Below are 72,089 nucleotides of genomic sequence, written 5' to 3'. Positions count from 1 at the left end.
GCGAACCGAAAATTTGATGTTCGCGACATCACTACATATTACTGTTTATATATTTAGAATGCAGTGTCATAAAGGTCCCTGTTAATATAATGGTTGAGTGTCCCAATACTTTTGTCCATATCGTATGTCGAGTGTCCCAATACTACCCAATGGTTGAGTGTTCCAATAGTTTTCTCCATATAGTATATTAGCTATTTATTAAAAGATAGACAACTTTTTCAAGTGGATCTCTTTATAATCAATGAGGAAAGCCCTAGAGAAATATGCTCATGATGGGTTCTCTAAACACACCTCCATGCTCTCAAAGCACACAACGACACTTACAGCTCATGTGACCCTTCAGTTGAAATTGTCAGACAAACATAATAATATATAATACAATCGGATAATCGTCATCACAAAAATATAAAGGGGTAGAGGCATTTTTAAGGCCACATATGTGTGAAATGCCATATGTCCTACGCCAATAGCAAATGAGAATGGAATTGGCACACATACCAACCTTAATAGATATTAAAATGTAAGCATTATTAAGTAAATTAAAATACACAAAGTGGAAGTAATAAACAACAGAAAAATATTTTCGTCAGCTGTCAGGGAATCCAAAAATGAATCTTTCTTAAGGCATCTAGACATAAACAGAAGTGTATCTATAGATGGACCGATATCATATATTTTGTTATCTGTATTTCTACTGTTTGTTAGGCTAGTTGATGTACTTGTCACTTTTGGTACATGTGAGGCATTTATCTCTATTTTATTTTAAAAAAAAAAATCTATGCTCGTCTTCTGATTTTTATGGGGTTGATTTCCAGGGAGATAATTTACAATTTTCTGATTTGGCAACTATTTTGGTCTGCTACTTTATATTTCACTCAATTATATTTAGGTATTCTGTCAATTAGAAAGACATTATCCTTTATATATTTTTTATTTCTAATCCTGTGAATTTACACTGCTAGTAAAAATTTTACTTATAGAAATCAGATTTACAACGTTAGCGCATCACTATTTTCTAACTACTTTTGTGTATCAGTAAATCTTCTTATCACATAGCCCAAGAGTATATATTTTATCTGTATTTCTACTATCTACATATAGATTTCTGTTTATATCTAGATGCCTTAAGAAATATTTTATTTTGGATTCAATGGCAGCTGACAGCAATATCTATTATTATATATGTGTGTTGTTTATTATTTTCACTTTGTGTATTTTATTTGACTTAAAAAGGTAATACCTAGTAAGGTTGGGAAGTATGCTTATTCCATTCTCATTTACTATTGGTATATAGGACATGTGAAATTTTGCACATTTCTCACACATTTCTCCATGCGTCTTCATGTTGTGTGGAAACACTGAACATCAGCACTGCACATTGTGCTACACTGCCCCAGGAAGTATCCCCAGTGGCCATCTTAGGAATGGCCCCTAGAGATGCTCTTAGGCTGTAATGTAAACACTAAATTTTTTCTGAAATGTCCCTTTAATAAATCAGTTTTGGTGTATAGATCATGTCCCTGCTATCTCACTGCAGAGGCAAGAATAGAAAAAAATATTTTTTGTTTCTGTTTATGCAGCCCTTGTCACACCTCCCTGCATGTGACTTACACAGCCTTGCTAAACACTTCCTGTAAAGACTCATCTAATGTTTATACTTCCTTGATTGCAAATTCTGTTTAACCTAGAATATCTTATGTTCGCTTCTAATAGCTTGCTAGACACCGCAGTAGCCTCCTGTATGTAACTAATGTTCAATTTACAGAGCAGGAGATAAAGACTTTTAAAGTTACATCTGATTGAAAATGAAAGCATTTTGTTTTCATACAGGCTGTGTGTGTCACAGCCAGGGGAGATGTGACTAGGGCTGCATAAACAGAAACAGCAATGATTTAACTCCTAAATGGCAGAGCATTAAGCAGTGAAACTTCAGAGGCATGATCTACACACAAACTAAAGTTGTTTTGGTGACTATAGTGTCCCTGTAAGCTGTTGTCTATTATATACCTGCTGATTAAAGGGCTGCTTTTCCATACTTTGTCATGTTACAAGTTTTATGTTAGTGGATACTTGTATTTTCCAATAAATACCATAGGCATGATCTTTGATCTATTTGGATGTATCTGGCTTGCTATCTGAACATGAGAAAAAAAGATAAACAAAAATATAAATGTCTAAATTAGAAGACCACCTTTTTCAGGTTACTTCTCCCATAGTTCCCCAATGTTGGAGGTAAGTAGGGTTAGTAGTAGTGTTAATCAAGTAGTTTTAATCAGGAGAGAGATGTTAATAATTGATTCAGGACTTACAGCTTAGAGAACACTGCAATGAACTCGATCAAATTAAAATAGCCTACATTGTTTTTCAATTATTTGGAAGAGGTTTTACAACGAGGGAGGTCAAACAATGTCCTCAATAGTGATGACCTACAACACAGAAGATGTCCAGAGAATCATGAGAGTTGTACGACAGCAACATCAACCAGGGGGACAGAGTTAAATACCTGATACACAGCTTGTGAGACAAAAACCATAAGCAATGGGTACATCTCATCGTACCAAAGCCTCTTAGAGGAAAGCTATAGTTTAACATACAAATGGAGTAAATTCAGCTGTGAACAGGTTGAATGGCAATTCACCCTAGTGATTCTATACTTTACAGCTTTGTTTTTGGTCAATGAAACAGAATTACTATACTAACTGAGAAAATTACAATAAAAAAACTTTTTTTATTCTTTGTATAAAGTTATCAGTTGGTATATAATTATAATATACAAGCCCTGGAAATATTCTTTCACATCTTTCTTGTAGTTTTTCCTTTTCTTCCAACAAAAGGAACCCTGTGTGCATTTTCAATAGTATAAAGACAAGAACTGCTAAAAGCATATCATTAAAAAACACATCTTTGCTAGAATTGTGAAATTGTCTATGTAAGTGATGAAGGAGTTTGGTATCTTTGGGTCATTCTTTCATCTCTGAAGAGTAATGAAGTTTCTGCAAGAATGAAATGAGATTAACTTTCAGGGAGACATAAACCAATATATAACCAGCTTTTACAAGGAGTCGTTATGCTCTTGTTACCATTACAACTTAGCAAAATAAACAGTGTTTTTTTTTTCCTGTTTTTTTTTTTTAAGCCGTTAAGGATGAGGGCAATTGTTTTGAACCAAAACAAAACCTGTAATTAGATTATATGTCTGTTCATCCATAATTTACCTCTTTTATATAAAGTGCACCCACACTTATATATCAAATATTTATATATGAAAAATTATTTTCAATTATTAATTTATTTATTAATTGTTATTAATTATTTCTTATTTATTTAAGTTCTGCGTAATACTGTTAATTTTTACTGCAATAAAATGCACATATTTGTGTTCAGCAATGTTTCCTGAGTTTTATGGGGTTTTGGAAAGTTACAGAGTAAAATACAGGGCTTGCAAATTCAATTTTATTGAGTTTCTGCCTGGGGTATCAGGCAGGTTTCAAATATATAATTAATAAAATTACAGAATTATGTAAAAATAATACATAAATATACACACAGACTTACAATATATATATATATATACACATTGAATAAAATTATAAACGCAACACTTTTGTTTTTGCCCCCATTTTTTATGATCTGAACTCAAAGATCTAAGACTTTTTTATGTACACACAAGGCCTATTTCTTTCAAATATTGTTCACAAATCTGTCAAAATCTGTGTTATTGAGCACTTTTCTTTGTCGAGATAATCCATCCACCTCACAGGTGTGGCATATTAAGATGCTGATTAGACAGTATGTTTATTGCAAAGGTGTGCCTTAGGCTGGACACAATAACAGGCCACTCTAAAATGTGCAGTTGTATCACACAGCACAATGCCACAGATGTCGCAAGTTTTGAGGGAGCGTGCAATTGGCATGCTGACTGCAGGAATGTCCACCAGAACTGTTGCCTGTGAATTGAAAGTTAATTTCCCTACCATAAGCCATCTCCAAAGGCATTTCAGAGAATTTGGCAGTGCATCCAACCAGCCTCACAACCGCAGACCACGTGTAACCACACCAGCCCAGCATCTTCACCTCCAATATTGTCTGAGACCAGCCACCTGGACAGCTGCTGCAACAATCGATTTGCATAACCAAAGAATTTCTGCACAAACTGTCAGAAACTGTCTCAGGGAAGCTCATCTGCATGCTCGTCGTCCTCATCGGGTCTTGAGTGGGTAACTTGAGTGGGCAAATGCTCACATTCAATGGCGTCTGGCACTTTGGAGATGTGTTCTCTTCATGGATGAATCACGGTTTTCACTGTACAGGGCAGATGTCAGACAGCATGTATGGTGCAGTGTGTGTGAGCGGTTTGCTGATGTCAACATTGTGGATCAAGTGGCCCATGGTGGCGGTGGGGTTATGGTATGGGCAGGCGTATGTTATGGACAACGAACACAGGTGCATTTTATCGATGGCATTTTGAATGCAAGTGGATACCGTGATGAGATCCTGAGGCGTATTATTGTGCCATTCATCCATGACTATCACCTCATGTTGCATCATGATAATGCACAGCCCCATGTTGCAAGGATCTGTACACAATTCCTGGAAGCTGAAAACATACCAGTTCTTGCATGGCCAGCATACTCACCAGACATGTCACACGTTGAGCATGTTTGGGATGCTCTGGGTCAGCGTATACAACAGCGTGTTCCAGGTCCTGACAATATCCAGCAACTTTGCACAGCCATTGAAGAGGAGTGGACCAACATTCCACAGGCCACAATCAACAACCTGATCAACTCTATGCAAAGGAGATGTGTTGTACTGCATGAGGCAAATGGTGGTCACACCAGATACTATCTGTTTTTCTAACCTTCCCCCCCCCCCTCCAATACAGTAAAACTGCACATTTTAGAGTGGCCTTTTATTGTGGCCAGTCTAAGGCACACCTGTGGAATAATCATGCTGTCTAACCGGCATCTTGATATGCCACACCTGTGAGGTGGATGGATTATCTTGGGAAAGGAGAAGTGCTCACTAACACAGATTTAGACAGATTTGTGAACAATATTCGAGTGAAATAGACCTTTTGTGTACATAGAAAAATGGGGGCAAAAACAAAAGTGTTGCGTTTATAATTTTGTTCAATGTGTATATATATATAATTCCATTCTAAGGGTATTTAATTATTAATATATCAGTAATATATCCATGGTCTTGTTATGGCGGATGGGATTGAGTACTTCTGTGAAGTAAAGAGCTATGTTGGCGGTAGCATCACTCCCAGAAGGTTCACCCAAGTCAGAAAGGTCTCACTGAGATGTCAGACAAACTAGTGTCCAACACCTTAGTCATGCAAGGTGACTCCTGCATGCTTCCCAAATGATCCAAACATTGGCAGATTAAACCTATAGCATTGTCAGGCCATTCAGGAGATATAACACCTATGACCTGGGGATCTCACTGTTACTGTCCCAGTTTCCTAGGCCATGGAAGAGGAATCCAGGTTTACACAGGTGTAAAGGATGACCTCCAACCTAAAAACTCCACGGCACAGACTCAAAGGATATGTCTACTGTCAATATTATCATAAAGCCCTCACGTGATGGGAAAGGGGCAAACTGGCAGGTGAAAAAAATGACATTGGAAGCTGCAGTTCTGACCCTGTATGTAGGTGGTCCAGGTGTATGGATCATTTGAGGTCAACCTCAAAGATGACAACATCATTTGGCAGCGCTCTGATCGACGAATCAGCCTTATCTAAAGATAGCAATGCTAGGAGAAGGGTCTAGAAAAGGTGCCCTAACCAAAGCTTGTCTCCATTTCCCCCCCCAATTGGCAAGCCACAGTCAACATGCATCTTCTAATGCAGTTGAACAAACAAAACACGTAAAAGCCACACAGCTGCCTCACAATGTGTGCTAGGATTAAAATGATCATATTGTAGCACCAGAACCATGCTTGATATAGCAGACAACAGTCGCCCCTGAACGGCAGTCTGCTTTAGTCACCCACGAAGCTCAAGGCTCAAAGTTGAAATTGCTGCACTCAATGAAGTCCGTCACCCAAAGGTAGGCAGTCTTCAATAGATTGGCACAGGTTACACCCTCTACTGGTCAGGCTAACCAGTGACCAAAAGACGCATCTCCATTGTCTTCCAACTTGAAAATATGCCATTGGGTCACTTAGATTGCATCATCTCTATGCTCCTCCAACTTCAAAACAAGCAGCATGTCATGCTGTTTAGCGTGGCCGCCCAACTCTTCAAGCAAGTCTTGATTAAATGGATACTTTCTACACTTAACTACACAACCTCGTGCAGAATGTCCCTGTAGATGACCACGTTCTAATCCTTGGCGACTTCAATGCCAGAGTAGGACTCAGAAGCCTGTAAAGGAGTACTTGGCAAACATTGTGTTGGACAAACTACATTGACAATGGGTGCCTTCTGTTACAGTTTTATGTGGAGAATAAAGCTGGCATTACCAACACCATCTTCCAGCAACAAAATTGTCTGAAGACATTGACACCTTATAGATCACATCATAGTGTGCCAAAGAGACATTTATAATGTCCTACTCACTCAAGTAATACCAAGTGAGGAGTGTCATACAGACCATTGTCTTGTAAGATGCAATCTGTGTCTCCACTTAAAACCCAAACCGAAGAGAGGAGGCACTATGAAAGAAGAAGTATCAGATTAGTAGTCTCCAGCTTAGGTGAATGCCAAATTTCAAGCAAATATTCAGTGGAATATGAAGGATTACAGCTGCCTTGTGGACCCCTCCTCGGAAGTGCAATGGGAATTTCTAAAATCTGCACGTAATGGATCACCTGTACTCCGACCGAGTACCTTCCGTTGATGGATACTTCCTAGCTTGCACCGAGGACCATAAGCACTGCACTGGACACCACAACCACTGCAGACTCCACAACCACCGTAGCTTAACTGGAGTCTCGCCGTCTGCCTTCCACCCTCGATCAGCCTCTGTCCTCCAGGATCATGTGGGAAAGACCTCTCCTCCAGGAGAGTGGATCAGGAACAGCTCTTAAAAGAGCTAAGTGATTAAAGCTCAGGGGAGTATACAAGGTATAGCAATCCCCAGTGTGATTATAGCAGTTCCCCTCCAATCACGAGACAAGACTACGTGTTGAGGGTCAAAAAGGAAAAGAATGAACTGAGGCTTTATTGTTTCTTATATACACATTTTCCCACAAGGTTACCACCCATGTGGACCTTGTGGTACACAGGACACAAAGTTACAACAGCCAATCAACACAGTCCAGTCCAGTCAGACACTCCAAGCTAAGGTACACAAATCCTCCCCTCTGCCTGTGATATAATTACTGAACACAACAAGCTAACTTAATTATCACAGGCAGAAAATATGCAGTCTTACCCAAAACACAGAAACACCCCAAAACAACAACATACCCCCATAAATATATACATATATACATCCCTGGGTAGCCCTTCTCTGGGTGAACATATATCCAAAAATCACCCAGATCAGAGCAGGGGTTCGAAAGTTTTATGGAAGTCACATTTGACCGACTGTAAGTATGGCTTTCATGCCCCAAACAGTTCCACAGATTTAGGCTGTGCAGCCGGTCTATCCAGGGGCGTACCTAGAGCATTTGGCACCCGGGGCGGGACCTATTTTTGGCACCCTCCCTCACCCCCCCCCTCAACTTTAAATATAAAAACAACCAAAACGTGTTTTATGTATTTAGCACTAAGCAGTGTTTGTGTGTTTAAATGTATGCATGTTTTTGTATGGAGTATATGTGAGTGAATGTAGCAGTGTGTTTGTATGTAGTGTTGGCGTTTGAATACAAGCATGCATTTGTGTGTTGTGTGGTATTTGAATGCAGTGGTATGGTTATATATAATGGTGGGGTTTGTATGTAGTGTTAACGTTGAAATGCATGAGTGTATTTGTGTGTAGTGTTGGAGAGATTTTCAGATGTCTGCACATATACACATACACGGACATACACACATGCAGATACATATACACACAAACACAGTCACACACAGATACACATGCAGACATCGTGGCGACTCTAGGAACAATATATGTGGGGGGCACATGAGATACCACAGTCAAAACAGGAGGGGGAGCAGTAAAACTTCTCACTAGGGAATGGGGTAATATGCTGCCATTGGCTGTCTGATGCCAGCATGCTGTGTTCTGCATGCTGGCATCTGACTACACATTTGCAGATAATTCACATTAGCCACTCAGATTGCTTGTTGTGGGCTGACTGACACCTCTCAATTTCAATCTTTGTTTAGCAGATAACTCCTCTATTTGCTATCCTTTGTGGGATTGCCATATTTAAGGACACCAAATAAGGAGCTATCTGCTAAACAACACCCTCATTTGGTATCTTTAAATATGGAAATCTCACATACGAGCACCAATTCAGGGATTATCTATTAAAAAGCTAAAGGATTAAAAAAACAAACAAAAAAAAAAAACCACCCTCTTCTTATTTTCAGTTGTTTAGTAGATAAATCCCTTATTTGTTATCCTTATGTGGGATTGCAATATTTAAGGACAGGAAATAAGGGAGCTATCTACTAAACACATATGCAGAGATACACACAATCACACACATAATCACAGATATACACAAACACAACTGACCCACACACATACAATCACAGACACACAATCGCATACACACACAAACATCACATACATACACACATTTAATAATTACGAGGTCCACCTAGTCTTCTTACCTTGCTCTAGAAGGGCTGGAGTGGATCCTCAGTCCCTGGTGGTCAGTGGTTGCTGCTGGGATCTCTGTGCTCTTTCTGCACAGGTCCATTGCACGCCCTGTAATGATGCTGAGGCCGCGATGACATCATATCCTGGCTGCTGGCTCACTGCAGGGCGAAGACTGTCAGACACAGTCAGATGCACACAGTCCCACACACAGTCACTAACACACAGTTACAGGCAGACATTCAAACACGCAGGCAATCACAAAGGCAGACAGTCACACATATGCACACAGATTCACAGACAGTCACACACACAATCACAGGCAGACAGTCACACATACACACAACACAGTCACAGACAGTCACTCACACACACACCCACAATCACAGGCAGACAGTCACACACAGAGTCACAGGCAGACAGTCACACATACACACAACACAATCACAGACAGTCACACACACACACACAATCAGAGGCAGTCACACACACACAATCATACAGTCACACACACACAAACAGTCAGAGACAATCACTCACACACACACACACACACACACCCACAATCACAGGCAGACAGTCACACACACACAGACACACACACACAGTCACACACACACAATCAGAGGCAGACAGTCACACACACACACACAATCACAGGCAGTCACACACACACACAAACAGTCAGAGACAATCACTCACACACACACACACACACAATCACAGGCAGTCACACACACAGTCACAGACAGTCACTCAAACCCTCAATCACAGGCAGACAATCACACAGACAATCACAGGCAGACAATCACACACACAGTCACACAGACAATCACAGGCAGACATTCACACACACAGTCACACAGACAATCGCAGGCAGACAATCACAGGCAGTCACACACACACAGGCAGACAATCACTCACACAGTCAAAGACAGTCACAATCATAGTTACACACACACACAGTCAAAGTCAGTCACAATCACAGTTACACACACACACACACACACAGTCAAAGACAGTCACAATCACAGTTACACACACACACACAAACAGTCAAAGACAGTCACAATCACAGTTACACACAGCACACTCTCTCAGTTACAGTAAGCTTGGGCTGGAGGAGGAGTGGATCCAGTCCTTTCTGTGCTGTAGTTGGGGAAGCAGGGACTCCTTCCTGCTTCCCCTCTCTCTGTGTGCAGCAGTATAAGGCTGCATTTAGCCCCACTACCACATCCGGCTTGGCTCCGCCCCCACGGCTGTTCTGGCTCCGCCCCCAAATCTCCGTGCAGATCTCCTGCTCCTGCTGCCAGCCCCTGCGTGTGAGCTGTGTCGGCTGCCCGGCGCCCCTGCTGCTATGGCAACCGGTGCAGCCACACAGCTCACTGAACTCCAAGCCTGGCCAGCCCTGGTGGCACCCCCCTGCCTGATGGCACCCGGGGCGGACCGCCCCTCCCCACCCCCCCTTAGTACGCCACTGGGTCTATCGTCTCCTCATGGAGATAATTGGCTCAAGTGGGTGTGGTAAGCCAAATATCTCCAGGTACAGAAAATATCTCTAAGTCCCAAAACTGTTACAAAAACTACATAAAAATGCATAACTCATATAATACAATGTTTAACCTATATGTCCAACATATCCCCAGATAGCTTGGATCTAAGCGCTCAATATGTCCGAAAAGTGCTCAGATCTCACAAATAAAGTTGGATCACCATGGGGTTAAACAATAGCAAGGGCTGATGAGAGATTGAAGAGGGACAAAACAGCCAATTTCAACTGGTCTTGCAGTGTCCCTGGGACAAGCCCTGCTGGAGAACAATGGGACAGGAAAAAGGGGGAGGGGAAAAGGCACATGCTTCCATGGAATGAAAGGGGCAAAAACAGTGCAATAAAATCTAATATGCCCAAATAACGTTTTTAAAGGGCAAACTCTCCCAGGGGCCATAGTCACAAGGCAAGAGGCTGGCAATTAGTCCTCTCCAGGCACAAGTGTCAAAGGGCACTTAGTCACACTGCATACCTGCAAAAAGGTTATACGGTTCACCACAAAGAATAACAAAGATTGGTTTGATGAGAGCAATCAGGAGATCTAAGGATTGCTGAAGAGATCTACTCACCAAAGGTACCTTGCTCAGCCATCATGTCCTGATAGTAAAGCAGCCTTCCACCTTGCATGCATAAACCTCCAGTGCAAGTGCCGGAAGAAGTGGTGGACTCAGATTTGCGCAGCTCTGCACTCAGAGCCTCTGCAGTCACCCTCTGGTGATTGCAGAGTGTTGTATGACTCCCTGAAGGCAGTGTATGGCTCTTTAGACCAGGTACAGAGTCCCTTGCGCAGTGCAGATGGTCAAACACTCCTTACAGACAAGGCGTCCATCCTGAACCGTGGGATCCAAACACTTCCAGTCGTCTTCAACACCAACCACATGGTGCATGTTTCTGCACTCCATCGCATCCCACAACAGCCAAAAAAAACATAAGTGGATGAAATTCCCACTCTCGAAGAGACTGTTAAGGCTATTAAACAACTGGAAAGTGGCAAGGCAGCAGGAGTTAAAGCCACTTGAAATCTGGAAGTATGGGAGCCGAGTGCTACACACTAGACTTAATGATTTCTTTGTCTGATGTTGGGAGCAAGGTAAACTACCACAAGACTTTGCAAACTACCACTGCATAACACCCTGCTTCGCTGCTAACTCTTTGGATTAGAAGTCAGCTTGAAGAAGACAGAAGTCTTCTACCAGCGTGCACCTGATAAAGTTTACCAACCCTACATCCCCATTGATGAATCACAGTTGAAGACAGTCCATCAGTTTAGGTACCTCGGGTGCATCATCTGTTGAGATACCAAGATCTACAAAGAGATAGATAGCAGACTGGCATAGTCAAATAGAGTGTTCGGCAGATTTTATAAGAGAGTCTGGAACAAAAAACATCTAAAAAGAGGCACAAAGTTAAGTGTGTACAGACGTGTCATACTGACCACTGTCCTGTATGGCTCTGAGTCATGGGTTACTTACCACCATCACCCGCATCTCCTTGAATTCTTTGACAAATGCAGCCTCTGTGTAATCCTTAACATCCATTGGAATGACTTTATCACAAACACTGCATTTCTCAAACAGGCAGAGACCACTAGCTTTGAGGCTATGTTTTTGATGTTGCAGCTCTGCTGGACAGGGCATGTATTCAAGATGGAAGATCATCCCCTACCTAAGGTAGTGCTGTATGGTGAACTGGACACCGCAACAGAGGAGTACCAAAGAAATAAGAGATAGAAAGGATTATTTAAAGAAATCAATTCCAACTCAGACCAGATTTCCCCTTGCAGCTGTTGAGGCCTGATGTGTCTGTCCTGCATTGGCCTCATCAGTCACCAATGTGTCATCAGCAGACATGGACATCCTGCTTCCTAAATTTTAATTTATATATATATATATATATATATATATTTATTTACATAACTAGTTTTTTTTAAATTATTTATAAATTGGGGATCTGCTTGACAACCCAGACAGTTACCCTGCAGGTAAATACATAAATACAAAGGAAGGAGGATAAGCGCTAAACAATGATACTCTAGATTATCTCAGGCTGCAATAACTGAAAAGGGGAGTTGCCTCAATAACCCCTTTAAACAACTTATAATGGATAAAACATGTGGTGCCATTGTGATCACATGACTCGGATTGGTGGGATTGACTGCAGGGGGACTGCCACGGGTTTCACTGTTGACTATTTCAGATAGTTGCTTTAGGCATCCATTCCAATTGTTACCAAATTATTTTATTATAATTAAGGGATGACTGTTGATTCACATAGCAATTTCAAGCATAATGTGCTTCAAAATGATGAAAAGCATAAGTATAAATCCACTTTATTTTCATGAAAATTAGAGAATTGAGGCATATTATCTAACCCCTACTGAAAAATAACAGCAAGAGTATTATTTATTTTCATGTGCATTCTTGTAGAGGGAATTATATACCAGATATTGGACCTGCAAAGGTCCACCCTTTTTCTATCCTCTGTGGTAGAAATATTATACTGAGTAGAAGTCTTGCACATGGTTTTGTGTTCCTCCACCTTCTGGATATGAGTGGGTGCCAATAATAATATGACTTAACTAGTAGTGCCCTAGCCCAATAAAAAGTTGACCATATGATGCCCAATGCCCTGGTCCTTAAAGTGTCAGAACGTGTCTGTTTCCTTCAGGCCATAAAAAAAAAGGATAGGTATTGGATCAGCGCTGAGTGATCTAATAGGACTGGGAACAAATGAAAAGCTGCAACCTATGGGTATGAGGTTCCCTCTAATAACCTCAAAGAGAAATGGCAAAAACACAATAATAGGTCGCGCTAACTACAAATAAATGAGTAATAACAATGTAAAATAAATAAATAAAAAGATAAAATAGAACAAAATCTAAAGGACAAAAAGGAGAGGAATAAAAATATTAATATTAATATAAATCCACTTGCACACACTCTGACGGTGAGGAATGGAACAGTTATAACGAATAGTTCCAATACTTTATAGTCTGCTGGTATATTCCAATAAATTAGTGGAAGGCTTGATATGTAGGGATTTCCAATGAAGAAAAATGGATCTTCTAATTAAATATTCTCATAAAAAAAAAAATGAAGTGCAAGCTTCTAGATTGAAAAATATAACATTTTATATTGAGATTTTAAGGCACTCAGAACACTTCATTTAGTTTTTGTTGGTCAATTAGATTTTTGCACCATCCTTTCCAATTGGTCCTTTGCTCCTCTCCACACATTTATGTCACGACACTCCTTAGTTAATATGCCCTCGTGCAGTGCTCACACTCACCACTGTTTCTGTTTGGCACTGTTTCTCATGTCTTTTCGTTAAGCACTACACCTGGCCCTTGTTTAGCATCTATATATTCTGGTTTCTCCCCTTACTCCCTGTCAGATCATTATCCTTTATCCTTTACCTGCTGTGTCCTGGTTCCTGTAATTCTGACTCCTTGCTCCTGTGTCTTGTATCCTTTGTATCCTGATCCTGTGTTCCTGTTCCGTTGTCCTTATGGTCCTGTGTTCTCGTCTCTGCCTGGTCCTGTGCCTCCCGTTCCAGTGTTCGCTTGCAGTGTTCCTGCCTATACTTCATTTCCAGTGATTCTCACATTGCTGCATTATTTATGTGTGACCTGCTTTGGGCTTTGCTCCTTGGTGTTTTTTATTGGTGTTTTTTATTAGTGCTTGGTGGCTTAGGATCTGTGCCCCACTTATATTCTGTAGTGGCTGCATGATCCAGCCTTGTTTTTGTATATTACATTCTTTGGTTTTCTTTAATACATATTTTCTTAATTGCTCCATTCATCGTGTCCTTGCATTATTTCTCTGCTAAGTTGGTTCCCACATTTAAAGGGACAGTGCTGTTGCAGGGCAGCACCCCTTCATGTCCTTACAATTTATCAGACTAACACATTACTCAGTGGTGCATTCTATTGGTAAAAAAAAAAAAATGAAGCACTTTAATCAGTGTTAACTTTAATTGTTTTAATTTATTTATTTTATAAAAAAAATTTAAATTAGTTTTAAATATTTAATAGCCATTACAATAATAACACTCTCCAAAATAGGGTGTGTTTTTTTTTTTTTTTATATATATAATACATGATAATTTAACAATACTGATTTAATCATGCTATATGGTCTTTATCTAATTTCAATTCCATTATAACCTAAACTGGTCAGCCACACCATTAAAACCACCTGCCAAATATCGTGTAGGTCCCCCTTAGCCTGCCTAAACAGATCCAAAGCAACAAGGTGTGGACTCCATAAGCCTTCTGAATATGTCCTGTGGTATCTGGCACCAAGACATTAGCAGCAAATCCTTTAAGCCCTGCAAGTTGCTGGAGCTTAAATGGATCAGATTTGTTGTTTCAGCACATCCCACAGATGCTCAATCAGATTGAGATCTGGGGATTTTGGAGGCCAAGGCAACATGTTGAGCTCTTTGTCATGATCCTCAAACTATTCCCGAACAATTCTTGCGGTGTGGCAGGGTGCATTATCTTATTGAAAGTGGCCACTGCCATCATGGAACACTATTGACATGAAGAGTGTATGTGGGCTGCAACAATCTCTAGGTAGACATCACATGTCAAAGTAACATCCAATGTGTAGTGTGCATGAATGTATCTCAGAGCTCCACAACAATTAAATTCAGTTATTTGCAGAGTACATCAATATATCACAGAGCTCCACTAAACAAATGAGGTTGAGTGTGATATTTGTGGCAAGTGTGTGTGTATCCAGATGGCTGAATGTTGTTAATGAGTGTGGGGTGGATGAGTGTTGTAAGTGTGTGGTGTTTGTGTAATGGTTGAATGTGGGGTTAGCTACATCGTGTTTTGGTTGGCTGAATATGATGAGGGTGGAGTTTGTGAAGTGTGTTTGCTGAGTGTAATCGCTGAATGTGATTGTTTGGGTTGTGTGTTAAATAATGGGAGTATAGGGAGGGAGGGATTGGAGCATAAGGATAGATGGTAGTGATGGAGGAAAGAGAGGGAAATATTTGGGTGATGATATCATAGGATGATAGTGATGGAAACCTAACACTAGATGGGAGAATAGGAAGGAAGTAGAGGAGAAAAGGAGAGATGGATTGGAGTGATACGAGGCCATGAAAGGAGGGATGGATTGACGTGATGGGAGAAGAGTGAGAGAGAGCATAGAGTGATGGGAAGAGCAATAAGAGAACCGAAAAGGAGTGAAGGAGGATAGTGAAGGATGGATTGAAGTGATAGACAAGGAGGGATTCGTGTGAGGGTTGTGTTGGGAGATATTGTAGTGATAGCATATGGATATGGATAGTAGCATTTGGATGCTTGGATGTGATGGATGGGTTTGAGCGATGGGAGGACATATAGAGAGGAATGGATTGGGGTGATGGGAGGATAGGGATGACTAGGAGCAATGGACAAATAGGAATCGAGTGATGAGAGTACTTGGAGAAAGTGGTGATAAGAAGATAGGGAGGGGGAGATTTGAGCCTAAGTATTTCTACTTATGTTAGCATAGTGATGTCTGGGTATGATGGAAGTGAGAGATTACTCAAGGTTTTAGCCCTACCTGGCCCAGGAAACAGGAGCTGAAGACTCCTAGTGAGAGGGACCTGTTGGGGAAGAGGAAGTGACATCACATGTCCTGCCCACTACAAGCTTCTCTCACTAGGAGGAAGCTCCAAAAAAAGCAGTATCAGGTTGTCACATTTCCTGTCACTGCCCTGCACTATACCTACAATGGCACATGGGAAATGGTTTGGCTGTTGGAATGCATTTAACATTGAGTAGGGAGATCTTTTGACCCGATCTGCCTGACCCAAGCTAGGGCCACATATGCTGCATTAAGAGCTTGCCTATGCATCTGTATAAAGGCATTGGCTTGCCTATGTCTCTATACAAGGATATATGTATGTTTATTCCTCTGTATAAGGGCATATGCATGCCTATGCCTCTGAATAAAGTCATAGGCTTTGCAGGCCTTTGTATACAGGCATTGGCTTGCTCTACATTTATATAAAGGCATAGACCTGCCTACACCTCTGTATAAAGGCATGGACTTGCCTATTCATCTGTATAAAAGCAAGGGCTTGCATATGCCTCTGCATAAAGGCATATGCTTACCATGCCTTTGTACAAAGACATAGGCATGCCATGTCTTATACAAAGGCATAGGCAAGTCTGTGCCTTTATACAGCGGTATAGGCAACATAGAAACATAGAATGTGACGGCAGATAAGAACTATTCGGCCCATCTAGTCTGCCCAATTTTCTAAATACTTTCATTAGTTCCTGGCCTTATCTTATAGTTAGGATAGCCTTATGCCTATCCCACGCATGCTTAAACTCCCTTACTGTATTAACCTCTACCACTTCAGCTGGAAGGCTATTCCATGAATCCACTACCCTCTCAGTAAAGTAATACTTCCTGATCTTATTTTTAAACCTTTGTCCCTCTAATTTAAGACTATGTCCTCTTGTTGTGGTAGTTTTTTTTCTTTTAAATATAGTCTCCTCCTTTACTGTGTTGATTCCCTTTATGTTAACATAACTTTACATGTTACATGTTACATGCTTCACATGTTAAGATCCTTTAACCTTTCCTGGTAAATTTATCCTGCAATCCATGAACCAGTTTAGTAATCCTTCTCTGAACTCTCTCTAAGGTATCAATATCCTTCTGAAGATACGGTCTCCAGTACTGCATACAATACTCCAAGTGAGGTCTCACCAGTGTTCTGTACAATGGCATGAGCACTTCCCTCTTTCTACTGCTAATACCTCTCCCTATACAACCAAGCATTCTGCTAGCATTTCCTGCTGCTCTATTACATTGTCTGCCTACCTTTAAGTCATCAGAAAACATCACCCCTCAATCCCTTTCCTATCAAAGGGATGCATTTACGTCCAAGATGCATTATCTTGCACTTATCCATATTAAATGTCAGTTGCCACAACTCTGACCATTTTTCTAGTTTACCTAAATCATTAGCCATTTGGCTTATCCCTCCTGGAACATCAACCCTGTTACATATCTTAGTATCATCAGCAACAAGACATACCTTACCATCAAGACCTTCTGCAATATCACTAATAACAATATTAAAGAGAATGGGTCCAAGTACAGATCCATGAGGTACCCCACTGGTGACAAGCCCAAACTTTGAATATACTCCATTGACTACAACCCTCTGTTGCCTGTCACTCAGTCACTGCCTTACCCATTCAACAATATTGGAATCCAAACTTAAATATTGCAGTTTATTGATAAGCCTTCTATGTGCAACCGTGTCAAAAGCCTTACTGAAATCTAGGTAAGCAATGTCTACTGCACCACCCTCATCTATAATTTTAGTTACCCAATCAAAAAAAAGTCTGTGCCTTTGTACAGAGGCATTGCATGCCTCTGCCTATATTCAGAGTGTCATTGGCTGAAGACCAAACATTATTCTGATGCAGAAGTAGATAATCTGGGCTGAAGATCCTGGTGCTTGATTCAAGGTATGTTTAACCCTTTCAGGACCGCGGACGGTTCAGGACCGTCAGCGGTAAAACGTTCGTTTGGACCGCTGACGGTCCTGAACCGTCATAGCGAAAAACGGGCTGCAGGAAGCGATCAAAGATCGCTCCAGCCAGTACAATGCTGTAACTATCTGCCAGACATCCCAGGCAGATAGTAACAGCCAATTACGGTGTGTGAGCGATCCGCGATCGCTCACAATTGGCTGCTGTCAAAGTGGGTGTTACAAACACTCACTTTGACAGTGATCTCTGCCCCTCTCTCCTCTGTAGCGTTTTGTGAGGCGAGAGAGACAGAGATCGTGATAGTTTGTTGCAGCAGAAGTGTTCCAGAGTATCTAAAGTGAATTAAAAATCAATTTTAACCCCTTCCCTGCCAGATCTGTTACAGAAGTGCATTTGTACTGTCTGTATTTTTTTTTGCCCTTAAAGGGTTGCATTTGTTTTAAAAATATTTGTCTTGGTTTGTCTTGGTCTGTCTTGGTCTGTCTTGGTCTGTCTTGGTCTGTCTTGGTCTGTCTTAGTCAGTCAGTTTCCTTCCCCCAAATCTCCATTAGATTTGACAGGAGTGACCGGAGTTAGTTTAGGGATTGCTGTTTAGTCTGTTTTAGTAAAAAAAAAAAAAAAAAAATAAGTATAAAAAAAATGTGTGTGTTTGTAATTTGTTTTAGTCGTGTGTAAAACATGCAGCATATGTATAACTTGCAGGAGGCATATGCCTTCTTGGCGTCAGACTCTGACGCCACTGACACTGCGTCAGATTTTGACCCAGGTCAGTTTTCTGACATGTCTAGTCAAGACGACATGTCATCTGTGTGTGAGCCGGCTGAAGAAAGAAGCTGTGCTTCCTCTGCTATGCCAAATGTGGAGGAGGACTGGGTACCTCCACAGTTAGCCGAGCCCAACGTCCCCCCTTTTAGTGCCAACGCAGGCATTAATGTTTATGTGGATGGCTTCTCCCCAATGCAGTATGTAGAACTATTTTTAGGGGATACCATCTGGGAGGAGATTGCTTCCCAGACTAACTTGTATGCTACCCAATTTATTGACAACAATCCAGGTAGCTATGCAGCCAGGGAGCATGACTGGCATCCCACAGATGTCCCAGAGCTTAAAAAATTCTGGGCTCTTACAATGCTCATGGGGATTATAAAAAAGCCATTGATTCGCTCATACTGGAGCACCAACCCAATAATGTCGAGTCCAGTATTCTCCCAAACCATGCCTAGAGCCAGATACGAGTTACTGCTGAGATTTTTACATTTCAGTGACAATACCCTCTGTCACCCTAGAGATCACCCCCAATACGATAGGCTTTATAAAATATGCCCACTGCTAGACCATTTTCAGGACAAATTTTCGGATGTTTATACCCCCCAACAAAATGTATCCATAGATGAATCTCTAATGAAATACAAAGGGAGATTAGGGTTCAGACAATACATCCCCTCAAAGCGCTCTAGGTATGGCATAAAACTGTACAAACTGTGCGAGAGCGAAAGTGGTTACACATTTGCCTTTTGTGTATATGAGGGGAAAGATGGTCAACTGGACCCTCCTGACTGTCCTGACTCCCTGGGGACAAGTGGGAAACTTGTATGGGACCTACTACACCCCTTGTTTAATAAAGGTTACCACCTTTATGTGGATAATTTTTATAGTAGTGTCCGTCTATTTAAAACACTTTATGCTTTACAGACACTGGCCTGCGGCACTGCCAGAAAAAATTCCAAAGACTTTCCACGATCTCTCATAGATGCAAAATTAAAAAAAGGCGAATGTAAAGCACTTCGCAAAGCTGAAGTGCTTGCACTAAAATTTAGGGACAGGAAGGAAGTCCACATGCTCACCACCATCCATGACGAACGCATGCCAGACGTCTCTGTCCTGGGCAGAGTAGAGTCCAAACCGGTTTGAATCAGGGCGTATAATAAGTACATGGGGGGTGTTGATTTGGCTGATCAGCTGATGCAGCCATATCTTATTTTACGAAAAACCAAAGCATGGTATAAAAAGGTGGCTATCTATCTGATGCAAATAGCAACCCACAACTCATTTTTACTTTTTTTAAAAAAATAATCCAGGGAAAACCACCTTTCTCCAATTTCAGTTGAAAATAATTTCTTTAACAATTTATGGAGATGGGCAAGTTCCAACAACGGTGCAAGCTGAGTCCAGACATTTTATTTTTAAGTTACCGCCAACTGCTAGAAAAAAAAAAACAGAAACGTTGCCGGGTCTGTTTTAAAAGCGGGAAAAGGACAGACACCCCTTTTCACTGTCCTGATTGCCCTTCGAAACCAGGACTCTGTGTAGGAACATGTTTCAAGCTGTACCACACAGAACAGTTGTAAGAAGTGTTCCTGAATTTTTATTTTATTTTCTGTTTCTTTGGAAAGCAGACATTTTGTTTGTTTGTCAGTTTCCTTCCCCCAAATCTCCAGTTAGATTCTATTTGCAGGAGTCAGTTTAAAGATTGCTGCTAAATGTACATTTGCTACCTGCACATTTGGCCTAACAAGTTTTCTGGCAGTAACACATAACCAGCTGGCCAAAACCAGATGACGTGTGCATAAAAACCAGAATAAAAAAAATACCACTACACTTTCTTTGGGGGGCAAAATGGTTGGGGGAAAGAAGTCAAAACACCCCATCCTCTATAACCTTTGATGTCTACTTTATAAAAATATATACTATACATATTGTCATGATGGTAACATTAACTGGGGGGTACAAAAATATGTCAAACTGAAGATAGACCAAGCATACCTATATATCAAGTTGAAAAACTGACATGAACAAGTTCTGATTGTTGCCTTTTGGCCCCCAAACAACCCAGCAACCATATACATGGGGGGTATCACTGTACTCGAGAGATGTTGCTGAACATATTGGGCAGTGTTTGGCAGTGACACATAACAGGATCTGTTAATAAATGCCTAAAGTGTGACAAAGAAACAAAAAAAGATTACTATCCAAAAGTTTGACAAAGGCTGGTGGTAGAATTCAGTGCATGAAAAGTGTTAAAATACCACCATTTAAAATGCCCTGGGTTGTCTACTTTTCAAAAATATATGGTTTGATGGGGGTAAAATACATTGGCTCAAATGGGACATGGGCGCAGGTTGATTACATGTAAAAATTCCAAGTTGGGAAACTGATAAGCGCACCTGCCAAACGTGGCCTTTTAGCCCCCAAAGAACCCGACAAGCCTATGCATGGGTGGTATCACTGTATTCAGGAGATCTTGCTGAACACATATTGGGGTGTTGTTTGGCAGTGACACATAACAGGATCTGATAATTCATGCCTAAAGTACAAGGTGTGTGAAAAAAACTGAAACATTTTTACTAACTCAATGTTTGACAAAGCCTGGTGGTAGAATTAGTGCATGGAAAGTGTAAAAATTCCACCATGTGAAATACCCTAGGGTGTCTACTTTTCAAAAATATATGGTTTGATGGGGGTAAAATACATTGGCCGGCTTCAAAAATGTCCCAAATAGGACATGCATGCAGGTTGACTACATGTCAAAATTCCAAGCTGGGAAACGGATATGCGCACCTGCAAAATGTGGCCTTTTAGCCCCCAAACAACCCAAAACACCTATACAAGGGGGGTATCCCTGTACTCGGGAGATGTTACTGAACACATATTGGGGTGTTGTTTGGCAGTGACACATAACAGGATCTGTTAATTCATGCCTAAAGTACAATGTGTGTGAAAAAAACAGAAAAAAAAATACTAACTCAATGTTTGACAAAGCCTGGTGGTAGAATTAGTGCATGGAAAGTGTAAAAATTCCACCATGTGAAATACCCTAGGGTGTCTACTTTTCAAAAATATATGGTTTGATGGGGGTAAAATACATTGGCCAGCTTCAAAAATGTCCCAAATAGGACATGCATGCAGGTTGACTACATGTCAAAATTCCAAGCTGGGAAACTGATAAGCGCACCTGCAAAATGTGGCCTTTTAGCCCCCAAACAACCCAGTACACCTAAATGGGGGGTATCCCTGTACTTGGGAGATGTTGCTGAACACATATTGGGGTGTTGTTTGGTAGTGACACCTAACAAAATCTGTGAATTTATACCTGAATTGCAATTTATGTGAAAAAAATAAAAAAAATAAACTACCTATGCAAAGTTTCACAAAGGTTTGTGGTAAAATGGCTGCATAGAAAGTATCAAAATATTCTTAGATGAATACCCTGGGTTATCTAGTTTAAGAAAAATATATACATGTGGGGTGTTTTTTGGAGATTTATGACATAACAGTGTTACAATGTCACTATTGATACATTTGAAAAATGTAAATTTTGAAACCGCAATTTCCTACTTGTACTTATAGCCCTATAACTTGCAAATAAAAGCAAAAAAACACGTAAACATTGGGTGTTTTTAAACTAAGGACAACATTTTTAATCTATTTAGCAGTTTGTTTCATTCGATTTTGTAGATCAGTAAAATATTTTTTTAAGTAGAAAAACAAGTTTTTTTTTTTTCAACATATTTTACTATTTTTTTTAAATTAAATTATATGACATGATAAAAATAATAGTATGTAAAGAAAGCCCTTTTTGTCCTGAAAAAAACAATATATAATTTGTATCGTAACAGTAAATGAGAGAGCGGAAAATTACAGCTAAACACAAACACCACAAAAGTATTAAAATAGCTCTGGTCCTTAACGTACAAACATCGCAAAAACAGTCCGGTCCTGAAGGGGTTAAATATTGAAAAATTGTGTAAATAAACAGAAAAGGGTGTCACAAATCTTAAAATTAAAATGAGACATATATCAAAGAAAAAAATGTTTAGTGATAGTGGGACTATATTTTCTCTTTAACATGCCAATTTATTAACATTTCAGATAATGATTAGTTTGGTTGTTTAAAAACAATAGACTGAAAAAAGTCTTGCATCCATTCTAACTTTATTACAGCTGTTTTTGCTGTTGATCCAAAAGAAGACAAAAAAAAAACAGTTTGATGTGCTACAAACTAGAACAAAGTTACTTATTCACACTGGACTGATAGTCAGATCTCTCCTTCGATCAAGAACTGGTATTGCAAATATTAAACATTATATCCTGAATATTATGTTTTTGCAAGAATCCATCCACTTACTCTTTAAACATATGTGAAGACTCTGATGAAATCACCAGTTAAGGCTGAGAATTCCACATCCTTATTGTTCTTACTGTAAATACTCTCCTTTGCCTTAGACTAAATCTTCTTTCTACCAGTCTAAATGTCTTGTGTCTTGTGTTTAGTCCTGTTTATGAATAGATAGACAATAGACAATGGTTTGTATTGGCCCCAAATATATTTGTATAATGTTTTCATATAGAAGCACTGTTTTTCTAAACTAAATAGATTTTGCATTTGTAAACTTTTTCCATAACTAAAATATTCCATTCCCCTAAATAGTGCCATAATATCCTTCTCTAGAACAGGTGCTCCAAATTGCATGGCATATTCAAGATGTATTCTTTAGATTGATTTTAAAAGAGTATAATTATATTTTATATCACAATTTGCTGCATATAGGGATGCATAGCCACAGAGTGCCAATAATGACCCCTGTTCACCGCCAAACAAAACTATAATGGGGATGTGAGCATCAGAACTGGACCATGGAGCAATGGAAGGTTGTCTTTGTCTGATTAATCACATTTTCTTTTAGATCAGGTGGATGGCTGGGTGCATGTGTAGCATTTACCTGGGGAGATGGCAGCGGGATTTATAATGTGAAGAAGGCAGGCAAGCAGAGGCACAAACTTATTCTGCAGCTCTTTATAAAGGGGGCTCTTTTATATGATAAAGGTGGACATTTTACAATAAATGAGGCAAATACAAAATGTTACAGGAACAATATGCTGATTATGTCACTGTTCAAACAAGCTTATAATACTTCTATTAGAATAAAGGTGCACTCAATTAGACAACTGACCATGCAAATGTATGTATCCTAGTGGGAGCATAAAGTGGTAAATAAAATAGAAATAGAACAAATTAAATAGAAAACCAGATGCACATGCAAATTAATATGAATAAGAGCAATCTAGCAATCTTTATTATAATGATAGCAATGCAAATAAGAATAAAATAAACATAGATGACTATTTGAGCCATATACCCAAAACAAAAATACAATAAGCTCAAAAGAATGCATTGTAAAGCAGAATTGGTCAAATTATTCTAGTGATTTAGTAAAGTGATAATTGTTGGTAATTAAAATTGAATTTAAAAATATAAGTTCAAAATCACTGACTTGGTAACATTTTCCAAGTCTTTTACCACATGGTCATTAAATTTGCAAATAAATTCCATTTGAATTTCCAACAATTTTCACTTTAGTAAATAAGCCTGTAAATGTTTCAGCTGATCCCCTTGATAAAGGATACTAACTAATTTCCTTCCTCCAATATTTCTACATAGGATGAATTAATGAATTTAATAATAAAAACTTACATACATTTGCATGATTGAAATTTTTACATTTCATTGTATTCCCTATGTGGTATAATAGTAAGGATTATTTGGGGCAATTAGCGCCTTATATAACCATCTTTTTTGCTTTACTTATTTACTTTATATTTACTTATTTTTATTGCTATCTTTATTAAATCCTAAATGAACCTATAATGACTGATTTCATATTTACTGTATTGTGTCAGGTATAAAATTAGCAACAATACAGTATCAACTAAAAATAATCTGGTTGGCACTTAATATTCAGGGATATAAGATAAGGATGAATATTAGTAGAAATTGTCTATATTCTTTAAACAATATAAAACTGTGCATTACTTGTGTGTCTATTCAGGTGAATTTATAAACACAATAACAATGCAGTAGATGCAAATAAAATAAATACATTTAAAAATAAATGTATTTATTTTTTATATATTAGTTTTCTAAATCTGGGTCACTAGAAGGATAGCATTGAAAATCTCAATCTCTTCTATTTGTTTTCCATAGCCATATCACATTATATGTCTCCTGTAGAGCTTTGCAGAAACAGCTGGTTTATAATATAAAAAAATGGACAATTCAGTGACCATATGTAAGTTAATCTTACATATGGTATCTTTTTTTTTTTTTTCTCAGGCGCCCCTGCTGGCTGTCACACTTTTCTCAGGCTTCTGACCTCTCCAGGAATTATCTTAATTTTGAAATATACTTCAGCTGGACCATCTTACTACCAGGAAGAGTTGCCTTCAGCAGAGCACCACAAACAAGGTACATTTAAACTAAAAATAACGATGCACCTCCATTTGTAAATGGGTTTTGGATTTGATCATCCATTGAGCAATGCTCAGATTTCATTTCTAAACATCAAAAGATTTCCCTAAAACACGCTGGTTTTGAACTCCGGTAATGTGACCTGCATGCATGCTTTCTTATCTGTTATCTACAATGCAGCATGAAGTGAAAAATCTCACACCGCACGCTGGCCTGAATCCTATATTATTATTATTAATTTATTATTTATATTGTGCCAGTAAATTCTGTAGTGCTGTACAATGGTGGACTAGCAGACACGTAATTGTAACCAGACAAATTTGATGCACAGGAACAGAGGGGTTGAGGGCCCTGCTCAATGGGCTCCTCTTGATTTAAATGAGCTTACATGCTAGAGGGAATGGGGAATAGTGATACAAAAGGTATAAGTAGGGTTAATGAAATAGGTTGCTAGAAAATAATTAACTGAGAACTTAGATTATTTTTAACAGTTGCAGGAGAGGAGTCATGGGGGGCCCTATATCTAACTTGAAGCCAATGTTGGGACTGACAGACGGGGAGGCATGGGCAGACAGGAAAACGAGCCTTCCAGACTGAAAAATGAGCCTTCCAGACTGAAGTGGATCAAGCAGAGAGTTGGATTCAAGGAAGTCGGTCAATCTTGCATACACAACTCTCTCAAGGATCTTGGAGGCAAACAGCAGTAGCAATATAGGGCAGTAATTGAATTGGGAGTTGGGGTCAAGGTTGGGCTTTTTCAGAATTGGTTTTATGGTTGCATGCTTGAAGGGTGAAGGAAATGTGCCGGAAGAAAGGGAAAGATTGAAAAATTTAGTGAGAGGAAGAGCAAGAGAGGAAGATAGGGTGCGGAGGAGATATGAGGGAATAGGTGGTGGGAATCGAGGGAACAGGTGGTGGGGTGGGAGGACCGGAGCAGAGCAGAAACCTCTTCCATTGTAGTAGGTGCGAATGAGCATAGAACAGTGGAGTGAGTGGGTTTGGTGATGTATTGGAAGGGCAGTGAGAGATGTTAGAGATCTCTTCCCTGATTGTCAAAATCTTCTCAGTAAAGTGAGCAGGGTAATGTAACCCCCTGTCACGTCTACATTAATTGATAAGGAACACAACTGCAGATTTCTTAGGACTTCGGTATTTTATTAGGACACTTAGAAGGTACTGAGACTTTAGTTCCAGAATTACAGGTACTGTATCTTTAAATAATAAACGGTTGCATTCAGTTTGCAGTGAGTAGGTTCTGAATCAATTAGAGTCTGTTATATTAGTTAACAGGTTAAATGGAAAGCAGTTATAAGAGATTGTTCAATTCGAAGTTATCAGTAGCAAGACAGGTGCGGCTGAACTTGAATATTAATATGAATTGAGGAACTCTGTAACTGGATTGTTTGATAACTTGATAGCAGACTTTGGTAAAAGAAATAAAGGCTTAAGAGATGGTAACTCTTAACACAGAGGCTATATGTTACTTAGCTTCCAGAAGTAGGAAAACAGGTTCCCAAGCTCTCCTCCGAGGAGTTTGTTTCCTGAGAGAGGTTGAAGAGAGTTCAGGCACTAGTCGAGGACGAGGAGAGATGAAGGGGATGTGAATAGTCTTCCAGTCCGGTCCGGTAACATATGGTGTTCGCAGAGAAGTCTTGAGCCGGTTAGTAAGTGCGGTACGCATTTCAATAATCCAGCGTCTATCAGCTGGTGCGGTCGCATTAAGTAGGAAGACCGCGTCAAAAGGGGGTGTGGCTAAGCTCCGTTAAACTCGGAAGTATGAAGAGATACCGGGAGGGTTTAAGGCATGACAGTACCCTCTCTGTAATGAGCAACCTCAGGGTGCTATTTTAACATGGTTTAGAAGGGTAGCGTTTGTGAAAAGCGGAAATTAATTTGTCAGCATGGATCCCAGAGGAGTTTTCCCAAGTATCTTCATCAATTCCATATCCCTTCCATCTAATGAGGTATTGCAGAGAGCCACGATGAATCCTTGAATCCAGAATTTTCTGAATCTCGTATTCTTCTTCACCCTGGACTAAAACAGGATCAGGAGAAGTAGTTACATCTCTACGGAAAGGGTCAGGATGATGAGGTTTAAGCAAGGACACATGAAAAACAGGATGGAGTTTCAAAGTAGGTGGAAGCTTCAATTTAACAACATTACTGTTGATAATCGATATTATTGGAAAAGGACCAAGAAAAAGGGAACTTAACTTCTTAGATGGTCGGTTTGTAGAAATGTTTTTTGAGGAAAGCCAGACAAGATCACCAATCTCATAGGTGGGAGGAGGTTGTCTTTTAGTATCAAAAAACTTCTTTTGATTGGATGAGGCCAATTCCAGATTTTCATGTAATTTTTTAAATAGGGAGGACATGTGAGAGATTTGATTCGAAACGGAGGGGTTAGACGAAGGAATTGTCTGAGCAGGAAACGAGGAGGGATGAAATCCATAGTTGGAGAAAAATGGAGTCATTTTGCTACTAGTATGATAGGAGTTGTTGTATGCGAATTCTGCCATGGGCAACCATGTTATCCAATCATCTTGTAAGTGAGAACAATAACATCGTAGATATTGCTCTAAGCATTGGTTGACTCTTTCAGTTTGTCCATCAGTTTGGGGATGATATGCGGATGACAGTCTACGTTGGATATGAAGAGAAGCACATAATGCGTTCCAGAATTTGGAGGTAAACTGAGTCCCTCGGTCTGAAATGATTTCGTCAGGCAGTCCATGAAGTTTTACAATATTGTCAAGAAATAATTTTGAGAGTTCAGAGGATGAGGGTAACTTCTTTAAAGGGATATAATGGGACATTTTCGTGAAGCGGTCCACTACCACTAAAATGGTGGTATGATGTTGAGAAGGGGGAAGTTCCACCAAGAAGTCCATAGAAATGGATTGCCAAGGCCTTTCAGGAATCGGTAGGTTCAATAATTGACCAAATGGTTGATGATGTTCATGTTTGGATCTTTGGCAGGTTGAACAAGTTTTAACATATGATTCAATGGTTTTGTCTTGACGAGGCCACCAATAGTATCTCTTGGACAATTCAAGGGTCTTTTTTATACCTGGATGACCTGCCAGAGGGGAATCATGAATAAATTTGAGTATTTTATTGCTGAAAGCGGGAGGTACGTAAATTCGGTCCTTGAAATAGTAGAGACCGTCTTTCTTTGATAGTTTAACTGATGTAGGAAGTTCGAGGGCATCTTCACTGAGGTCTTTTATGTCATCTAGAAGGGAAGATAAGATCCCAACGACTGTATGAGGAGGAAGTTCCAATTCAGTGTCTGTATGGATTCTGGAAAGGGCATCTGCCTTTTTATTCCTAGACCCAGGTCTGAAAACAATTTGAAAATTGAACCGGGAAAAAAAAAGATTCCATCGTACTTGTCTGGCAGAAAGAGTCTTGTTAGAGTGAAGATATTCAAGATTTTTATGGTCAGTGTAAACAATTAGGGGGTTCTGTGCACCCTCAAGAAGGTGTCTCCAAGTTTCTAGGGCTGCTTTGATACTTAATAATTCTTTTTCTCCTATAGGATAATTTTTTTCGGCAGGAGATAATGAACGTGAGAAGAAAGCGACTGGATGAAGAGGTTCTTGAGGAGTTTTATGTTGAGAGAAGACAGCTCCAATTGCAGTTTCCGAAGCATCCGTTTCAAGGACATAAAGACATGTGGAGTTTGGAAGTTGAAGAACAGGAGCTGTTGTAAACCTTCTTTTTAATTAATCGAAGGCATCTTGGGCTTTCTCGTTCCAATTGAAAGGATGTTTTTTACTGTTAAGTTGATTGAGTGGATGAGCTACCTCCGAGTAGTTTTTAATAAATTTTCTGTAGAAGTTGGCGAACCCCAGAAACCGTTGCAATTCCTTTACTGTAGAGGGAACGGGCCAATTGAGGATACAATCGATTTTTGAATTATCCATGCTTATTGAATGAGGGGAAATAACGTAACCTAGAAAGGTTATTTCATTGACGTTAAAGAGACATTTTTCTGGTTTAGCGAATAATTTGTGAGTTCTGAGTCTGGATAATACCCATCTTACGTGTTTTCTGTGTTCCTCGGGAGTGTTGGAGTATATGAGAATGTCATCTAAATAAATGATAACACAGACGTCCAAAAGATCTCTAAAGATGTCATTTATAAAATGTTGAAAGGTTGCAGGGGCGTTGCAGAGGCCAAAAGGCATCACCAGATACTCGTAGAGGCCGTATCTTGTTCGGAAAGCAGTTTTCCATTCATCGTTAGCCTTTATTCTGATGAGGTTATATGCCCCGCGAAGGTCAAGCTTAGTGTAGATGGTAGCAGTTTTTAATTGTTCAATCAGTTCATTGATCAGGGGAAGAGGGTAACGATTTTTAACTGTCATTTTGTTTAAAGCTCTGTAATCTATGATGGGACGTATAGTCCGGTCCTTATTTCTCACAAAAAATATACTTGAGGCAGCAGGTGAGCTGGAGGGTCTAATGAATCCCTTCTGGAGGTTTTCATTGAGGTATTCTTTGAGAATTTGTAATTCAGAATCAGAGAGAGGGTAGATGTGCCCGAAAGGTATGGGGGCACCAGGTATGAGGTCTATAGGACAGTCGTAGGAACGATGAGGTGGGAGCGTTTCAGCTTCCTTTTTACTAAAGACATCCGAGAAGTCCGAATAACAAGAGGGTATAGCCGGTTCTTTAGTGGTCTGAAAGATTGGAATATGTTGTAAGCATGTTTCCTTACAATAATCGGAGTTAAAGGTGAGAGAAAAGGGAGACCAAGAGATTTGAGGGTTGTGATTCCTTAACCAGTTGATCCCTATTATAACAGGATAAAGAGGTGATGGAATAACATCAAATATAAGATTTTCAGTATGAGTATGATTGGTGGTTACTTTTAGAGGGATGGTTTCATGAAGTATCGGCCCCGAGGAAATGAGGGAGCCGTCGATCACTCTAACAGGAACAGAAGTGCTTTTACGAACACATGGAATGTTATTCTTTGTTACAAAGGCTGAATCGATGAACACCCCGTTTGCTCCGGAATCGATGATGGCCTCGGTCATAATTCTTTCTTTGTCCCACTGTAGTATGAGAATTATAGGGGAGAACTGAGTAGTTGTTATAGAGGGGAGTGCATTTAGGATGGAAGAGGCATGGGCCTGCCTACCGCCCTTTATCCGTGACAACAAGGGGCAATCAGGGACCAAGTGATCTTGAGAGGCACAATACATGCAGAGGTTTAATATATGTCTTCGGTTTTTCTCTTCAGGAGTGAGAGGACTTCTTATTACCCCTATTTCCATAGGTTCGGTTGGGAAGGATGGTTTTTCAGAAGTTTTCGAAGGACTGAATGATTTTTTCCCTAATGAACTTGAGAGAGCTTTTTCGGCCTTTCTTTCTCTAAGTCTTCTGTCGATGCTGATTGATAGTTGAATAAGAGCATTCAAAGTAGTAGGGAGTTCGGTTCTGGATAGTTCATCCTTTACAGCTTCAGATAAGCCAATTCGAAACTGGTTGCGCAATGTGATGTCATTCCATTGCGTTTCAATTGCCCATCTTTTAAATTCAGCAATGTAATCTTCAACGGGTCTATGTTTTTGCTGTAATGTTCTAATTGTTAAATCAGCTGTAGATTGTTTGTTAGGATCTTCATAGAGAAGAGACATGGCTTCAAAAAATTCATCCAGTGAGTCTAAGATGGGGTCATCGTTTTCCAAAAAGGAATGGGCCCAGGACATAGGTTCACCTCTCAGAAAGGAGATAACTGAACAAACCTTAGATCTTTCTGTGGGATAAGATCTGGGTTTTAAAGCAATCAATAATTTGCAGGCATTAAGGAACTCCCTATATTTGGAACGATCACCAGAGAACATTTCGGGGTTACATACAGCAGGATCGCTAGCTGAGTGCAGAACAGTATGAGGAGTATGTGTTTGTAAGTCTCTGACATAAGTGAGAATTCTTTCATTTGTAACCTGCAGGTCTTGCACACCTTGGGTGAGTGTATCGACTCTTTGATTCAGCGTATTTATTTTAGAATCGAAATCTGCTGGATCCATTACAAAGGCTGGATTATTCTGTCATGTCTACATTAATTGATAAGGAACACAACTGCAGATTTCTTAGGACTTCGGTATTTTATTAGGACACTTAGAAGGTACTGAGACTTCAGTTCCAGAATTACAGGTACTGTATCTTTAAATAATAAACGGTTCCATTCAGTTTGCAGTGAGTAGGTTCTGAATCAATTAGAGTCTGTTATATTAGTTAACAGGTTAAATGGAAAGCAGTTATAAGAGATTGTTCAATTCGAAGTTATCAGTAGCAAGACAGGTGCGGCTGAACTTGAATATTAATATGAATTGAGGAACTCTGTAACTGGATTGTTTGATAACTTGATAGCAGACTTTGGTAAAAGAAATAAAGGCTTAAGAGATGGTAACTCTTAACACAGAGGCTATATGTTACTTAGCTTCCAGAAGTAGGAAAACAGGTTCCCAAGCTCTCCTCCGAGGAGTTTGTTTCCTGAGAGAGGTTGAAGAGAGTTCAGGCACTAGTCGAGGACGAGGAGAGATGAAGGGGATGTGAATAGTCTTCCGGTCCGGTAACATATGGTGTTCGCAGAGAAGTCTTGAGCCGGTTAGTAAGTGCGGTACGCATTTCAATAATCCAGCGTCTATCAGCTGGTGCGGTCGCATTAAGTAGGAAGACCGCGTCAAAAGGGGTTGTGGCTAAGCTCCGTTAAACCCGGAAGTACGAAGAGATACTGGGAGGGTTTAAGGCATGACACCCCCACTGCTAACATCTCTACAAAAACTAGAAGCTTTTTTAGCTCCTTCACTGCACCTATATTCCCTCATATCTGCATTCCCTAAGACACTAAAAAACAGTCGCTGCACTCAGTCCCTCACTAGAGGCATCTTCAAAGGACTGATAGGGGCTGTCGTGGAGGAAAACCAAAACTTAAAGTTCAATCTCCTGACACTATCACAAGCTGCTCCACCATCCTGTCTACCTGCAAGCCCAACTGAAGTGATTCAACCTAGAAGCCACAAAAAACGCACCATCAAATCAAGGAAACCTCTTTGTGTGATCCCCATTAGAATACACACTGTTTCCAAAGTACAGAGCAAAAACTCAGAATCCCAAGTCTGTCCTATCAGATCAATCCTGTGCAATGCCAGATTATTAAGGAAAAAAACAGCTATTATTGCCGACCTTATTGAAGCATGCAAATTAACGTGCATTATAGAATCATGGCTAGATGAAAATGCAGGGCCTATTCTAGAGGCAGCTATTTCAGGCAATTACACAGTGCCTGAAATAGCTGCCCGAGACAAGATTGCAAGGGAGGTGTATTTATGATCTGTGCAAAATCATCCTTAAATCCCAGACCAATATCAGTCCACAAACCCCAATCTTTTGAATGTGTAGCTGCCAGCCTCTCGATAGATAGAGGATTCTGGATTCTGTTAATATACAGACCCCCAGGAGATGGGAAGAAATTTCTTCAGGAACTCTCAGACCTTTTGGTTGACTTAATCCTTGAACACCCTAGATGGCTTATATTGGGAAACTTGAACACTTAGATTGATGGCACCCTATCCCTGCTTGGGCAGGATCTCCTTAGCTTGATGTGTGAAGCCGCGTGCACTCATCAAGCTAAGGAGATCCTGCCCAAGCAGGGATAGGGTGCCATCAAACTAAGTGTTCAAGTCTCCCAATATAAGCCATCTAGGGTGTTCAAGGATTAAGTCAACCTAAAGGTCTGAGAGTTCCTGAATAAATTTCTTCCCATCTCGGCTTCACACAAATTGTTGCCACTTCCACCCACAAAAAGGGTCATACACTTGATCTAGTGTTCCAGTCTGGACTAGAAGTGTCACAAGTAACTTTAAATCCAGTTGTTTGGTCAGACCACCACTCCGTTCACTTCTCCATTGTATCACAATCAGCCAGACCCCAGCCTTAGAATCTAGTCAAACACTGCTCATTAAATGGGGTGACGCCACTGAATGTAACATCACATATGTATCTAAGTGAACTAATGGGCACCTGTGAAGACCCCAGCTCCTTGGTCCAACTCTACAACAAAACCATGAGAGACACGCTAGAAAGCATTGCACCAACATGCATATGCACTGTCAAAACCCACAACAAAGCACCATGGTTTGATAGCACCATCAGAGAAATGAAGAGAACAGGCCGTAAACTCGAGTGAGAGTGGCACATGATCCAGATGATAAAGCTGCTCTTACCAAACATCTAAATGAATATCAAGTCAAAAAAATCTGAGCCTCTATCACAGCAGGCCAAACAGTTACACACCAGAACCACTACAATGGAATGCCAGATTGCCCCAGTTTATGGTCCACTTTTACAAATGTGGATATAAAGGGAGTTAAAAGAACCATGCAAAAGTTACACCCTACTACGTGTGACTTAGACTCTGCTCCAACTCAGCTTCTTTCTGCATGCATTGAAAAATTAGCCCCAGCTCTCACACAAATAGTGCAGTGTTTACTAAAAACTGGAGACTTCCCAGATCCTCTAAAAGAAGCTGTGGTAAAACCATTTCTAAAGAAACCTTTATTAGATCCAGACTAATGAAGACCAGTACACAACCTTCCATTTCTGGGGAAAATAATTGAAAAAGTAGTGGCAACTCAACTGGAGGCCCATCTATCAGGCATGAACATCTATGATCCTTTCCAGTCAGATTTCAGATGCCGCCACAGCACTGAAACAGCGCTAGTCCGACTGCTAATGATCTCCTTATGGCAAGAGACAAAGGTGATTACTCCATCCTAATCCTCTTGGATCTCTTATCTGCATTTGAAACCTTGAACACATGATTTTAATAGAGCGCTTGCAGCACATCTGTGGTCTAAGAGGCACAGTCCTTTAACTAGTTTAAATCTTTCCTCACTGGTAGATCATAGAGAGTAACATCAGGATCAAGCTCATCGGCACCAACAGAACTGGCCTACGGAATTCCACAAGGATCCATCTTGTCTCCCATGCTATTCGCAATTTACTTGCTAGTGCTGTGGGACATCATTAGGCAACATGGCCAAAGGTATCATTGTTACACTGATGACACACAACTCTACTCCTACTTTGCTCCAGATACCACAGACCCAACATGCCGCATCAACAGTTGCTTAGCAGACCTCATAGAATGGATGAATGCTAGTTGGCTTAAAGTGAATCCAGACAAAACAGTTACTCTTGGTGAGGGGACCCCGGGCAACAAAAATATCCCATGATCACCCAACTGGCCTGGAGCTTGGAGGCTCTCAACTCATTAGTTCATCAAAGGCATTAAATATCGGAGTGCTGATTGACTCTGGACTATTATTTATACAGCATATATCCTCCATAATAAAATCTACCTACTTTCATCTGAAAAACATAGCCAGGATACAGCACTTATTTCCACCGGATGATATGCCAACATTAATCCATACATTTGTATCCTCTCAGCTAGATTACTGCAATGTAATTTACTTGGGCCTCCCAGAAAAAGAACTCCATTGCCTTCAGACTGTACAAAATGCAGGAGCCAGACTTCTTACCAATCAAACTTACTCCTGCTACATAACACCTGTTCTCCACTCCCTGCATTGCATATTTTTAAAAATGGCCTGCTAACCTTCAAAGCCTTAAACAATCATGGCCAACAGTAACTTCAAAGCCTTAAACAATCAATGCCCACAGTACCTGAAAGAGCTCCTGACACCCTACATTCCATCTCATTCACTTTGGTCAGCCAGCAAAACCCACATAGGGAGAAAAGCACTATAAAAATATATATAAATTATTATATATTATTATTATCATTAAGTTAACCACAAAATAAAAAAAAATACTTTCATGTCAAACTGGGTACAATAATTTAACCTCTGCAATCAATATACATCCAATTTATATGTAACTATATGTCTTTTTGTATGTTTGAAGATCCAAGAAAAATTACAAGCGAGAGGGATATCATCTTTACAATATAGCAATATGTGTGTAATCACTGTCTATGTGCAAACAGTTAAATATTTAGCATTATACAGTGAGTTGACAGCTGACATGTAGACTTGCAAAATTCAAGACACACCAAAAGAAGAGGAAGGAAATTGCTTGTTAACTAGAGTTGAGCGAACCCGGACTGAAAAGTTTGGGTTCGTACCGAACATTATGTTTTTTGGACCCCGGACCCCGAACATGGACATATCAGTGTATGTTCGGGTTGGAGTTCGGTGTTCGGTGATTTAATGGCACGTTTTGAAAGGCTACAGGGCAGCCAATCAACAAGCGTTTGACTCGTGTGCCCTTAGAAGCCATCACAGCCATGCCTACTAATGGCATGGCTGTGATTGGCCAGTGCAGCATGTGACCCAGCCTCTATATATAAACTGGAGTCATGTAGCACCGCAGGCACATGAGCTCTTATTAGTGTAGGGAGAGGATGCTGCAGCTGTGAGGGACAGATTAGGAAAGAATTCTGGTGTTGAATCTGCAAACTACAGCGATTATTTTTGTGGGTGCTATACTAAATTTTTGTACCCTGCCGTGAGCCCAGTGCCACAGAGAGTGCAGTGCACTTGCAACTGCATGTGTGCCAGGCACATTACTTTAATCCTGTTCTGGTAGCTCAAATAAAAACAAATAAAACCGTCAAATACTGTGGTTACAGCGCATTTTTAAACATTCAAATTCTTTAGGTGCTAAATAGTACATTTGTGGCCTGCACTTCATTTCTGAGAGTTAAATAGAACAGTCAAATACTGTGCGTACAGTGCAGTTTTAAAAATTACAATTCTTTAGGTGCTAAAAAGTAAATTTGGGGCGTGCACTTCATATCTGAGAGTCAAATAGAACCGTCAAATACTGTGCTTACAGCGCAGTTTTAAACATTCTAATTATTTAGGTGCTAAAAAGTAAATTTGGGGTGTGGACTTCATATCTGAGAGTCAAATAGAACTGTCAAATACTGTGCTTACAGTGTAGTTTTAAAAATGTAAAATAATTTGCTACTAAAACGTACATTTGCGGTGCACTTCATATCTGAGAGTCAAATAGAACCGTCAAATACTGTGCTTACAGCGCATTTTTAAAAATTAAAATTCTTTAGGTGCTAAAAAGTTAATTTGGGGCCTGCACTTCATTTCTGAGAGTTAAATAGAACAGTCAAATACTGTGCGTACAGTGCAGTTTTAAAAATTACAATTCTTTAGGTGCTAAAAAGTAAATTTGGGGCGTGCACTTCATATCTGAGAGTCAAATAGAACTGTCAAATACTGTGCTTACAGTGTAGTTTTAAAAATGTAAAATAATTTGCTACTAAAACGTACATTTGCGGTGCACTTCATATCTGAGAGTCAAATAGAACCGTCAAATACTGTGCTTACAGCGCATTTTTAAAAATTAAAATTCTTTAGGTGCTAAAAAGTTAATTTGGGGCCTGCACTTCATTTCTGAGAGTTAAATAGAACCGTCAAATCAGGGCCGGACTGGGGATACAAAGCAGCCCTGGGAAAAAAAATCTATGCCAGCCCCATAAGTCATTGCGCCATATATTGACGCATGTAATATGTAAGGCTATGTCTTGCCACCCCAGATGATTGAGTAATTATATATATATATATATATATATATACATATATATATATATATATGTGTGTGTATATATCTATATATATATATAGCTGCAAAAAACTGCCGCTCACCGGTCTTGTAAAAATCCAAAATTTTATTGAAAAAGAGTTAAAAGAGAGACCAACGTTTCAGTCCCAGCTCGGGACTTTCCTCAGGGTAACAGATTGTTCTGTTACCCTGAGGAAAGTCCCGAGCTGGGACTGAAACGTTGGTCTCTCTTTTAACTCTTTTTCAATAAAATTTTGGATTTTTACAAGACCGGTGAGCGGCAGTTTTTTGCAGCAATATTTCCATTGGAGTTCATGCCAGGCACCCGGCGAATTGAATACATAACTAAGCGTGAGTGCGGGGGATTATCAAGTGTTTTTTATATATATATATATATATATATATATATTGCTTTTTCTAATATAATATATTGGTCCTTTCAGAGTAAAACATTTAATTATGCAGTAAGCATACTCACATGCAGACACAGACAATCTCACTGACACACACAAGCTCATTGATACACAGCCTCATAGACAAACAATTTCACTAATATACATAAGCTCATTGACATAAAAACACAAGCTCACTCACTAGCAGACACACACACACATGCAAGCAAGCAAACTCACTAGCAGGCGCACACACACACACAGTTTAATGTAGTGGTTCTGGTGTCTATAGCCTGTCCCTGCAGGCTTTTGAATGTAAACACTGACTTTTCAGAGAAAAGGCAGTGTTTACATTGCTTCCTAGTAACACCTCTAGTGACAGACACTCAGACGGTCACTAGAGGCGCTTCCTGTGTCAGTGCGGATTGGCTGAGATCATCAAGCTTGATGATCTCAGTCATAGAGGCAGAGACCAGCATGACGTTGGAAAAAAAAAAAGTGAGTAAAACACTATTTTTACAAACACACACAGACACTACGACTGACACACACACACCATGACAGACATACACACACCATGACACAGACAGACACACACACACCATGATACAGACCCACAGTGACACAGAGACACACACACGACACAGACACACACACACACACATGACACAGACAGACACACACACACAGCATGACACACACACACAGCATGACACACACACACAGCATGACACAGAAACACACACACAGCGTGACACAGACAGACACACACACAGCATGACACAGACAGACACACACACAGCATGACACAGACAGACACACTCCCACTGACATACATACTTGTTGCTACCTGTGTGGGTGGGTGGGCAGACTGATAGGTGCCCCTCCCCTTCTGTGCCCTATTTTGCCCCCTTTCCTCCTGTGTGCTTTTTAGCCCCTTCCCCTCCTGTGCCCTTATGTAGCACCCTCCCCTCCCGTGCCCTCTTTAGCCCCCTCCCGTGCCCTCTTTAGCCACCTCCCTTCCTGTGCCCTCTTTAGCCCCATCCCGTGCCCTCTTTAGTCCCCCTTCCGACTTGTACCCTCTTCAGCCCCTTTTGTGCTCATCTTTTGGCCCCTCTCCCCTTCCAGTGACCTCTTAGCCCCCTCCCCTCCTGTGCCCTTTGTTACCCCCCCCCTCCCCTCCTGTGCCCTTTGTTACCCCCCCTCCCCTCCTGTGCCCTTTGTTACCCCCCTCCCCTTCCTGTGACCTCTTAGCACCCTCCCCTCCTGTGCCCTTTGTTACCCCCCCTTCCTGTGACCTCTTAGCCCCTCCCCTCCTGTGCCATTTGTTACCCCCCCTTCCTGTGACCTCTTAGCCCCCTCCCCTCCTGTGCCATTTGTTATCCCCCCTCCCCTTCCTGTGACCTCTTAGCCCCCTCCCCTCCTGTGCCCTTTGTTACCCCCCCTCCCCTTCCTGTGACCTCTTAGCCCCCTCCCCTCCTGTGCCCTTTGTTACCCCCCACCCTCCCCTTCCTGTGACCTTTGTTACTCAACCCCCACCCCACCCCCTCCCCTCCTGTGCTCACCTTCCAGCCCAGCCAGCCTTCCTGAAGCTCTTCTTGCGGCCGCAGGGGAAGCTCTTCTGGCGGCCGCTGGGGGAGCAGGCTGTTCTGTCTCTGCTCCCCCTCCCTCGCGCGCAGTTTAATGAGACCGGGGCCGGAATATGACGTCATATTCCGGCGCCGGTCTCTTTCTAGCGCGCGAGGGAGGGGGAGCAGAGACAGAACAGCCTGCTCCCCCAGCGGCCGCCAGAAGAGCTTCCCCTGCGGCCGCAAGAAGAGCTTCCCCTGCGGCCGCAAGGAGAGCTTCCCCTGCGGCCGCCATCCAAGCTCTCCCTGCGGCCGCAGGACATCCACATGTCTCCCCGGCCCCAGGTGCCGACGGCCCACCGGGAAATTTCCCGGTATCCCGGTGGGCCAGTCCGGCCCTGCGTCAAATACTGTGCTTACAGCGCAGTTTTAAAAATTCTAATTATTTAGGTGCTAAAAAGTAAATTTGGGGTGTGGACTTCATATCTGAGAGTCAAATAGAACCGTCAAATACTGTGCTTACAGCGCAGTTTTAAAAATTCTAATTATTTAGGTGCTAAAAAGTAAATTTGGGGTGTGGACTTCATATCTGAGAGTCAAATAGAACTGTCAAATACTGTGCTTACAGTGTAGTTTTAAAAATGTAAAATAATTTGCTACTAAAACGTACATTTGCGGTGCACTTCATATCTGAGAGTCAAATAGAACCGTCAAATACTGTGCTTACAGCGCATTTTTAAAAATTAAAATTCTTTAGGTGCTAAAAAGTTAATTTGGGGCCTGCACTTCATTTCTGAGAGTTAAATAGAACAGTCAAATACTGTGCGTACAGTGCAGTTTTAAAAATTACAATTCTTTAGGTGCTAAAAAGTAAATTTGGGGCGTGCACTTCATATCTGAGAGTCAAATAGAACTGTCAAATACTGTGCTTACAGTGTAGTTTTAAAAATGTAAAATAATTTGCTACTAAAACGTACATTTGCGGTGCACTTCATATCTGAGAGTCAAATAGAACCGTCAAATACTGTGCTTACAGCGCATTTTTAAAAATTAAAATTCTTTAGGTGCTAAAAAGTTAATTTGGGGCCTGCACTTCATTTCTGAGAGTTAAATAGAACAGTCAAATACTGTGCGTACAGTGCAGTTTTAAAAATTACAATTCTTTAGGTGCTAAAAAGTAAATTTGGGGCGTGCACTTCATATCTGAGAGTCAAATAGAACCGTCAAATACTGTGCTTACAGCGCATTTTTAAACATTCAAATTCTTTAGGTGCTGAATAGTACATTTGTGGGCTGCACTTCATATCTGAGAGTCAAATAGAACCGTCAAATACTGTGGTTGCAGCTCATTTTTTAAAATTTTAATTCTTTAGGTGCTAAAAAGTTAATTTAGGGCCTGCACTTTATATTTGAGAGTCAAACAGAACCGTCAAATACTGTACTTACATTGCAGTTTTAAAAATTCAAATTCTTTAGGTGCTAAAAAGTACATTTGGGGCGTGCACTTCTTATCTGTGAGTCAAATAGAACCGTCAAATACTGTGCTTACAGCGGAGTTTTAAAAATTCAAATTCTTTAGGTGCTAAAAAGTACATTTGGGGCGCGCACTTCTTATCTGTGAGTCAAATAGAACCGTCAAATACTGTGCTTACAGCGCAGTTTTAAAAATTCAAATTCTTTAGGTGCTGTAAAGTAAATATGGAGCGTGCACTTCATATCTGAGAGTCAAATAGAACCGTCAAATACTGTGCTTACAGCATAGTTTTAAAAAGTCAAATTCTTTGGGTGCTAAAAAGTAAATTTATGGGCGTGCACTTCATATCTGAGAGTCAAATAGAACCCTCAAATACTGTGGTTACAGTGCATTTTTAAACATTTATATTCTTTAGGTGCTAAATAGTAAATTTGGGGCCTGCACTTCATATCTGAGAGTCAAATAGAACCATCAAATACTGTGCTTACAGCACAGTTTTAAAAATTCGAATTCTTTAGGTGCTAAAAAGTAAATTTGTGGCCTGCACTTCATATCTGAGAGTCAAATAGAACCGTCAAATACTTCTGTGACATTGCAGTTTGACTAATTCATATTTTTTGGGTGCTAAAAAGTACAATTGGGGTGTGCACTTTATATCTGGTGTATGTGTGTAACACTGGCTAGTTACCGCTTCTCAAGAAAGTCTAAAAAAAAAAAAAAGTGAAAAATAAGTGTTATTGTGATCGCTTCATATACAGAAGCATTAATATACATTTCTATATTGTGTAAAGACACAACTACAAAGTTAAAAACCAAACACCAAAACGATGTGCCAGACAATCTACCTGTGCATGGCTAGTGTGATACAATAAGTCTACATCTTAAAAATGTAATAACCCACAGAAGATGGGCGAGAATTTTTTTTGCAAATGGAACTTTGATTTGAATTTACTACATCGGTCACTTGTAATATTGTTTCACACCTACAACACTTGTTACACAGATCTAAGTGATAGAAAACAGATTGATATTTTCTACACTAGAAACTACCAGATAACAAGCTGCTATCTTTAAACCAGTTGTCAATAGCTAAGAGGTACTTAAACAATATTGCAATTCTGGGGCAATACCCTCACAAGTCAAACTGAGAGGTCAGTTTATAGGGAAAACTGTTGCGTGGATACAATTCTAAAAAAAAATCCATATGTCCTTTGCAGACTTTCCATGCTGGAAAAACACAGGTGCCAACTGCTGTGGCTTTCTGCAGTGTGCAGACCTGCAAGGAGGGCAGTGTTGATGAGTGGGGGGAAAATGATGTGGTGAATGATGAGGTCCTAGACCCCAAATGGAATGAAGGTCATGCGAGTGACATGTGCAGTTTGGAGGAAGAGGCTGTGATCACACAGAGGCACCAGCACAGCATAAGAGAGAGCAGGGTGCAAAAGCGGAGCGGCCGTCCCCTAGCGCTTGTCGGCATGTATTAGCTCTAGAATTACCACAGTTATCCAAGTCAACAGATAGAGCGATCAAAGGAACCATAACTGATTTAATGAGCCATTCACAGTTTCACTGTAGCGGCAGTGCGCGCTTTCAGCGTTCTCACCCTTCTGCTGCTCGCCTGTCTGCGCTGCAGCGTAACTTTGACCATCCCGCTCACCGCCTCATATGCGACGTGCCCACAAGGTGGAACTCCACCTTGCACATGCTGGAGAGACTGTGCGAGCAGCAGGCGATAGCGGAGTTTCAGCTGCAGCACGCACGGGTCAGTCGCTCTGCACCAGACTTGCCCTCCAATAGATCCTCGTTAAAGGATTTAAAGTGGACTCATTCCAATTACAGGGCCTGGATTCTGTATTGTTATTTATCGTCACTTCCTCCCCGAGGAGTGGGTAATTTGCACGCCTGCTGCCTTCCTTGGATGTGGTAGCCATTTCTCAGGCTCCCTCTCCGGAATCAAACCCTAATTCCCCGTTACCCATGGTCACCATGGTAGGCGCAGATAGTAACATTGAAAGTTGATAGGGCAGACATCCGAATGCATCGTCGCCGCCACGGTTACCGCCTCCTAAACCTCCTACTCCACATCCATCTCCTCCTACTAGAGCAGGGTGCAAAAGCGGAGCAGCCGTCCCCTAGATAGCACGCTTGCTACTGCCCACCGAACCCAGGGACCAAGCACACCAAAGCAGGGTCCAAGGAGTTCCCTGGCGTGGCAGTTCGAACGAGGAGAACCCAGTCGATTCCTGTGGCACCTCCCGATAGGCAAACAGGAGATGGGGCAGGAATCTCTCTCAATCCTTGTGAGTCGCCACAAAGGTACGGATCATTTGCTTCAACGTACCGTTGAAGCGCTCACACAGGCCATTGGTCTGGAGGTGGTAAGGGGAGCTCAGGATTGGTTTAATGTGCACAATCTCCACAGTTGGTGGGTAATTTTGGCAGTAAACTGGGTGCCCTGGTCTGAGAGAATCTCCAGGGGAAACCCCATCCTTGAGAACACTCGCATCAAGGCTTCAGCCACAGTCTCTGCCCGAATACTGCTCAGGGTACCGAGTCGCATAGTCCACGATGGTCAGAATGTACTTCTTCCCAGAGGGAGTAGGCTTGGCTAGAGGACCTATAATGTCGACAGCTACTCTGCCGAACAGATCTTCACTAATAGGTAGGGGATGGAGGGGGGCCCTGTGCCGGTCGCTTCTCTTCCCCACTCTCTGGCAGACATCTGGCAGTACTGCCTCTGATCCTCAGAGATGCCTGGCCAGAAGAAGCTTTGGGTGAGCCGAGACTCTGTCCGGCTCCTGCCCAAATGCCCTGCCAAGGGGATATCATGAGCTAGCTTCACCAGCTTATACCAATACTTCTTAGGTCTTGGGCTGGTGGTCTATCACCAGCCGTGTTGTTGGGGAGCCCATTGAAAAAGTGCTCTAGCATGACGAGCTGGGTGATCTCCTCCGGGAACTTGGCTTGATGGGAGTTGAGCCAGTTCTGGGTGTCTCTTGTGATGTGGCATGCCCACTCCGCATGGGAGTCCTTCTCCCCTTTCTGGGTCTCCCTAAACTTTCGGCGGCATTGCTCGGGGGTGACCGCATACCGGGCTAGGAGGATTTTGTAATAAAGGGATAGTCTTTGATCTGCTCTTCTGGTACAGCCCGGTAAATATCCGCTGCCTTCCCCACTAGTTTTCTGGCCAGGATGGTGACCCAGTCGCTGGGGTCCACGTCTTGGAGTAGGCACTGGCGCTCAAAGTCTTGTAAAAAGTAATCGATGCCTTCTTCTGCTTCCTTGAACTCTTTGAAGGCATTGTATGGTAGCTTGAGGGCCAGGGTGGTTTGGATTCCCAGTGCCCTCTGCTCCCTTGTTCCTTCATCTGGGTTCATGAAGGTCGCCCTCGGTCTATTGGTAAGGACATAGGCTTGCACCTCCAAAAAGATCCTGCTGATGATCTCCTCTGAGGATGGCTCTTGGTAATATGCCAGGCGCCGGTCCACCTCCTTGCGCACTTCCTCCTCATCTCCGGACCCTGGCTGGGGTTCGTTGACTCACTGTGTGCCTGGTCATACTCCATGAGCGCAGCAGTTAATTTGGCCTTGTTACGCCCACCAGGTGTTATTCCTCTGGCTCCACACAAGTCCTGCAGTGTAGGTTGCTTTAGAGCACTGTAGTCCATGGGTCTGTTGGCAGGGACATGGGATCCCGCCGCTTGCCACCAATTGAAGCGGGACCTGGGTAACCAATGGTTATCCCCTTTGATTAGAATAGGTCAGACCCATTTCCCCAGTAATACAACGTTTGACAATCTTTATTTAGGTACACAGCTTTGCCTCCTGTTGCCTCCTCCTCGTACTCCACTTCCTCTTCCTCTACCACCTCCTCATCCGGTCAGCGTAACACCTTCACCACCAACTTCAGCACAGCCAGGGGGAAACGACAGCAGGCTGTTTCAAACCTCATATGTTTGGGGGAAAAACCCCACACCGCGCAGGAGCTGTGGACAGGCATGGAACAACAGACTGATGAGTGGTTGTTGGCCTTGAGCCTCAAGCCCGACCTGGTGGTGTGCAAAAATGGGTGAAATCTCATAGCAGCTCTGGGCCTAGCCAGTTTGACGCACATCCCTTGCCTGACGTATGTACTGAACTTGGTGGTGCAGAAATTCCTGAAAAACTACCCAGATATATCAGAGCTGCTGCAGAAAGTGCAAGCCATCTGTGCGCGCTTTCGGTGTTCTCACCCTGCTGCTGCTCGCCTGTCTGCAATGCAGTGTAACTTCGGCCTTTCCGCTCACCGCCTCATATGCGATGTGACCACAAGGTGGAACTCCACCTTGCACATGCTGGAGCGACTGTGCGAGCAGCTGCAGGCGATAGTGGAGTTTCAGCTGCAGCACGCATGGGTCAGTCACTCTGCTGAACAGCACCACTTCACTACCAATGAGTGGGCCTCCATGCAAGACCTGTGTGCCATGTTGCGCTGTTTCGAGTACTCCACCAACATGGCCAGTGCCTATGACGCCGTTCTCAGCCTTAGTATCCCGCTTCTATGTCTCCTTGAAAAAACGCTTTGGGCGATGATGGAAGAGGATTTGGCACAGGAGGAAGAGGAGGAGGAAGAGGGGTCATTTCCACAGTTATCATGCCAGTCATTCACAAGTGTCTCTGAGGGTGTGTTCCTGCAACAGCATAGGCCAGGTACACAATTGTCCAGCATCTCCACACTGTCCCATGGAAGTGTTCAGCTGTCCATCTCCCAAACACTGGAGAGAAATAGGAAGTACCACCCTACCCACCTGCAATCCCTGGCCCTGAATGTCAGCATTTCAAAATTCCTGGCCTTTGAAATGCTGTTATTCCGTCTGGTGTAGAACGACAGTTTTAAAAACCTGACTGCGTTATTGGACTGCAAGAAATGCACCGCAGGCCGCAAATGTTTCTTTTTTTATAAGTCCCAATATTTCGGGGGCTACCCTAATTAAAAAATAAATAAATTAAAAAACAGTTTTGGCTACCTCCTCCTCCTCTACCGCCGCTTCCACCTACACCGCCACGGTCACCGCCTCCTCAACCTATGGGTGACTTAGTATAAACTATGTACACAATAGCAGAGGCTTGTGAAGGCCTTTTCTCCATGCATCAGGAGTTGAGCTCAGTTTGAACAATGAAAGAGAATACCCTGCACTCCAACCCTCTCTCAAATGGATAATTGTGGTGATCTTCCTGACAGCCATGCTTTAGATTTTGATTTATGTTCTTCCAAAGCTAAAATCAAAGATTCCATCTAGTGCTATTTTATGGCTCAGCTGTATTTTTTATTTTTAGGTATTTTATGTTATTTTAAGTGATTTCTCTATCCACATTTGTTTGCAGGGCACTTGTCCTACTCTTACCCCCATTTTACTTCCTTTTGCAACCCTCTAGCCCTTTTCAGGACTTTTTTAGAGGTATTTTAGTGCCCAAAAGTTCGGGTCCCCACTGACTTTAATGGGGTTCGGGTTCGGGGTCAAGTACGAGCCCGAACTCAAACTTTTTTACGAAGTTCGGCCGACTCGGCGAACCCGAACATCCAGGTGTCCGCTCAACTCTATAGTTAACTAGTTTAGCTGTTTTCACTAGTAGCTTTAATTCATCCAAGACAACTGTTTCCTCTAGAAAATCCTATGGATCACCTTCATAATCAAGATGAACGTCTCATCATTCTGGTCTATCCCTCTTCTACTTACAAAAAATGTATTGGCTATACCTCACTGATGATACCTTACAAGGTTGAAATTATTGTCTGGGGTTGCTGTATCTCTCGTGCAGAGGGAACTTGCTTGCATTTCTGATCTGAACTGCCCATACGGGTGGGATCAGTCTGATATGCTTCACATATGTTCTCTCTGTAAAGCACAAGGTGAGTTAAAACCAGCTCAAGACCTGAGTGGGCACCCACCGAAGGGCAGGCTCATTGAGCTGTTGTTTGTTCTCACCTCTCTTGCTACTTGTTTTCTTCTCAGACAGTGTAATGGAGCAGCAGGAAATGATAGCAGAATGCTTGGTTGTATAGGGAGATGTATTAGCAGTAGAAAGAGGGTAGTGTTCATGTCATTGTACAGAACACTGGTGAGACCTCACTTGGAGTATGGTATGCAGTACTGGAGACCGTATCTTCAGAAGGATATTGATACTTTGGAAAGAGTTCAGAGAAGGGCTACTAAACTGGTTCATGGATTACAGGATAATACTTACAAGGAAAGGTTAAAGGATCTTAACATGTATAGCTTGGAGGAAAGATGAGATGGGGGTATATGATAGAAACATTTAAACACATAAAGGGAATCAACACAGTAAAGGAGGAGACTATATTTAAAAGAAGAAACACTACTACAAGAGGACATAGTCTTAAATTAGAGGGGCAAAGGTTTAAAAATAAGATCAGGAAGTATTACTTTACTGAGAGGGTAGTGGATGCATGGCATAGCCTTCCAACTGAAATAGTATTTCATGTTTCTTTTCCTGCTTACCTTAGTGGTCCAGCGAGGCCTTCTCATATCCTTTATTTCGGTTAAAATATTCTATCGCAGTTATTAGCCTTCCATATCACATAGTTAGGTTTCATGCTTGTCAGGTTCACTCTATCCTTAATCTTATAGATGCCCCCGAGAGGCTATCACCCCCCCGCCCCCATATATCATATATGTTTATGGCCCTTTTTACCCATATGGGCCAAATCATAGGTAGAGCTCATTGTCCCTGTTAAGATTAATATAATTTCACCACTTGGCTTTCTTACTAGGTAGTCAGTTCCAAGTTTTCATACCTAAAATTAATAATTTCAAATTTCCTTTTCTCATAGCATGTCTAATGTTTCGACCCAGGGTGATGAGTTGCCCCTACCAAGCACTCCTGCTAGGACAAGTTCTCCCATCAGACTTAACGATCCTCCTAGTCCTGCTTCTAGCTAAAAATCTTGGACTATTCCAAAAATCACGACTGAGTTAAAATGAAAAAACTTTACCTTATCCTACCACTACTAGGAAAGTGGAATTGTTCAGTTTACTGAAAGCCCAAAATGACAGTGACATGACAGGTACCAGTGTGGAGGATACTTATCAGAATAGCCTGTCTGAACTCCATAGCATAATGTTACAATTAGAGTTTCTTGAAAATTATTACTTGACCAGCCGTACCAAAAATAATACCAGTATTCCCCTTGCCCTTCGTGAACAGAGCGATGTCAGTGTTTCTAATCCTTCTTCCCACATTGTTACCCAAGCTCACCTTGTCCCATCTAATTTAAGGAAGGATATTTTGGAAGGTAAGGACGTTAATCTGTTCTAATTACTTATTGCTTCCCAAGACGTTGTCGACAATAAGTCCTATGCGTTTGGTGATCTTTCAGTAGTAATGAAAGCTAGAGATCCTAGGCTGAAAAATAATTAAGTATACCTTGGTTTGTGTTTGCCTTTGGTCTGTTCAGGGATGTAGTTTGCACTATTCACGTGCATTGTAGGCAGGAGTTAGATTTGTATTTGCACAAACTGGTGGACCTTGGGCATAAGTACAGCAGGTTTGAAGGGGGAGCTTGCAGCATTGGATATAGAGAGCTAGTCTCTGCATACATCGTTCAGAGGCTTGCATTGTTGCGGCTCACTATGCTGCTGTGTTGTGAGCTCTCTGTAGTTATGGCATAAATTGCAATAAACAAATTTAAATTTGCAATTGTGCTAATTGTTTATACATGGTCGTGGGGTATGGTTGCATAGCCTGGCAGTTGTGTATACATAAGTGCTGGTGTGAAAGGGTTATTGGAAACAGAAATTTCTATTTTGATTGGGCTTAAAAAAATCAGTCACAATGTGTATTTATCTGGCTGTGTGCATTTCTGAGTGTGTCTTGCATTGTCTACCTGTGTGTCTGAGAGTGTGTGTCTGAAAGTGAGCATCCTTGTACTGTATGTATGTTTCTCTGAGCATGTGTATGTTTGTGTACTGCCTGTGGTATTTGGCAAAGCTATGTTTTATGACGGTGAGTAGACAAAGTAGACAACCCAAGGTTTTGCAAATGGGGTATGTCCAGTCTTTTTTAGTAGCCACTTAGTCACAAACACTGGCCAAAATTGGAGTTCAAATAATTTTTTGGCATTTTTCACACACAAACAAATATTAACGCTGACTTTGACCAGTGTTTGTGACTATGTGGCTACTAAAAAAGACTGGACATACCCCACTTGCAATACCTTGGGTTGTCTACTATTGCAAATGGTATGCCATCATGGGAGTAATTCTGATTCCTGGGCTACCATACGGTTACAAAGGCAACATAACCAATCTGGCGAATTTCAATGTGAAAAAAATGAAAAATTTAACATGCTGTATTTGACCCTGTAACTTCTCACAACACCATACAACCTGTACATGGGGGTACTGTTTTACACGTGAGACATCGCTGAATACATATATGTGTATTTTATTGCTGTAAAAGCAAACAGTATGATGACATTCACAGTTAAAATGTCATGCAGAATTAAAAAAAAAAAAACTCAATTTCTTAAAATCTCGTTTTTTTTTTAGATTTTATTCATATTAAATGATGTTTCATAGCTAAATATTTTATGTTAAATTAAAACCCTATTTCTCCTGAATAAAATTATGTATAATACGTGTAATATGAAAGAGGTGAACAGACATATAGTCAAATTCCAAGTTTTGTTCACGTTTTATTTTGATCAAAACGTGTACATTTGGCTCAATCCTTAATGGGTTAAATAAAGGTTTGGATTGCATAACATGTTTTGCCCTCTTTTATTACAGGCCTAACCTCTCGTCGGTTCTAGCACACTTCAACGGACATTCTTTTATTAAGTTTTGTTGTATGAATTCATATTTATACTCTATTGGCTGGTATATTTCAACCACAAATATATATATAAAGAATGGAGAGGTGCACTCACAGGTCTTCTTCCAAATGTGAAGAAAGACCCTTGGGGGTCGAAACGTTGTGACAACTTTGGAACAACTGAATAAATTTCACATTTGGAAGACGACCTGTGAGTGCACCACTCCATTCTTTATTTATATATTTTATACGCTGGTAGCACCAAGGCAAAAAAACGTAAGGGTGAGTGCTGTGATATATTGGAAATATATATATATATATATATATATATATATATATATATATATATATATATATATATATATGTGTGTGTGTATATATATATATATATATATATATATATATATATATATATATATATGTGTGTATATATATATATAGTATCTATTTTTATTTTTTAAGTTTAATCAGGGGTGGGAGGTGGCACTAAAAGATGCCTGATCAATATATAAATGTGTTACTCTGAAATGGTTTATTATTAAGAACCCCATGCTCTCTGTTACATCCCCCCTCCTAGTAATGCAGCTGCTGATCTACTTGTCTTGGCACAGAGTAATTAGTGTATATTTGTCTTGTAAAGGAAGGGGAGGCACGTGGGTTTGAGATTTAAACAAAGGCAAAATAAATCACATATGACTAAAGCACCAATTAGAGACACTTCAGCTTGGTAAAGGTGTTTCAACATACCCAATTATATAAACTAGTAAGTAGTATAGTATGCTATATTCAACTGGAAGAAAATGCCTTCAGAAAGTCTACAATTATCAGTTATAAGGTCAGCAATATACAGAAGGATGTCATAGACAAACATTCCTTATAATACATTTGTAGATAGCCTTCTTACTAATAAGTCAGACAAATATATTGGCCAGCTGTGCTGTACATAGCTGCTTATTTAGAAAAGGAGATATAATGAGATGATAGACGTTAGGTTGGCACATTATGCCAAGAACAACTAACAAGACAAACAAGTGTTGTTGCATATGTGATGAGCAAGCAGAGTTTGTTGTCTGTGTAAGTCGAGACAACAAGACGACAGTGTCTGACAGTCGAAATCTATAAAATAGGTATGCAAAGGGAATGCAAAATGTGTGTCTTCCGGATTGGAAACTAAGTGGAGAGAGTATAATATGTCACTACCATAATCTGCATTCCCTTTCTTTCTCCTTTCACCAATTATTTTTTATTCCATCTATATGATGTAAAACAACCTTGCTGACAGTGCCAACAGATTGTTTTTGATTTACAAAGCTAAGCTTAAAGCCATCGCAGAGAATTATGGGAGCTGTAGTCCAAAGCAACAGCTGAAGAGTATTTTGATACCTCCAATATAAACAAAAACATTATCGTAATCTTCTTTACATTTCAGTTTTGTTTGCATAAACTTTAGCCTGCACACCTATTTAGCCTGAAATTTGATTATGAAAATGATTTTTTATTCAACATATCTGCATGACAGAAAATTGAATGAATTAGAGTGGAGCAGTATCTCAAGGAAGTGGCTGTTTAGGTGATAAGCCCAGTATAAAATGTAAGATGTGAGGAAATCAAAGCAAATTAAAATAATACTTAATGATCAATAGGTGGACTCAAGTTGACAATTTCTCAGCACATATGAGAGAAAATACATAAAAATAAAATACATAATAGTGCAGATAGAAAGGAATTATGGCAACATTTATTAGAAAGTGAATAAGCTCAATTGGCTATAGGATACAAGGTATTTATTGTTTAAAAAAAAAATACCTTGTGTCCTATAGACAATTGAGCTTATTCGCTTTGTAATTGGATTCCCCTAGCCTTAAATTCTGGGTACATTTTGGGGAAATTTCGAATATATGTTGCCATAATTCCTTTCTTTCTGCACTATCTGTTTTCTTTTTATGTATTTTCTCTCATATGTGCTGAAAAATTGTCAACTTGAGGCCACCTATTGATCATTAAGTATTATTTCAATTTGCCTTGATTTCCTCACATCTTACATTTTATATTGGGCTTATCACCTAAACAGCCACTTTCTTGATATACTGCTCCACTCTTATTCGTTTTCTGTGTATGTTATGTGTGTTTGAGGGCATCACATCTTGAGTGTATTAGCAGTAGTATACAAATCATACCAACTCTAAGTTGTACTTAAAATTCTCTTAAAGAGTTCTCCAAAAAATCATTATTTTTTTCTATATCTGCATGACAACTAAACTTGACATGTCCTGCTTTCAGAGAATTTTGAGAAGCTCAAATATACAGAGTATTTTTTATTTTTTTTAAACAACAAAATTCAAGAAATTGGATCTGTGAATGGATGTGTAATGTTTGTTAGCTCCTTTGTGACTTTGCTATAGATTCAATGCATATTTAGCATTTTCTCTTTCTGTTCTGATAAAATTATCGACATGGCTCATTGGTTCAAATGATTCCATTTAAATGTAGAAAATGCTTTAGTCTTGCATTCTTAATAAATATTTTCTACTGACTACATTTATTCTTACATTCTCTATATGAAAAATTGTTTTGTTGCCTATAAAGTTAAATTGTAATTATGAGCTTATTGCTGACAATGCGTTTGCTTTCATTAAAATCAGCAGGAAATTTTGCGACTGAAGTTGGGTAATTTATTTTCTAGGTCCAATAATTACAATATTTAATTTAAAACTCCAGGCATTTGTAATCATGTTCAATTTTGATTATTTTATTGTATAGTACTGTTGTATGATTGATTGGCCTTTTCCTGTTTATTATTGAAAAGGTGAATTTAATTAAGAGACAGACGCTCTCTACTGTTGTCACTGTGAATTAAATTGGTATTTTAGTGAATCTGAAGGTGCTATTTCTTCTGCTTAGAATACAATGTAATTAAATTCAGTGTTACAATATGAAATAATATATCCTAGTTTGATATTGTAATGGAAATCTTCAAACGCTGTATATTGTTGAAGTGTTATTTGAGGATTTAAAAAAATAATAAAATATATATATATATATATATATATATATATATATATATATATATATATATATATATACTCATATCTCTGTATCACAGACGCCTGGAGCCCCACAGGTACAGTTGCAAGAAAAAGTATGTGAATCCTTTGGAATGATATGGATTTCTGCACAAATTGTTCATAAAATGTGATCTGATTATCATCTAAGTCACAACAATAGACAATCACAGTCTGCTTAAACTAATAACACACAAAGAATGAAATGTTGCCATGTTTTTATTGAACACACCATGTAAACATTCACAGTGCAGGTGGAAAAAGTATGTGAACCCCTAGACTAATGACATCTCCAAGAGCTAATTGGAGTGAGATGTCAGCCAACTGGAGTCCAATCAATGAGATAAAATTGGAGGTGTTGGTTACAGCTGCCCTACCCTATAAAAAACACACACCAGTTCTGGGTTTGCTTTTCACAAGAAGCATTGCCTGATGTGAATGATGCCTCACACAAAAGAGCTCTCAGAAGACCTACGATTAAGAATTGTTGACTTGCATAAAGCTGGAAAGGGTTATAAAAGTATCTCCAACAGCCTTGCTGTTCAAGTCCATGGTAAGACAAATTGTCTATAAATGGAGAAAGTTCAGCACTGCTGCTACTCTCCCTAGGAGTGGCCGTCCTGTAAAGATGACTGCAAGAGCACAGCGCAGACTGCTCAATGAGGTGAAGAAAAATCCTAGAGTGTCAGCTAAATACTTACAAAAGTCACTAGCAAATGCTAACATCCCTGTTAGCAAATCTACAATACGTAAAACACTAAAAAAGAATGGATTTCATGGGAGGATACCACAGAGGAAGCCACTGCTGTCCAAACAAAACATTGCTGCACGTTTACAGTTTGCTCAAGAGCACCTGGATGTTCCACAGCAGTACTGGCAAAAAATTTTGTGGACAGATGAAACCAAAGTTGAGTTGTTTGGAAGAAACACACAACACTATGTGTGGCGAAAAAGAGGCACAGCAGACCAACATCAAAACCTCATCCCAACTGTGAAGTATGGTGGTGGGGGCATCATGGTTTGGGGCTGCTTTGCAGCATCAGGGCCTGGACGGATTGCTATCATCAAAGGAAAAATGAATTCCCAAGTTTATCAAGACATTTTGCAGGAGAACTTAAGGCCATATGTCTACCAGCTGAAGCACAACAGAAGATGGATGTTGCAACAGGACAATGACCCAGAGCATAGAAGTAAATCAACAACAGAATGGCTTAAACAGAAGAAAATACGCCTTCTGAAGTGGCCCAGTCAGAGTCCTGACCTCAACCCGATTGAGATGCTGTGGCATGACCTCAAGAAAGCGATTCACACAAGACATCCCAAGAATATTGCTGAACTGAAACAGTTCTGTAAAGAGGAGTGGTCAAGAATTACTCCTGACCATTGTCCACGTCTGATCTGCAACTACAGGAAACGTTTGATTGAAGCTATTGCTGCCAAAGGAGGTTCAACCAGTTATTAAAGCCAAGGGTTCACATACTTTTTCCACCTGCACTGTGAATGTTTACATGGTGTGTTCAATAAAAACATGGCAACATTTCATTCTTTGTGTGTTATTAATTTAAGCAGACTGTTTATTGTTGTGATTGTCTATTGTTGTGACTTAGATGATGATCAGATCACATTTTATGTCCAATTTGTGCAGAAATCCATATCATTCCAAAGGGTTCACATACTTTTTATTGCAACTGTATGTACAGTGGTATCGTGTATAATCAATTGATGTGTGGCTTCCTGCTTCCTAACTTAATAACCTCCCCCCCAAAAAAACAGACTGCTTGCTTAATTGTAATCATTCAAAATGTACAAGAAGCTAGACCAACGTAACGGCAACTTTCAAAATATATAGCTGCCTAAAACATTTTTGAGCAGTGGCTTAAGTAAATTTTGGCTCTGAAGCTAGCACAGTTTGAACTTAACTTGGAACTTCCAAAGTATGTGGGATTCCTGAGGTACATTTCAGTTCCATCAACATTTTTGACAAATTGCTGCCTTGCAGAAAAATCATTAAAATTGTTGCCCACACTAGCAAGTACGGAGACACTGTGTCTGACATTAAACATTTGTCAAAAATTTGATATTGGAGTAAATTCTTTGTCGTCTTGTGAAGCAATAATGTCATTTTAAAATCCTTATAGTGTTTTATCATCTATACAATAATCAGAGGAGGGCTGGCAAATCCAGTCAAGTTGGCCATTGCACCACCGAATCAGCTCACCATTCATGCCCACCTTTTCCTGGTTTTATAACAAATATTGATGTTATTCTAATCAGTAGCTCTTTGCCATACCCATTCTTTTGCGGCTCCAACTTTCAATGTTGTCAGAGTGCAGGCTTATAATCTCTGAGCCTGTGCTCTAATTCACTAACTGAGCACCGAAACCACCGAAAGGGAGAGGATATGATCTGACTGCACCTACTGCTGGTGCACACCAGCGGACCACCTGGGAATCGTTTAAACTGAATATGTTGTTGTCGCCAACTTGTGAGCTGTGTTGGCTGCCAGGCACCTCTGCTGTCATGACCGCACAGCTTGCACACCCCAAAGGTTGGCCCTGCTGACAGACACACATAGAAACATAAAAACATAGAATGTGATGGCAGATAAGAACCATTCGGCCCATCTAGTCTGCCCAATTTTCTAAATACTTTCATTAGTCCCTGGCCTTATCTTATAGTTAGGATAGCCATATGCCTATCCCACGCATGCTTCACTCACACACTCACTGACAGAAACACACTCACTCACTTCCAGACACACACTCACACTTACTGACAGACACACTTACTTTCAGACATACACAGACTTACACAGCCTTGCATACACACTCACAAATTAATGTTATTGCATGTTGGTCCTACCTTTAGGAGTCCTCTGGGTCCTCTCCCTGGGGTCCAGTAGCTTTCATGATCTTTCTGCTCCTATGACATCATATTCCAGCCCTTGGCATAACAACAGAGGACGCGCGAGGGAGCAGGAAGATCATTAACACAGTCAGCGCTCCCTCGCCGCCACCTGCCTCCTTCTTCACCCAGCCGTTATATTGCTGCAGAGTAGGCACCTGCTGTCTGGGACACCCTTAGGTGGCCAGCTGGTCCCCTGCTGGGCTCCTTGTGACAGGCCATTGGCATGCTCCGCATGGCACCCTTCACCTCCTGGCGCCTGGGTGCAATGCACCCCTTCACCTGCCCAGGATCGGCCCTGCAGTGGTCGTTTATAAAATGATTAAGGGTGTCCTGGGGGGCAATTGCCTTCTTGTCCCCAGTCCCAGCCTGCCCCTGACAATAATCAACGCATGATATAAACCTAATCTGTGAAGACATTATCTCTAACACAGGATGAAAAACTGTACATACTAAGGCAGCATTTTTCTATCTGTTGCAGTACTTACCACTGCATGTCTTTCCCACTTTCCTGAATGTGCTGCAATCATTCTTGAACCACCTCCTGGTTCACTTTGGCCTTCCGGATCGCCACTTACATTCAGTCTTCCAGAACGCGCCATATGCGCCAATTAGTTGGCGAATGCTTTTAGGCTGCCTGATAGCAAATGGGACGCTGCTTGCTTGCAGCACCCAACTACTTATACCGATATGACGAGTAGCGTAATTTCTTCTTCTGGCAGTGCCATGTTCCCACACTTTTTGGGGTTGCAGGGATGACATGGATCAATCAGTGTCCATATCAGTGATTAAATAAAGTTTTAGCCCCTTTGTCATTGCCATTTGTCATGGTTTCCTCTTGGTTCCTTGTATAAGTTCATTATAACTTTCCTGATTTTCTGGTTATTAGATTTTGGCTTGGTTACTGACTCTTCAGACCTCTGTACTCCTGATCTGTCTTGTTATATTATATTTTTATATTTCTGGTGTCCTGACCTTGGCTAGTTTTACATTTACACATTCTCTCATGTTAACATTAAACTGGCCATTCTAAGTTGGGTGTAGCCGAGACACTGTCTGTCTATCTATCTATCTTCTATCCATTGGCATAATTAATGTAGACAGGGCCCTAGTTCAAAAAAAATATTTTTTACACCCTTCTAATGCAAGAGTGGCCAAAAGATAGATCCCAGTAAAGCTAATAAAGTTTTGTTTGTTTGTTTGTTTTTAATATCATGCAGATTGAAAATGTGAGTGTATTAACAGTTTCACAAAATGTAAATATAAATGTTCTTAATCTTTCTGCATACTAAGGAGAATGAGCTTTATTCATCCCACATTTGGAAATCAAAGGACTGGATTTTGTGATCGTACCCTAGGTGGCAGTATGAGCAAATTGCACAATGCTTCTACTTAATAGAGTGTACAATATTCCACTTTAGTGAATTGTATTCATTATATTAATGCATCCACATTTTCCATCATCGCTACTGCTTTAACTGCTTTAAACCCAGGAATAGTGCTTTTAAATGTAATGTGTTGATTCTCAGTAATACAGTAATCCATTTTCTGATAAATGCTAACATTTAGACTACTGATTAACCAAATATCCTTATATTTAAATATCTTAACTTTTATCTACATAGATGAAATGTGTTTCTCTGATAAAATCTCAGACATTGTGGTATAAAACGTTGGGTGTTTTAAATATAACAACAGTGCTTAACTTAATGTATAAAAAGAGCTGCATTTCCTGGCTAATTCTCATGGCAGCATCACTTATGGGTAGCTCCTCCCTTAGCAGTCACAGGACAGGAATTAATTAGATTAATTAATTAATTAGACTGATAGGTATAAAGAGTCCCTCCTCCCCTTACACCACAGTCTTTTTTCCTGTCCTTAGCAAGTTCTACAGGACTTTTTGGTTTTTATTTTATGGCCACCTTCCTGCGTTTGTCGTGGGTTCGTTCCGAATGAAGTTCAGCCTCTCTTCATTTGAAGGACCCAGTAAACAGCCTGCATGAGCAGGACTAACTGGGTCAGGTTCAGAGTAAGTACTGAACTGCTGCGTGGGATGTATGTCTAGTGTTGTGAGGGAGACACTGTTCTGAGCTTCCTGGGGTTGGTTATCCTTAAAAATTTCCCCTTGTTTTGGAAGTGCCCCTAGTAATTGGGGTTGAAATCCCCCCCTTACCTTGCTGGCAGTGCTTTGGGGATCCATACTACAGTCTGCCTAATGGAAGGTGCTGTTGTGTTCTATTGGGAGTTGTGTTTTCTTGCCTGCATGCCCTGGGTTGCCCCTGGGGGCTTTCTGGGAGTTGCTGTCCTTGTGGGGGCTGTGTTCAGCTCTTCCTCGGCCAGCGTTGCTGTTTTGCCGAGGTGTGCGTTTCAGCCGCGGTATTGCCGAACCCGGAAGTGCCTCGAGCCGGCCGCGAGGCTTGGAACGCATGGCGTGCGTTCCAGCGCTCTGCGAATGCGCGGACCGGGCGCAGAGGTATTTAAACAGGGGAATACTGACACTTGTCATACTGACACAGCCTGTCAGCTGTTCGGAACTTCTGATTTGCGGTCTGAATTTCGCCAGTTCTCCTTCTTGCTGTCTCCTGGCTGCCTGGAGTGTGTTTTCTGCCGTTATGAGGTAGGATTGCCTGTTTCCATGGTTTTTGCTGGGGGCTTTGGGTTTGCTTTCCGGTTTTCCCTTTTGGACTTATGAGGAATGTGTTTCTGATTTTGCCTTTGTTCCTTTTATAGTATGGATTCTCCCTCTGCCTCTGCTAGATCCCTCTCTAGAAAACATAGGTGAGCCATTTATTTTGTTCAGGGGGGGTTGTTAAAAGAGTGCCATAATAGAGCCTGTAATATATGTTATATATGGCTTTATTTCAGCCCCAGCAAACAGTTGGATTCTCCAGCGAGAAAATCCAGAGAAAAGACCAACAGATGCGTCAATTGTTCATCACCTGCTCCACCTGGAAGGAACCTCTGCAGGGAATGCTTGTCGGAAGCGGCTAATGTCCCCAGTAAGACTTCACCGCAGGACGACCTTAAGCTTTGGATTTCCCGTGCAATTGCTGAGGGCTTTAAGTCTACCACGGGATGTGGTGGCCCTCCTAAGAGACGCAGAGCGGAACCTCAGTCTTCCAGCTCTGAGGAGGATCCTGACCTGTGGGAGGTCTCTGATGAGGGGGAGGAGGAGGCTGACTATGCCTCCAGGTCTCTGGACTCTAAATCTATAGATCGACTTATTACCCTCCTCAGAGACACTCTTAGCCTCACGGAAGAAAAATCTGAATTGAGAGAGGCTGACAGTTTTTTTGAGGACTTGAAACCTAATAGACCAACGTTCCCAGTACATTCCTCTATAAGGGACATGATCCTTCAGGAATGGAATAAGCCAGAGAGGAAGTCCACCTTGAAAAACAAATTCACAAGGACTTATCCTTATTCTGCCATGGACTGCTGCCTTTGGAATTCGGTTCCCAAGGTTGATGCCGCAGTGATCCATATGGCTAAAAAGACCACGCTTCCTATAGACTCCATGGCATACTTAAGAGAACCTATGGAAAAGCGTATGGATGGTGACCTAATTAAAGCCTATCTGGCGCTAGGCTCCGCCCTTCATCCGGCAGTGGCGCTGTCCACTCTCTCCAGGGCCTTAAGAGTTTGGCTCGCTAATTTGGAGGAAGATATTGGTCAAGGTGTCCGTAGAGAACATCTCCTGGAAAGTCTCAAGGATTTGAGCCTTGCTACTGAATTTTGCTCTGAAGCCTCCCTGGACATCACTCGCATGATTGCCAAAGGTATGGCCCTATCTGTGGCCTCCAGAAGGGCCTTATGGCTTCATTCCTGGGGGGCGGACTATGCCTCCAAAGCGTCCTTGTGTGGTCTCCCGTTCCAGGGGGACCTCCTGTTTGGTAAGATCCTGGAGGATGCCATTCAGAAAGCAGCTGATGGGAAAAAAGCGTTTCTTCCACAAGTCAGCAGAAAGAGTTTTTCCTCCTCCTGGAAAACCAGGCGATTTAAGGATCGGTCCTTTCGGGACAGTAGAAGCTACAAGCCCGGAAGGGAGTATTCCAGGAACTCTTCGTGGAAGTCCTTCTCTCACTCCTCTTCCAATAAGGCTTCCAGAGGTAGAGGTGCCAGGACCTCCGGGAAGACCTTCTGAAGGTCCTCGGGCCCATCCGGGTACGGTGGGTGGAAGACTGCAGTTCTTTTACCCGGTATGGGCCGCAAATGTAACAGACGAGTGGGTCACCTCAATCATAAAAGAAGGCTACAGGATAGAATTTTCCTCTCGTCCACGTGCTGCCCATTTCAGAAAATCAACAGTGTCAGAAGGTGTCAAACGAAGGGCCATGAGGACTTGCATTTCCACTCTGCTGGAACAGAAGGTGTTGGAGGAAGTCCCTTCTCAAGAAAGGTTCCGGGGGATGTATTCCACTGTGTTTTTGGCCCCAAAGCCCCAGGGAAAGTGGCGTCTCATCCTGAACCTGAAAGGTGTGAACGCCTTTCTAGACGTAAGGACATTCAAAATGGAATCCTTACAGACTATCCTAAAGTGCGTAAAACCAGGAGATTGGATGACCTCCATAGACTTAAAAGACGCCTACTACCAAATCCCTGTAAACAGCAATCATATGCAGTTCCTTCGGTTCTGGGCTTTAGGAAGACATTTCCAGTTCCGAGGGCTTCCGTTTGGTCTCAGCTTAGCGCCAAGGACTTTCTCGAAGGTCCTTGTCTCTTTAATTGCCGTCATAAGGATGAGAGGTATCGAGATATTCCATTACCTGGACGACATACTCATCATAGGGCCTTCACAAAGAATAGTGGAGCATCATACGTTAATGGCAATGAACATCCTGCAAGATCACGGGTGGCTTCTCAACATAGAAAAAAGCTCCCTGATTCCATCTCAGACCATCGTGTTCCTCGGAGCGGTGATAAATACCATTTCTGCCCGTGTGTTTTTGTCTCCGGAGAGGGTCATGAAGTTACAAGACAAAGTCAAGAAGCTCCAGGTTCTCGAAAGGGCCTCGGCAAGGGAAGTCATGAGTCTCCTGGGTTCTTTAACGTCTACGATAGGTTTGGTGAAGTGGGCCCAATGGAAGTTTCGCCCTGTACAGAGTTGTTTCCTTCTCCAGTTCGACAGAGAAAAACGGATTGGGATCAGAAAATATCTCTGCCACTGCCAGTAAGAAGAGAGTTGAACTGGTGGAAGAACGGAAAGAACCTAGCAAAGGGCTTTCCCTTGGAAGAGCCTCCGTGGACCGTTATTACGACGGATGCCAGTTCTTCTGGTTGGGGTGCCCACCTCGATTCCTCATGGACTCAGGGGTGGTGGACTCGAGAAGAAAGTCGTCTCCACTCGAACCTAAGAGAACTGCGAGCTATTTCCAAGGCCATTCAGGTGTTCCTTCCGAAGATCAGGAATTCCTGGGTGTTGATCAAGACGGACAACCGAGCGGTGGCCTCATATGTAAACAACCAGGGAGGCACAAGGAGCAAGCAGCTCTTAAAAGAGCTAGCTCCTCTAATGGTAATGGCCATGACCTGTCTCCAGGGTCTGAAGGCTATCTATCTCCCAGGCTCGGAGAACGTAGCGGCGGATTTTCTCAGCAGAACAGAAATTCTCCCGGGAGAATGGAAACTTCACCAGTCAGTTTTTGCTTGGATCACCCATCGGTGGGGCATGCCCCAGATCGACCTGATGGCCTCGTTCAGGAATCGCCAGGTGGAGAATTACTACTCCCTCCACCCAGAGAGTCAGGCACTGGGCCAGGATGCTCTATCTTTTCCTTGGTCGTTCGATCTGGGGTATGCGTTCCCTCCCCTACCCATGATACCCAGGTTCCTGAGAAAAGTTTGGGCAGAAGGGAAGAAGGTTATTGCCGTAATCCCGATTTGGCCTCGAAGGCCGTGGTTTCCCCTACTGTCAACGTTGAGCCAGGAACAGCCTCGGCCCCTGCCTGTTCTGAAGGATCTGCTAACGCAGGGTCCAATATCCCATCCTCACCCGGAACGCCTCAAATTGGGGGTGTGGGTCTTGAAAAAGAAAGACTTCAACAATTAGGCCTTTCAGAAGCAGTGGTCAATACCCTCTTACACTCAAGGAAGGCTTCTACGTCCTCATGCTACCATAGAATCTGGGATGTGTTTCAGGAATGGGCTTCGGCCAAGCGAGTTGACTTCATACGCCCTCGCAACACTGAAATCTTGGAGTTCCTGCAAGAAGGTCTGGATAAGGGTCTTAGCATCAGCACTCTTAAAGTTCAGTCTTCGGCCCTGTCAGCTTTGTGCAACACCTCTTGGTCATCAGACCCATTGATCTCCAGGTTCTTCAAGGCAGCTTTCAAGTTGAGACCGCCTTCGAGATCCACTACCCCTCCTTGGGACCTTCCGCTTGTTCTCGACTACCTAACTGAGGATCTATTCGTTCTTCTTGAGAATTTGGATGCTGTCCTCCTAACTTACAAAACATTGTTCTTAGTAGCAATTACTTCCGCTAGGAGAATTTCAGAGATCAAGGCCTTCTCCACCCTGCCTTCTTGTCTACAGTTCTACCACAATAGGGTGTGCCTGAAACCTAATCCAGCATTTCTGCCTAAGGTGGTCTCTCGTTTCCATCTCTCTCAAGAGGTGGTCCTGCCATCCTTCTACCCCAATCCTTCTTCACCAGAGGAGATCAAGTGGCAACGTTTGGATGTCATGAACTGCCTGTCTATGTACCTTGAACGTTCTGCTCCTTACAGGAAAACTCACCAGCTTTTCGTTTTGCCTTCAGGGGCCAGGAGAGGCGAGGCAGCCTCTCGATCTACGTTGAAGCGTTGGATTGCTCTTGTAATCAGAAAGGCATATCTCAAAAAAGATCGCTCTCCTCCACTGAATATAAAGGCTCATTCGACCAGGGCATTGTCGACTTCATGGGCTAATTGGGCAGAGGTTCCATACGATGATATTTGCAAGGCAGCCACCTGGTCTTCCCCGATGACGTTCATGAAACACTACAAACTAGATGTGGATACTCCTTCCACCTCATTTGGGAAGAGTGTCTTGTCTACGGTTTCTTTGTCCCGTTGATATTAAATTCAGTCATAGCATAATAATTTGTTCTGTGTATTTTATCGTGATTTTATTCCCACCCTATTTTCTGTGAGCTTGGGTATTACCCATAAGTGATGCTGCCATGATTAGCCAGGAATAGAGAAAATTTATGCCAAACTTACCGTAATTTTCTTTTCCTGGCTATTTCTCATGGCAGCATCAGGGTTCCCGCCCATTTTTTATTTTCAGCTTTATAATTGGACTGTGGTGTAAGGGGAGGAGGGACTCTTTATACCTATCAGTCTAATTAATTAATTAATCTAATTAATTCCTGTCCTGTGACTGCTAAGGGAGGAGCTACCCATAAGTGATGCTGCCATGAGAAATAGCCAGGAAAAGAAAATTACGGTAAGTTTGGCATAAATTTTCTCTAATTTTAGCACCTTTTTATTACAGTGGATATCAAACTTTTGTCTTGAAGTGTTTTGCGTAGGTTTATCAGGGTGCTTACCTCATCTTGGTGTCATTCTGCAACACAATGCAAAATTATGCGCCATTCTGACAAATGACCTTCCATTTCATTACAGCTGCTTTTATAGCCAAAATGATGCAGGCATGGTGTCATTTTGGTGAAACCATATTATTATTACATATTGGCGCCGTTTTACTCACTTCAACATGAGATCTGTGCCCTATCCTGTTCTCTAGTAACCCGATATGCATTATATTTATAAAGATTTAAACAATCTATACTAAAAAATACACCCAAGAAACACTTCAGTGGAACATAGTGCAAATAAATAAAAAATGGATATTTACCCTTTTTTTGTTGACTTTCTTTCTTTTTGGAGTGCTTTCATCACGTGACAAATATGACAAATATGAGACAATGTTATAATGGATAGAAACTGGTCATAGTAAAATAAGTAGTAAATGTTAATGAATTAGGGTGACTTGCTGGAATGATTATCTCCATAAAGTGGTGTTGCGTGAGATGTCCCAATAGAAGGTGAGTTGGCAGCCTTCAAGGTCTGTGGAAGTGGTGCACTTTGTCGCCCAATTAGAATTATCCTATCAGAGTCCCACACAAAATTAGAACAAAATCTCTGGAAACCTCTGGAAGTGCCCTAGGGGACTTTGGTAAGCATAGACAATAGTACAGGGTGACCAGTTTTGTCTGTTTTGGCAGCAGCAAGGTAGACAGAAGTCACCTAAGAAAGTAGGGTAGATCTTCAGCATTTACTGCCTCGGGGGCCTCCAGAAGTCTCACATTCCTTGCCCTAGCCTTCAAGGTAGCCATGCGGTTAATCAGGTCAGTGTTACTCTTCTGTAGTTAAGGGGCACATCTGTGGCTGTCTGTACCACCCTTGTTGCATCCAAATCTGCTTCGGCTGCGACAATTCTGTTGGTAAACGTGGCCATCTCTTACCTCACCATCTCCATGTCTGCCTGGAACATTGCCCTGATTTCTTGGTCTGTCTTGATGGAGAGGTCAATGTCTCCTGTTGTAGGTGCCAAAATCCATGGGAAGGTATACAGGGTCTCAGGGAGGCTATCCTCATCCGAGAAAGCTGTAGTATGTCGCTCAATTTTGGTCTCTTGGACCTACCATGCTGGCGTAGCAATGTCCCAATATCTTGGGATTTCAGGATCAGGATCAGCCCAGTGTTTCTTGGTTTTCTTCACATCAATATTGGGGAAGAAAGCACTCTAAACCTGAGGTGTAGGTGGGGTGTAATAAGCAAGAAACTGCTGTAAACAGCTAGTGGAACCAGAGCTCTCACAGTGTGCGTCCAACTTGATAACATACTGGCTTCATCCCCAATATTTACCCTTTTAGCAAATATAACTGTAGATCTAAAAGAATACTCTAAATTGTCATTAATATAAATGTACAGATAAAAAAAAAATGAAGAGTATATAGAGCCAAATTGTATGTTCACCATGATGTATTGTGAACTATAAATCTCACAAGGGATAGATTGTTTGAAGGTATATCACCAGATACTGGATATAACCTGTCTTATCTTTTTCATTTCATAAGTCTATATGGAAGCTAGAAAAAAATAGTATTAAAGAAAACAGTGAGCTTCTATGTTGCAGGCTTTGGAAAGGAGTAACCCTTGGTATAAATTGGTTTAGTAGATGCAGAAATTTCCCACAAGAAATGTATATAAAAATGAAAGTGTAAATTAAAACGTATCTTTTATTTCATACGTTAAAAATAGATAATAAATAAAAAGACGACTTTTCACTTCCTGACCGGCTTTTCCAAACCCTATACTCACTCTTTATATTTTAGGGAAGCCGCAGTCATATTGAGCCATTACTTACTGGATAAGATCCAGATAGGAGCTGCTCTTACCTTAGAAACTTAGCTGTATTAGCATCATAGGTGCCCCTGTAGGCACAGCATAGACCATTATCTAAAAACAGACAGTGAGTGACATTAGCTGCCGAATAGGTGCTGCCTCTATCTTAGATATTTAGTTTTAACAAACAAGATACGTGCCCTCCAAGGCACAGAATAGACAATTATCTTTCAGCAAACAGCTAGTAATTGAGATTAACCTAATACAAGTTAAGGTGCTTATCAAGGCACAACATAGAATCTCAGTGAAAATCACCAGCAGCCGTACAAAGACAGCTCCCCTGCACTTGGATTAATATATATTTTTCCTCTATCACTCTAGTTTGACTAGCCATTCTCTTTCCTGGATATAACACAATATTGTCTAATTACCTTTATATATGTTGCCATTATAGTCTGGCTTCCAGACAGTACAAGAGAGGTCTAGCCAAATAGAGGACAGCTGTACATAATATCTTTTCTTTGTTTCTTTTTTTTTCTCACTATACTACTACTTTCTATCTATTTTTAACATATGAAATAAAAGATAAGTTTTAACCCCTTCCCGACCGGGGACGGAAATTCTCCGTTCACCTTTTCCTTCAGTTAAGGACCGTTGACGGAAAATTTCCATCATTTACTAAAGTTAACCCCAGAACGCCGCAATCGCGGCGCTCGCGGGGTTAACGGTGCTCCGGTCTGCCTCTGTATTAGAGGCAGACCGGGAGCACCGTATCGTGCTGTCCCAGCACATGTGCCCGCTCTGTGTTGTGTATACTCACCTTCCGCCTCCCTGCACTTCCGGGTTCACTGTGAAGTGCAGGGGGACGGATCAGTGCTAATCCTGCCCCCTGTGTAAAAAAAATAAAAATAAAGTTAAATCCCACCCCCCCCTTTCCCCTGCTTTAATAAAATTAACCCCTTCCCTGCCAATTGATCACTGACTACATTGATAAATTGGCAGGGTATACATTTTAATATACTAAAATAATAAGGTGCGCTGTGTCTTTAAGACCCAATATTACAAAGTGCAACAAGTGCAAACTATATAATAAACTTTATTATATAGTTTGCACTTGTTGCACTTTGTAATATTGGGTCTTAAAGACACAGCACACCTTATTATTTTAGTATATTCACAAGAGTGTTTGGAGGAGTTTTACACTTGTATTTGGTGCAGCTTCATAATATATAATATCTGTTGGTTAGTTATATTCTAGACTATTTTATTACGAGCGCCTACTTTTTACTTGCTTTTTGTGTATATACATTTTAATGTCATCTGATTTTTTTTTTTTTAACCCCTGAGGGTTATTTTTTTTTTTAACCCTCAGGGGTTAAATTTATTTTATTAATTAATTTAAATATTAAAACATTATATATTTAGCTAGCTGGGATGGGTGGAAGTTAGTCGGGAATTGGGGAATTTGGTGTTAGGCTAACTAGGGGTTAACATTAAAAAAACTTAAAATAAGCTTTAAAAAGGTAAAAAAAAAAACTTTTAAAAATGTTTTAGTAACGTTTAAGTAAAAAAAAAAAAAAACCACCCCCCTTTATCCAGTCTAAATAAAAATTAACCTCTTCTCTGCCAGTTGATCACTGCCTACAGTGATCAAAATGCAGATCACAGTATTATACTGTGATCTAATTTTTTTTAACCCTTGAGGATTAACTTTTATTTATTTTGTTAACCCTCAGAGGTTTAATTTATTTAATTAATTCATTTAAATATTTTATAATTATATATTTTGCTAGCTGGGGTGGGTGGGAGTTATGGGAAAATGGGGAATTTACGGTTAGTGCTGCTTACTGCTAGTTAGGGATTAACGGTAAAAGAAAAGTTTAGAAAAAAATGTAAAAGTGTAAAAAAAGTTAAGATAGTGTAAAACATATAATAAGTAAAAAAAAAAAAAAAAGTTTAAAACCGGTTTTTACAAAGTGTAATTGGATTATATAGCCTTGTAAAATACTCTAAAATGGGACATGGACACAGTGTAAAAATTCGAAGTTTGAAAAAAAAATAGAATGGCTGTGTCTCAAATGTGCCCCTTCAATGTCCACATATACCTGGCAAAGGTACATACGGGGGTATTGCTGTACTCAGCCGACATAGCTGAGCAACATATGAAGTAGTATACAGTTATAGTACACATACGGTTTGCAAAATATACTGCGCAAATTCACTTTGTGTGTCAAAAAGGCAGAAAAAATGCTTATTAACACTACACTTGGTACAAGCTAGCGGACAAATTATCCCACGCTAAGGTTCAAAATAGGCCTTTTGAAATACCCTGGGATTAGAGATGTCCCGAATAGTTAGCTGGCGAATAGTTCCTGGCGAACATAGCTTGTTCTCGTTCGCCACGGATGGCGAACATATGCGATGTTCGGTCCGCCCCCTATTCGTCATCATTGAGTAAACTTGTACCTCACAGTCAGCAGACACATTCCAGCCAATCAGCAGCAGGCCCTCCCTCCCAGACCCTCCCACCTCCTGGACAGCATCCATTTTAGATTCATTTGGAAGCTGCATTCTTTTTTTTTTTTAGACAGAAGTGTGTTATATTTGAGCATGCTAGGCTGAACGTGCGTATATCATGGCTAGTTGCACTGAGGGTATGAGTATATAGCAGTACATTGTTGTGAAAGATGGCTGTCATGTTTAGGGTGTAGCTTGCATGTTATCAACTGTGTATTTATATCAGCAGCTCCACCAGTAGTTATAAATCAAGTGTGAGTCGCCCCATGAGATGAGACTAGTGAATAACATAATACATGAACGGTTAAGGTAAAGGCATGTAAGGAACTACGACAATAAACTCTTTAGGAGGTGAAATAATGACATGTTTAAACGCTTGCTACTTTACGATTAGTTAATGTGCAGAGAGCAGTTCATGTGATCAAAGGCATGGTGTGGGGGATTGGCTATAGTGGGACATGCTTGGCAGGCTGCTGTTTACTGCTTGTGCTCATCCGATCCCTTCTGGGCACCAGGTGCAGACCCTGGGAGTCCCTGATACCTGGAACAACAAAGGCAAATCTCTGGCTGAGTGCCGGGTTCGCGGCTTGAGGTGGTCGAAGCTTGTTTTGTCGGGTGGTCGGATCTGTCCCGGTGGTGCTTCACGTCCGGTGCGGGATTGTGGTGGCTTAAGGTGGAGGCGAGTGCTTGACGTGGGGCAGGCTCTGCATTTCTGTTTGTGCCTACGTTCCCATCTTCGACGCCTTTTGCGTTGGTGGATTTTAATGGGGACTGCTTCGCTTAGCTGTGGTGGAGCTTGTTGGGGCTGTGATGGAGCTTGTTGGGGCTTCCTGCTTGTTATTTGCTTCCAAAATTGATTAAAGAGTCTGTCCAGCTTAGACTCAATATCCTGCCATGCTTTGCTGGTACCAGGAGGACACGCGGCTGCAGGCCATATTGCGAGAGTCGCAGATGAGTATGTCAGCTGTGCTCTGTGCATCCATTAGCTCCAGACAGCCTCTCAAGGGTGGTCAGCGGTAACCCCCACCGGTCTGCGGGGGGGGGGGTGAACGGAGCTTCTGCTGGGAAGTAGCTGCTCCTGGGCATCCCAGGATCGGGAGATCGGCCGCCTCTCCCGCCCGGTGAGCACCAGGCCACACTTGCCACACGGAGGTAAGTAAGACTCTGTCGAGTTGCTGACCGCTATTAAGCATGTCGGGTCGGTCAGGTAGGAGCAACATTGCTGGGTCATCCCCTTCTGGGGTGAAATTCGCTTGTTGATAGCTGCTTAAAGTGAGATATTGAGAGAGCTCACACGAAGTGCATCTTTCCTCCATGACAGCTAGGCCCCGCCCCCCGGAAGCTGCATTCTTAGTGAGAGGAGGGACAGTGTAGCTGCTGCTGATTTAATAGGGAAATCGATAGCTAGGCTAGTGTATTCAGTGTCCACTACAGTCCTAAGGACTCATCTGATCTCTGCTGTAAGGACAGCACCCCAAAAAGCCATTTTTAGGGCTAGAACATCAGTCTGCTTTTTTTTTTTTCCTGTGTAATTGCAGTTGCCTGCCTGCCAGCGTGTGTACTGTGCCCACTTGCCCAGTGCCACCACTCATATCTGGTGTCACAATAGCTTGCATTTAAAAAAAAAACAAAAAAACTTTTTGACTGCAATATAATAGCAGTCAGTTTCCTTCACATGTGTGCGTTTCAGGGCCTGCCAGGGCACAGTGTCACACCAGTGCAACTCATATCTGGTGTAACAGTAGTGTACATTTAAAAAAAAATACAATTTTGACTGTAATAGATTGAATAGCAGTTAGTTGTCTGCAAGCGTGTGTGTTAGGCCTACAGCGTCTACTTTGCCAACTTCTGCCAGTGCAAAGGGCCACTCATATCTGTTGTCACAGTAGCTTGCACGCATAGTACCACTAATCGAAAAAAAAAATGACAGGCAGAGGCAGGCCACCCCGCAGGGGCCGTTGTGGTCGTGGTGCTGTGATTCCCTTTGGCCCTAGAATAATGCCCAGTGTTCAGAGGCCACGTACCCTGAACTCGAAAAGGTCTGAGGACATAGTTGACTGGCTAACACAGGACACCCAATCTTCTACATCTTCCGCTCGGAACCTTGACACACCATCCTCCTCCAGCTTAGCTTCGGGCACCTCTCAAGTTACCACTCGCCCGCCTGCCGTCACCACCAACACTAGTACCACAGCTGCTTCACTTGATCTGTCAGAGGAGTTATTTACACATCAGTTGGAAGAAATGAGTGATGCGCAACCATTATTGCCAGAGGATGTAGATAACAGGGATATGTCTCCGTCAGGCAGCATTACACACATGGACGTACGGTGTGATGATGATGATGTTGTCATCAGTGAGGACAAGGAACGGGACATGGCTAGCTTGGTATCCAACCTTATGCAAATGGGGAGTTTGCGGTTGTGCAAATGGACTGTTTGCGGTTGTTTGCGGTGCGTTAAACAGGGAATTTGGTCTGTCACTGTGAATCGGGCGTAATCCTTACACTACTTGATCGATACAACATCATACCTGATGTTTTAAAGCACGTTATTCCAAACAATTTAGGAATGTCAGGTGATTTATGCTCTTTATGGATTAAAACCAGACTCTGCATCAAATATGTAATTTCCCATGGGAGTTTTGCCATGGATCCTCCTCCGGCATGCCACAGTCCAGGTGTTAGTCCTCTTGAAACAACTTTTCCGTCACTATTGTGGCCAGAAAGAGTCCCTGTGGGTTTTAAAATTCGCCTGCCTATTGAAGTCTATGGCGGTTCACCCGGTTCGCCCGTTCGCGAACATTTGCGGAAGTTCGCGTTTGCGAACGGAAAATTTTATGTTCGCGACATCTCTACCTGGGACGTGTTCTTTAAGAAATGGTATGTCTTTATGGTGTAGTTGTAATATGTAGCCTGCTCAAGTGCTCCAAAGTGGGACACGGACGCATCAAAACCCTCCATGAAAATTCACACTTAAAAACCTTAACTTGTTACGTCTCTTTTACAGCAGTGTAACTTCACGAAATAGTGTCTAGGTCATACATTGGGCATATTGTTTTACTCAGAAGACTTAGCTGAGCATAATTTGGGGGGTTTGAACTTAGTGGCACATATGAAATGTACAAAATGCCTAGCAAAAATGTAATCTGTATGTAAAAAATGCCCAAAATTATTTTTACCACATACTTTGGCATATATTGGTGAAAAAATGGGGGCATTTTAAGGCACAATATGCACCATATGAGATACCCTGGAGTGTCTACTTTTACAAATGGTAGGCCTTTGTGGGGTTTTTTTGAACAGTCAAACTGCTATAATACCCCAAATTGAAGCATAGGCCCATTAAATCCGCCTCTCAAAATTCTACTGTAAATGTTGAAACGGACAGGTCTCCTATATGGCACTGTAGCTTCACGAAATAGTGCCAAAGACATACAATGGGGGTATCGTTGTACTCAGCAGAAGTAACTGAACACAAAATAAAACTTTGTACAGGAATAGCACACACCAACTTTACAAAATACACATGAGAAGTTCTTTGTTATAAGTTTGTGTGCCAAAAACCCCCAAAAACTAAATTTTACTCCAATATTTAGCAGAGATTGGTGGTGAAATGGCTACTTAGAAAGTGTCAAAACAACCTTAGGACAATAGCCTGTGATGTCTACTTTATATAAATATATACTTTTGTGTGGCAATTTTGTTTTCTTTTATGGCTATTAAGCTTACAAGACAAACATACCAAATTCTAAAATCGCTCCACATTAAAAGTTTATTTTACTCCGTGTGCTTTGTGACCTGTAACTACCAAAAAAAACTTAAAATCCCAGACACATTATATATTCTGTAAATCAGAACAACTAAATAAATATTTGTAATTACTTTCTTTAACCTGCACTAATTAGGCACACATTATGATTGCAAAAACTGTACAAAAAACACATTTCTCTATTTTTTTTTTTGCATTTTTCTGTATTTTTTTTAATAATAAATAAGCATTAATATATATATATATATGTATATGTATATGTATATATATATGTATATGTATATATATATATATATATATATATATATATATATATATAAAAATATGAGGGAAGGCTGCTCTCCGGACTTTAAAACATCAAACTTTTATTGAGAAATAGTTAAAAAACGACCAACGTTTCGGTCCCCGCTCGGGACCTTCCTCAGGGTCAAATAGAACAGCAAAACAATACAGTACAGTGTAACAGTGACGAATATATACACAAATAGTCAATTAGTTACTCACTCAGGTGTGTTCCCGTGCGTTCCCGCCATCACCCTGTGTTCTTCCGGGTGTGCGCGCGCATACATGTGCGTAACGTCCTTTCGATTACGTGTCTACGTGTTGATTCACCCGTCACCCTGGAAACCATATCAACAAAACGGCCTGCTAATGCAAACCGGACCGTGGTCCACAGGATGAAGGATTCTACAAATATACTGACAAAAAAGTGCATCTAAGTGCTTATGATTAAAACGATGTATTGCCAGTGAAAGTGGATGTGCAAATCAATATCCATATAATTAATATTAATGACAAAAACTATGTGCATTGACCCCGTACGGGGTATGTGGGTAATTATATATACACAGAGTGTATCATATATAGAGTAGTGGAAACGCTACTTTCCTCCTATTAAAAGTGCTAGTGACAATTATAAAGTGCTGTGGCTTTACGCAAAACTGTGCAAATAGTGCAAACAAAGTGCAATGCTAATACATAAAGTAGCTTGAAGTGTGGAATACCTGTGTATAGCAGTGTATTACAATAACTCCGAAATAAAACTACAACTAATAAAAAGTACCCAATGCTTTCTATCACTAATTAAAAACATTTTTTCATTAAAAATTCCTAGCTAGCTGTGAAACTTCATATAAACGAATGATAAGTATTGTTTTCATTTAACCCCATAGGAGCCACTGTATTCAGTTGATGGATCCAAAAAGTCTCTTTTTGAAGGAGCATCTTTCCTCTATCTCCACCTCTTCGGGGGGGAGGAATGTGGTCTATACCCACAAACTTTAGTGATGCCAGTGGGTGCTTCTTTTCCAAAAAGTGCCGTGCAACCGGTTTGTCTGATTGTCCATCCCTGTAGGCTAGCCTGATACTCGACCGATGTCCTCTGATCCTTTCACATAACTGTGTCTCCGTCTTGCCCACATAGTGGAGGCCGCATGGACATACCAGTTTGTATACAACAAATTGGGTTTTACAGGTAATCGTGTGCTTAATATCGTAGGTCCTGTTCGTATGTGGGTGGTTGAATCTCTTAGCTGGAATCATGTGCCCACATGTCACACACCCAAGGCATCGCACACTCCCTCGTGTATTGTGTT

Source organism: Pelobates fuscus, chromosome 13 (genome assembly GCF_036172605.1).
Source record: "Pelobates fuscus isolate aPelFus1 chromosome 13, aPelFus1.pri, whole genome shotgun sequence".
NCBI lineage: Eukaryota > Metazoa > Chordata > Amphibia > Anura > Pelobatidae > Pelobates > Pelobates fuscus.
The sequence above is the reverse complement of the archived record's forward strand: the minus strand, read 5'-3'. Positions refer to the sequence as shown.